The sequence below is a fragment of the Gymnoscopelus braueri genome (genome assembly GCF_963280865.1).
Source record: "Gymnoscopelus braueri genome assembly, chromosome: 22".
NCBI lineage: Eukaryota > Metazoa > Chordata > Actinopteri > Myctophiformes > Myctophidae > Gymnoscopelus > Gymnoscopelus braueri.
In genome coordinates this window covers 38003517-38075605 of record NC_137624.1, presented here as the reverse complement: position 1 = coordinate 38075605, position 72089 = coordinate 38003517, and the positions used below count along the sequence as shown (strand labels likewise).

Below are 72089 nucleotides of genomic sequence, written 5' to 3'. Positions count from 1 at the left end.
CAAAACAAAATAAAAGCTTGAACTACCCGCTAACGAGAAAAGAAAAAAAAACATTAGATATATAACTTAAAACCAACCCATCAGAAACTGGACTAATTAATGTAAAATACTCAAATGGAATTAATATGCTGGTGTGCCCTGGGTGTCGTGGAGAATAGCCAAGTCCTAATCACACATTAGGCACAGCAGAGAAGGAGAGGGCAGCGTCATAGGGGTCATAGGTGGGTGTCTAGCCAATATGAGGGCCCCAGCAGGGAGGATAGACACTAAACACAAACAAAGCAACATTAGTGTACAATCAAGGACTAATTCTGTATATATTTGAGTACATTTTCTGTTAACAATTGAAAGTGGGACCCATATAAATGGGAACAAGACAACAATGTGAGAGATTAATACTAAATGGGTTAACAATCTGAATTGTCTTTGGTAAATATAAATGTAACAGGTATCAGATTATTTGAAGATGGGTATTCATAAATACTATATTGACACATATCATATTAGAACCTCTAATTAAAATTTCATGAAGTGAGTGGGCTAGGGTAGATGATTTTATATATATATGAAATATATATATATATTAAACTCATATATAGATATAAATTTTTTTTCTCATAGTAATGGGAGATAGGAAATAATCACCTTTTGTTTTTAAATGGTGAAACTTTTCGAAAATATCAGATCTACAAGGACTGATTCCTTTTGTTTTTTAAAAGTGTTTTAAAAGTTAGGACACATCAAATTCATCTATCTCTGTATCAATTTCATCTATTTGCGGCCAGAGTGTCTTTGTCCGTTTAAAGGGAAGTTCATCTATGTCTAATTATCTACAACAACCCGGTTGTCAAAACCCCAGTTTGGCCGTCGGTGCCAAAGTGGAGGTTTGAAAGGGAGCGCTGTGTTCGGCTGGGGACATAGGGTCAAAGTATGGTCCGCCGTGGTCCCACATGACCAACACATATAAGTTCGCGGGGGCCGGCCTGCAGTGTGTGAGCCCTGTGTAGAGAGACCAGGGGTGTTCTGGGTGTGGTGTGTATTACCTTGATTCCATGGTCCTGGTTGGTTCTGCTGTCGGTTTGCCCCGGATCCCCCGTTGTGGTTTTGGTTATTCTGTGGTGCCTGTAGGCTGATGTGTCCCTCCCCAGTAATCACGGCCTGTAGTTTAGCCCTAGGCTTTGGTTCGGCTATGCAATTGTTGTAATACTGAGCTAGAGTAGTGAGTTCCTCTGTGGTTTTCATTTTCCATAAGGGATCATTCATAGTGATGGCCTGTTTTAAGTGAGGGCGTAGAGCCTCCATTAAGAGGAGGTTAAACAATTTCTGGTAGCCCACCTGGCCACTGGTTAGGCCTGAGTGGCGGTTAAACTGGGTTTTAAATTTCTGAATGAATTCCGAGACATCCTCTCCGTCTTTCTGCTTGATGTCGGTGAGGACAGATAAATTAGTGTCAGCACGCAGGAGACCTAGTGCGTTCCCTATCATTTTGTTTACAGCTTCCTCGTGGTCTACCTGTCTTATCATATAGGGTCTCTGTTCGTCCAGAGCTGGTGGCTCGGTACGGAAACATTGGATCGCACGGCCATGTAGGTCGAGGAGGTGGGCCCCCTCTGAAATCTGATGTGACATGGCTTTGGGGCTACTTTTTGCAATAAGGTCCCTGACTTCCGTAGTGTTAAGCTGGTGTTCTATTATCTCTGCTTTGAGCGCGGTCTCCCACCCCTCTGGATTGTCCTGAATATTAGGTAAAGTTTCTGCAATGTTCTTAATATCTTCAGGAGACCATTTCCTGTACCTATAAGCCAAATTGCCATCCCCCTGTGTATAGGCCATTAAGGGAGCAATCAGTGTTTCTATCTGATCTACTGTATGCTGTGCAGTAAGTGATTGTGTAGGGTGTGTTTTAGTGTTAACCCGACGTTCATGTGAAGATTTTGATCTCTTACTAGTGCTTGTGTCAGATGGAGGAACGTGGGGTAGGGGTGAAAGTCCTGAAGGCTCACCGACAGCAGGTCCAAGCACAGGTCCAAGCAGGTCCACATCCTGAGAACGTGGAGAAAGAGTAATTTTTGTTAAAACCTCGTCATCATCCTCACTTTCAAACATTGACTTATCAAATGAAGGTAGAATGTCAGTGTGAGTGGTGCACTGTGCTTTGTTACCACTGGTGGGTCCCTGTGACGGGGAAAGGATATTTCCCATAATGTAAAAATGTAATTATTCAGACGTGACTAAAACGTAAAAGACGGTGTTCAAAATCTATTTAGTATCTAGTACCAAGAAGTGGGTGGGCAGGTAGACAATTTACTGATATAAAATTTTAATGAAACAATTCTGAGCAGATGCACGGCTTGTGGGAGAGAGAGAGAGAAACAGTGACAGTGACTACAGATTGTTGACACGTTCAAGGGACCGAGAGAGTGAGTGAGTGAGATAAAGAGGCCGTCAGCCCTACCCAAGGTTAAATACTTCTGTCTGTGGCCAAGTGGAAGGTTTAAATGACTAGTTTCTTTAAAATACTCAAATCAGCAGGCTGTGTCTTATCCTAGAAAATAAGTAAATATCATACAAACGGTTCAGTGCTGATGTAATGCTGTTTAGGGTCTGATTGGATGAGATGCCTGTAGCTGGTTTTAGTGATACAGAGGTTGCCTGGAGCAAAGGTGGCTGGTTTCTAGATAAATGGGAATGAAATCAAAATATTAAAGTCATATATATTTTTTTAATTGACCAAAGGTAGGAATAGAACAAAATCTAAATAATAGGACAGTATGGTCTTATTAGTTTAATATCTAACCTCTGTCCTTTTTGATTCATGATCTGCAGCTCATGAGTCAGAAACGGAGTTTGGCTAGTATTAGTGACTTTGGATGGGCTAGCTGGGTTCAGTATTGGTGTATCTGGACTATGTTATACTATAATAATTCCCCTCTGATTGGCACCCACAGAAGGTATCTGTGTGTGTCAAGGTTTAAATGATTTACAAAATCAAAGTAAAAATATAATCATTCAACAGGTTGGCTAAAAAGCGGCACACCTGTGGATTATTATAATCGAACAACAGGTTTGCTAGAAAATCAGCACCTGTGGATTATTTAAACAGAATATAATCTAACAACAGGTTGGCTATAAGGCAGCGCCTGTGGATTATTAAACAGTTCACACAATATAATCTAACAACAGGTTGGCTAGAAGGCAGCGCCTGTGGATTATTAAGTGGTACAGTTCACACAATATAATCTAACAACAGGTTTGCACCTGTGGATTATTAAGTGGTACAGTTCACACAATATAATCTAACAACAGGTTTGCACCTGTGGATTATTAAGTGGTACAGTTCACACAATATAATCTAACAACAGGTTTGCACCTGTGGATTATTAAGTGGTAAAAAAACAGATATGAATATATGTAGGCCTATCTATGTACAACTGTAGTTAAAAACCAAGGAACAAATGTACGAGGCAATAAATATCTATGCACACACTGGTAGACGTCTGATATGCGCATATATATGTATTGACAGTATCTGTCCAAAAATAATAATAATAATAATAGTAATAAATAATAATATATATATATACAAGTACGGCCAATGAGCCTCGTGATAAAGTTAATACAATGTCAAAATTACAAGTCAAGGAACCGAACCAAAAGGTAACCTGTGTCTTGTAGTCAGCTGGACGGAAAATCCCCACACGTTTGAGGAATGTCTGTGAGCCGCTTGTCTCCAAAAACAATATTTGAAAAAGAGGCTGATTCTAAGATAGCTGAGCGGAAAGAGCCCTCGCGCGAAGAGGAGTCGTCCGGAGCCCCTCAGAGTCGACCGAGAAAAAAATCTAAATTTTTAAGGCTGATTCTAAACGCACCGTCCGAGAAAAATATTAATAATAATTATGATAATAATGTCGGACAGGCCTTTAACCATTCGAAGGACCAATTATTAGAGTTTATAAAGGGTCGTAAATCCTGCTCTATGTTAATTAAAACTATTTGTAGTTAAACAGCTGAAAACCCAGTGTAAAAAGGATGAGACGAAATCAAAGGCAGACACAGGCTGGTTCTCAAATTAAAAGGTTGACATTGTATTAAGAGAAAGAATCCATCCACGAGGCACCGTACAGCAAAAGTATCTCTCTGCCATTACAAAGACAGGCAATAGTATTTATACACAAGTTGGAGTCCGGACATCAGTTATGAGGTGGATCCTAACGATTGGTTAAGACCCTCAGACGTCAGATCATATCTGATGAGCTGTCAGGCATCAGGGTGTCATCATAATAAGTTGTTGTTCATCTTATAGTATCCTTGTGTACATCTTATGGTTTCATAAACAAGTTATCCCTTCGATATCATAGGACATGTGGCAGGTTTATCTGTGACAGGGTGACAGCTGACAGAGTACATTAGTGACGATGTCAGGTCATACAGAGATATAGGTCATGTACAGAGATACATACAGGTCATTAGGACATTAGATCACAAAGCGTTGACCAAGACATATGGAGCCGGCACCAGATAGCAAATATGGAGGTGTTGTTGCTTTGTCATAGATGGTCAAGTTAACTCCAATGAGCTGTTATTGTATTCCTCCAGAGATAATCAGTGACCTTGGAGGGCCTGCGCTCTGTACAGCTCAAAACACATGCAGTCTCTAGAGGAAAGGAGAGACCTGATACTAGGATTAGTTTTGTCCAACCTCGAAATCATAAGATTGGTAGGCAAACTTGAGTTATGCCAAGATGGCACACTAAAATAGGATATGAGGGCATATATATCAATATTGTCGACAAAAGACATAGTTTTAACTCTAACAACTTAAGTAAAGAAATCTGTGTAAAAAAACCAGCACTTTTCTGTTGACAAATGTGGGAAATCTCCCCACATTTCCCGTTTCCTACATTTACTTTAAGTCCCATTGTGTTGTGTTGGTTTGGTTTGCGGGAACACTGGGGCTCTTCTTCAAAGACAGACAAAGAGATGAGATGAGATGAGATATAAATGATTAATCCCCGAAGGGAAATTGAGGCGTGGCGTGTTACAGCAGCATATTGTGATAAAATGAATATCTATACAATACAAACAAAAATCACACGTGAACACGGCCGACACAGAACCACGTGCATTTAGTAGGCCTATAGGGAGAGAGTTCTCATGCACTATGCAGTCGGATGGCAGTTGGCACAAAGGAATGTCTGTATACCACTCCGTTTTCACACAAAGACAATTCAGACAAAGTAAAAGACAAAATAAGCTATACAAACGTTGTGAGCTTGTGTCTGCTTTTTACAACAGCAACAAAATAAAATGTTATTTTATATACAATATATAAATATATATATATATGTTTTTGTTTTTTTTACATTTTAACCGAGGCCAAATACATATTAATTTGGGGGTCCTTTACATGAAAAGTCTGTTGGAAAGGTTGTTGTGCCCCCACCACTTCTATGCACAGTGCTTTTCATTAGCTTTTTTGTGTTTGATTTTTAGACCAATAGCTAGAAAATGAAACTGCTGTTCACCGAAAGCTGCGGCTGAACAACTCACACGAACAGTATGATCAAGCCTTGACAGATGCACTCTGGAGTGTCTGGATGTAACAGCAAAACTAGACAGGAACTCCTTAACCACTTAAACCTCAGCATCCCTCTGTAGGCTTTAAGATCAGCTATTTTCGGGGAAGAGATTTGTGTAGATCAGAAAACAAAAGAGAAACTCAGGTCTGTTTTAGTAATTATAGAGGGTTTAAGGGGTTTGTGTCAGTGTTGTCACATCTGCTTAATAAAAAAGTTTTTCTGTAAAGTTGCTTGTAAAATATTGGTAGTTGCGTGTTGCTTATTTGGGCTTGTTTCCAAATGTTGTTTAAACCAGTGGTTCTCAAACATTTTCATGTCAAGGACCCCCTCAAATCAATAATTGTGTGTGTGTGTGTGTGTGTGTGTGTGTGTGTGTGTGTGTGTGTGTGTGTGTGTGTGTGTGTGTGTGTGTGTGTGTGTGTGTGTGTGTGTGTGTGTGTGTGTGTGTGTGTGTGTCATATTTTGTGACCCCTGTACCAGGATTTGTGTTTCAAAAAAATATTCAAAATATTTCAATAAAGATTTATTTTGAAAATAGCCGATCTACAAGCTAACAACGCATGGCATTGCTTGTAGATCGGCTATTTTCGTCAAAAAGGTTTGGTGTAGAGGGAAAAAAGAGCAGACTAAGTTCAAGTTTATTTAGTAGTGACGGTTTAAGTGGTTAAATGTCTGAAAATACACATTTGAAACTGTATGGAATCAATTAAAAAAAGTTGTGGGGGTCCCTGCTTCATCCCTCTCTCAACTAAGGGTTCCTCCTTGGTCTGAAAAACGTTGAAGACCCCTGGTGTACGCTGCTCATCTTTTAAGACCGACAGTTACTGACCTTAAGTGGTCAAAGATCTAATCATCACATGGCGGACAAGTGTCCAGTCTGGACTGGTGGCCAATCGGATCTCCCAGTTTGATTTATGGACCGATGAGGTGTAACCCGAAAGCATTTTAGATTTTAGCTAACATAAGTTTTCTCAGTGGTTTAGAACAGTGCTTCTCAAAAATAGCAGATATACAAGCTCACGGCGTGTCACTTCGTGCCGCGCTGCGAGCTTGCACAACTGCTACTTTTGAAAAATTCTGAAAAACTTCGAAAATGTTTGGAGATTGTTTCACACAAATCTTCTCTTCTGGGGGTCCCTGGCACAAAACATTTTCAGATTGGGGTCCACGGCCAAATACATATACATTTAATAGCTTTATCAATGACTTTTCCTTTGTGATTGTTCTCATACTTTCTCAATCAGGTGCCGCCCGAGTACGTGCAATGACCAATATCACCCTCCCCCCTTTCCTCTCCCGAACACGGGCCAATTGCGTTCGCATAGACGCCCGACAAAGCCGGATGCACCACGATGGATTCGATCCCACAACCTCCGTGGTGGTGGGCAGGGGATTATCGATACTTTTTTTTCTTTCTAAATAGTCGATTAGTTTGATTAAGTGTTGCACCCCTAGACTGAAATTAAGTTTCTACCAACAGCAGTTTGTCCAACAGTGCTCTGTGTTCTGCCTTGAAATAAGCCATTTGGTGACCGCGGACTGAGAATAAACACAGAGAGAGAGACCCCACCAGCCTGTCCTCACACTATTGTGGGTGCAGTTATTTGGAGTTCAGGAATGTTCGGCATGCATGCATGTGTGTGTATGTAAAAAGTATGGCTTAACATGTGAGAGGAGGGGGTGCAGAGATCAGGGGGTCTTAGACATGTAGCCTACCAAGGGAATTACTGGAACTTTCTATAGAGGAAGACTCATGGCCTTCTTGTTTCTAAGGAAGACTCAATTGTGGTTCTGCACAGACTAGCCTACAAATAAAGAGACTAGCCTACATCTGCTGAGTTTAGGTCCACCTGTACTACATAACATAATATACCTTAACCCATTAAGACCTGAGGCTGTAGATTGCAGGATGAACCCTGCTGATTTTGGAGACCAATGGCCTTTTCTTCTTGTGCCACAATTTCTCTTTGAGTAAAAGGAGCAGCCCTGCTAGGGGTTGCTAGCAGGGCTTTTAAACCAAGTCTTGTTTTATCCAGGGCCTGGCCTACTTAGATTTTGGATGTATACACGACCATTTATAACACATAACCTAGCGTAACATTATATAACATAATATAACAACATAACACTTGACCTAATAGTCAAATTTGAAACTCATTTTGTCCTATCTGTATTGATAACACTGGGACAGTATTGATAGCTATTTATTTACATGGTCATGTACGCGTGATTATGAATCCCACCAACGTTATAGGATAGACTCGCCTTACCTGTGTCTGATTGGCTCCCTGGCAGGCATAGTTTTATTGAGGTGAGGGACCGGGTTAGGGTTAGGTTTAGGCATAGTTGCAAAAAACGAGAACTGTCAATCACAGCGACTACTGGCCAATCACAGCGGGTTTTGCCTAGAACTGAGGCGGGATCCATAGTAATGCGTCATGTACAGTAGTGGTTCTCAACCTTTTCAGGCCGTGACCCCCCAAAACAATCATATTTGAACTGGGGACCCCCCACCCTGACAAGCACTTGGAATTGTAGGAGTTGAAGCATTACATTTAGTTTGACTCGGTTCCACAGATAAATATTGTGAAAATAGTATTGTTTGACAATTTGGCCAATGTTTGACCAGTTTTTATACTTTTGTTTGTTGATTTCTTTTGATAAAGTAATGGCATTTTCTTTCTTTTTTTTTTAGGTATTAAAAAGGCCTTAAATTGTCACTTCACTGTCATCAGGGGACCCCCCCCCCCACACTTTACTGTCATCAGTACCCCCCCCGGGGGACGCCCCCCCAAATCATGTGGGGCCAACCCACAAGTTGAGAACCACTAATGTACAGGAGCTCTAGGCCAGAATGTACAGAATGCATGTGAGGCCACTCGAGATGGTGAAGGGCTATTTTTTACCATATAGTTTCACCATAAGCTAGTACTGCCTCATCATATGCAGGTCAGCGTGTCCAGTGTACCAGTACATGTGTGTACGTACTGTATGTTGCCTCTCTGCCACAGACTCTCCTCTCTTTTTATCTCCGTCAGCCCCTCTCTGTCTGTGTCTACGTGGCTAATCCTAGAAACCACTGGACCAATCCGCGTCAAGCTGGCTAGTAGGCCAGTAGGCCAAGGAAGACACTCCACCCCATAAATCAGTAACAGCCTTATGATTTTCAGTGTTATTTCATTACATTTGGGGGGACTGAGTTCACGCTAATGTTGCGTTCACACAAGTGGGACAAAGCGACAGGCTACGAGTCATTTTCAGTGGAAGCAACATCAAGCTATACAAGCAGATGCCTGACAATTATAGCTACAAAGTTGAGTTGGCCTCAACTTATTTTCAGCGCTTCAATGTGTCTATTTCCACTCCCTTTTTTCTTTCCCCACAATTCCTGCTCAATTGCATAAATGGAATAAAAACTAATTATTGCCGCAAGTCAGTCAGTTCCCTGTGACCTTGCCCTTTTCATTTACGCGTTGCGGGTTGAGCAGCACTTCCAACAGTAACTCGGCAGCAATGTAGCTAACCACGCTTGGAGTGGGTTCGGGGGGGGGGGGGGGGGGGGTTGATTCTTTACACTTCCTCACGTGTTGTTCCTCAAGAGCACTTAAAGCTTGATTTTTAGCCTACATGTTTGTTCATCGTGTCACGCTCCGAGAGTAAGCTGATCTACAAGCTCACAACATCGTCGCATCGTGCCACATTGGTGATTTCTAAACTGTTCATGTGGACACAGATAATTAGTATAACTTTGTGTGTGCATTGTTTATGGAGTAAAAGTAGTGTTTCCTCCTCAAAAACCCAAGTAAAAAGTATGCTAAATTAAAACTTCTTAGAAATATTTATATTAATTATTTTTTTTGCCTGGAACCAAGCCATCCAGGCTCCTGGTGAATCATGACCATAAAACATTTCATTATATGTCAAACAATATTTGAAAAATTGTATTTATTTATTAAACAAATCATTTATTTATTTTTAAAACATATAATCAATTGTTTTATGGTCATGATTCACCAGGAGCATGGATGGCTTTGTTCCAGGCTTAAAATAATGAATATACTGTAAATATTTTCAGAATTTCTCTATGGGAAAAATTTATGGGATTTTTATCCGTGGCACCACAAAATGGCCGCCACTGCTATGCCCTATACAGTACATAGATGCACAGATGTAAATAGAGCCACCAGAATAGGAGATAGGATTATTTGGGCCATTTTGAGGACAGGCATTACATCATACCTATATCATACACATCCAGTGCAAGCAGGTTTTATGGGTACTGTTTAAGGCACATGGCTTACTGTGACAGAGGGAGAGGGGAGGGGGGCTGTATGTACAGTATGTAGGCTATATGTGTTCAGGAGCTGCATCTTTCTATGTATGCATGTTATTTTTAGCTGTACCCTCACTATCTTCGCTTTACTTAAAGGTCACATACATCCAGCAGTAGGTCAATTTGCATGTCCCTGCTGCAGTATATAGGAGCGGTAACCACTGCGACCAAGTTGCTCCTCACACATCGTGCTTAAACACACAGCCAGGATCACTGGTAAGGAGAACTTTCACTCGCATGTCTGTGATTCTTCTGCAGAATGTATGGTATAGGAAGGACTTTAATCAGCCCTGAAAGGGAAATTGCGTAAATATCACACAAGACATTTTTTTGGTTCTTGCTGTCTGCTATGTAGGTATTATAGCATGTTCAGTTCATGTAGGTTTAAAAATAATTATTGAAATATACCGTGACTTTTTCTCATGGTTTTGACAAATATATTGCTATGGTATATATTATAAACAACATACAAAATTCTGGGTAAGTGCACTGCATTTAACTTTTTATTGGATGAATAAGTATTGTACTATAGGGGAGTGAAGGGTAGTTAGTTACAGTAGTAAATGTGACTGTTCATGCACTGTCAAAACAGACAAAGTTTGTAATTTGAAGTTCCAAAAGCAGTCAACTTACAGCATGTAATCATCATCATAGTTAAAGTCATTCATACATTAACATTAGACATTTCATTAACCTGAATTGCTCAAATCATGTAGGCTACAGTAATAAAAAGATCTGTATCGAACTGAAAACCAAATAATCATTGCAATAAATATTCAAAAATGGTACTTGGTTTTGTTTGGTAGTGATTAGTACTGTGCATGTCTTTCTCTGTGTCAGAAGCAGAGGAAGTTATTCAGGGTTCTACTGTACAATGTCTGGCAGCGTCAAGGGCTTTTAACATGACTGGTATGATGCTATTAATTAACACGTATCAGCACCATTCTTCATTTATAAATAAAGCTACTGATACTGTTGATGCCCATAACCCATTAAGACCTGAGGCCGATTCTACACGATGCATTTAATGCCTTCTAAATCAGTAGATATCAAACTTTTTCGTGCCAAGAACCCCCAAATGTATATATATATTTGGTCACGGACCCCCATTTGAAAAAGTTTTGTGCCAGGGTCCCCAGATTATAGCATCAAAAGTAATCAACAAACTATACTATAAAAACTAGTCAAACCTTGACCAAATTGTCAAATAATATAAGAAAAAGGCAAAAAACATGTTGAGGCATCTAAATGTAATACCTCAACTCCTACATTCTAGGTGCTTATCAGGGTTTGGGGGGGGGGGGGGGGTCCCCAGTTCAAATATTTCGGGCTGAAAAGGTTGAGAACCACTGCATTAGAACCACTGTTTTAGATGACATTGCGGCCAAATAAAAATATGTTTTATTATTTGTGTAGGTTATTATACCGTCCTGAGAGAGTGAAGGCCTGTTGCAGTGGTCTTGAGGATCTGTCAGGAGGATGGCAGAGGGCAGAGACAAGGTGGAGGTGTTGGGCTGCGATGCCTCCATCGTGAAGAACGTGTGGGAGAGCCGCCTCAAGGAGACCGAGAACAAGATGAAGCAGGAGGAGATGCGGATGCAAAAGAGTGCCCTGTCGAGGTGGGTGATTATAGCCAAACAATTTACTCAAGTATTTAAGAGTATCAGTTACTTTAGAACAGGGGTGATGCAACTTTGATGATGGAGAGGGCCACTATATTTCCACACTCACTCCAGAGGGCCACATTGCATATACTGTCGGGCAGACACGTCTTATCTCCGTATTTTAACTTTACTTCGCCATTCTATGTCACACAAAAGTAGCAAAAATAGCCGATCTACAAGCTCAAAACGCGTCGCTTGTAGATCGGCTATTTTTTTATTGGAATCCTGAAAAGTAAAATGTTAATTTTATTTCAAATGCATTTAGTTATACTTATGTTAACTTTATGAATGTAAAAAATACATTGGACATAAAAAAGACACTAGTCGTTAAGCTACTAATATAGACGAATATAGAAGTAATTGAAGCGGGTCATGTTTGCATGTTTGGAATTGTAACAGCTGAAATCAATAATATATCAGTATTCTGATATTAACCTGCGGGCCGCATTAAGTGAAGGTGGGGGCCGCATGTGGCCCCCGGGCCGCCAGTTGTATAGGAGTAAAAGGTAGTCATTGCATTAGTCACTAAGAGCAAGAAAGTAGGCTATAGTGGAAAGAATGTGCAACTTATGTGTGACTTCTCATGTATTGTTTCAATAATCAAAATAGGAGCAACAGTAATGGTTGCAAATATGCCCCATTTTTATGATAACTTATTGTTAACAGAGTAGGTTAAAAGTAGTGTTTCTTCTTCAAGTAAAAGTAAAAAGTAAAGAGTGAAACTACTCTTACAAGTGCAATTTATCCAAAAAGTTGAACGTGCATCTGTCCTCGTAATCTCCCTTTCTCTTTCTTTCTCTCTCTTTCTCTCTCTCTCTGTCTCTTTCTCTCTTTCTTTCTCTCTGTCCTCGTAATCTCCCTTTCTCTTTCTTTCTCTCTCTTTCTCTCTCTCTCTCTCTCTGTCTCTTTCACCCTTTCTTTATCCTTATCTTTCTCTCTCCCTTTCTCCCTTTTCTATCTATCTATTTTTTCTCTTTCTCTGTCTGTCTGTCTGTCTTTCTTTCTTTCGTTCTCTCTCTCTCTCTCTCTCTCTCTCTCTCTCTCTCTCTCTCTCTCTCTCTCTCTCTCTCTCTCTCTCTCTCTCTCTCTCTCTCTCTCTCTCTCTCTCTCTGTGTCAAAGCTATTTTATTGTAATGCTAGCTGATAAGTATAAGGCATTCTGCAGGGGATTAGCATCCCTCCCTGGAATTACTGAAAGCTTATAGGTGTGAGGGCTGAGATCGGAAAATAGACAGCATTCTGCACAATAGCTCAGATGTCATGTGCAAGGATACTGTTGTGTGTGTCTTGTACCCCACACACACACACACACACACACACACACACACACACACACACACACACACACACACACACACACACACACACACACACACACACACACACACACACACACACACTCCTGGCTCCTGTTATTTCACCATGAGTTATATATTTGAGTGGTGCAGTAAAAATGGTATCGATTCTAACGTTCTATTTTAGGATAGTGTTGCATCACAAACTATTCTTCCTGGTACAGTGCCATACCAGCCCTGCTATATTTGAAACAGCACAGTGGTATATCTCTAGATTAATGTCCAGCCAATGGCAATATTCTGTGATGGGGACAAGCCACATGGCATGTTTATTCAGCAGAAATAGAGTACCAAAGTTATTTTTTGTATTGGAAATCCCATTGCCAAATCTTTTTTTGCGTCATTGCGTCATTACATAAAATAAACAAATCACCCTGGCGATTTTGTCAGGTAGGCCTATGTGACTCTGTGTGGTTTATGATATGGCCAAATATATATCAATTTGGGGGTCCTTGGCACGGAAAAAAAAGAGAACGACTGCTCTATGTAGAGTATAGCATTCCAGTACTATTCCAGTACTATTTCTGTTCTACCACACTGCCCCTGCTGGCTACTCAGAGCAGGACAGTTAGTCAGTCTCAACTCAAGTCATCCTATATTTGTAAAGCTGCTACTTGTCATTACTGTCTTCTCCCACTAGATGGAGTAAGATTGTTATTGCAAGGTTGAATGAATGAATGAATGAATGAATGAATGAATGAATGAATGAATGAATGAATGAATGAATGAATGAATGAATGAATGAATGAATGGTTGTATTACGGTCTTAAGCCATGTACAGAGTTAATCACAACAAACAGCACAGAAACAATACTTCGACCGAAAAGGTGTAAGATGAAGCCGTAGCTTATAATGACCGTTTTTTCCTTACAATATTCATAAAACAGAAACAATAACAAAACATCGATACAAAAGACAAAAACAAAGCCAAAGATTTGGACCTTTCACATACTAGAAATTATATTTTATGGATTATAATGAAGTTTTATATTTATCTACTATATTGTCTTCAAACATTTTGTTGAAGATTAGGGCCTACTGAATGTATTAGGTCTCACTAACACTTTGGTTTTATTTTTACTTCCCCAGCATTAATGAGGAATGGTCCCAACGCTTGGCAATTAGAATGGGCGTCAAATATGCATCACCAAAGAAGCTGGAGAGAAGTGCCACTCTAGACGTCCAAATAGACAGCAGCAATGCCTTCTCCAACAAGCAACCGCTACAGCCTCCTGCAGGATTCAGTAGTTCCCGAGGCGGTGGAAGAGGTGGCGTGGGTGAAGCTCCCAAGAGTAAAGCTCCCATGGGTAAAGCTCCCATGGGTAAAGCTCCCATGGTCAGAAGCAATACACTTCCAAGCCCTAGCATGAGCAAAGACAAGAAGAAGATCCCAAACAAGAATCTATTCAAGCTACAGTTGCTCACGTCCATTGACCAGACCCAGCCTTCCACCATGGTTTGGTCCAAATCCTGGAAGTACAACAAGCCACTGCCAAAGCCAGCAGAGGGGGAGGAGGTCGCGTCCACCTGGGGCCAGTGCTGGAGGCTTGCTGTTCAGCAGCCCTACAGTGAAGCGGTCAAACCTTGGCCAAACGGGCCTAATCTGGTTGATCACCGCAACCTCAGTCTCTGGGAAAACTACGTTCACAGGATGACAGAGTCTCGTGAGCTGGATCTCGACCTGTCCACAGATGAGTGGCAGATGTCATGGAAGAATTCCGAGAGGCAGAAAGGGCAAGCAGGAAAGTCTTCATCTGACGATCCAAAATATTGGATGTTCAACTCACTGGAGGAGACTCAGCACCAAAATGAGGAGTTGTGCTCATCAGAATGGAGTGATTCATGGATATCAACAAAGCCTCAAGATGAAGGTGAGCATGTTGAATCTACTGAGCCAACGAATGGTCCCATCGAAAGTCTGAAGCCGAAGAATGGTTTGCCAACCAGTTGTTGGAAATTCATGAACCACCAACTCCACTACAAATCCAAGCAGTCGTCTTCCGTTCAAACTTGTAACCATGCCGATTGGGATAAGTCATGGAGAGCCGCTGTTGCGGTAACCAATGGCCTCAAGAAAGCTGCCGATGCTTCCTCTCCCATGCAGCATCAGAAAGATGTTCATGGTGTTCACGACAACGAAGAAGAGCCCCTTCACAAGGTCATCATGTCTGTGTCACGTGAGAGTAAGTACAGAGATTGGTTGAAGTCACTAACTTGTGATGAACACAAGCCTCTTTCCGAGTGGGAACGTTCATGGGAGATGACCAAGAACGAATCAAAACCAAGTGAGGAGTTAGAGAAAGTACTGATGTCTGCGCCGGCAAAAACACAAGTCGAGAAGGTGGAGAAACCAAAGGAGCAGCGTTCCCTGACTGAGAAAACAGACCCACGCTACGAGCAACTGAGAAATGAGGTGATTTACCCACCCAGGATGCAATTTACGCACAGCATGTTGCTTCGCCTCAGCCATCTTGAAAACGCGTGCTCTGTCACTGAATGGAGAGAGTCCTGGCAGACATTGAAACACTACATGAGGCAGGAGAGAAGACGAACGAGGCCTCAGCCCTCCAGACCCTTCAGAGAGGCTAGTAAGGGTGGTGAGAGAAAACCTGACATGTCAGAGTGGAAAGAGTCCTGGAAGTACACCAATAAACCCCTGGATCAGGATGCTGAGCTTTGGCAGCAGGATTGGGCCACCATTCCCAGAGTCCGACCCGACCGTGCCGGGGAGCACAACCATTTCATAGAGCCCATGGTGATGCCCAAAAATGGCCCGACTGCAGCGCATATCTGGGATGACTCTTGGAGGATGCCCACTAGGCCCCGGCACCAGCCAGGGGTCCACCATCACCACCAACCAGGCCAACCTGAGCAGAGAGGAAGGCAGAGGTCTGTAGCTGACTGGCAGGAATCCTGGATGGTCTCCGACTCGCAGTTCCACCATGACAGACCGTCCCTCACCCAGTGGATGCATGCCTGGAGGCAGTCTGGCTTCCATATGGAGCACTCGGATGAGCAGCAGGCCTCGATGGTGATTGAACATTGGAGAGGGAAGCTGCCTTTGCAGAAAGCCAAAGCCAAGATGAGCCAATCGTTTGACAGCCTCATCTTCAGGGAGAGGTATCCTGAAAAGCAGTGGAGCGGGTCATGGAAGGCAACATACTTGCTAAGCAGCTCCTCGGGCATGACTGAGCAAGGCAAGAACAGCGACACGCATGAGCAGTCAGTTGCCCCAGGCATCGAGCAGGCGTCTGAATGGGGAATGTCATTTAGAATCGCCAACCCCATGCCCCATGTCGACAGATCCTGGGTAGAATGCTCTCCCAATCCATCACACCACATGGTGATGTTCACAAGAGGCACTCATAGTAGAAGACAGCACCTCTTTGTCGCCATCACCAAAGACCACTCGGAGCACAAATACTTTGCCCAATACTTCAAGGTTTGGGGGAAGTCATACAGGTTCCTGATGGGTCCCAGCAGCAGTCAAGCCACAGACAAATCCAGTCCGTCCAAGTCCAAGCAACAAGATCATGACCCATGGGTTATCATGATAAAAAATATCAATATGAAGAAGTACTTGTATGTCAATATCAACAAGAACAACCCAGACGGGAAGAAGTGGGCCGGATGTCACCTGCTCTGCAAAACACAACCACGTCCCAAGAGGAGTTCGGGCCCAGTGAAGAAGCCCGCAGCGGAAGAGGCAGATACAACAGCAGATAATAAGTTCTTTGAAGAATGGTCCGAATCCTGGAGGTTCGTTGTTCGTCCGCAGAGCCTGAAGCAGGCACCTGCCAAAAACCTCTCTGGTTGGGGTGATTCTTGGAAGTTCCTCTTCCCCCCGTACCCACCACAGAATGGACTTCCCATGAGGAAGGCCATGTAGATATGTGGTTAACTCACCTCACATGGCTCATGGTTCAATGTAATAATCAATGCAGGGAATTGTCTTCAGAAATGACAAACATGACATCTGTTATATTAAGTAAAACTAAAAAGTTAATGCTTTATCATTACCAATTTTATGATAATTTCTCATACACGTATTCCATTTGTAATAGATTGAATTAAAAGTAAATTGATTCTATGCCATGGTCACTCAGCTTATTTGCTTTAGTAAAAGCAAAGCATTTTGAGCACAGCATGAATTAATAGTTGAACCAGTATGTGATCTGTTTACGTATGCATGCATTTATTAGTTTAGCAGAAAGACAGAGCTTAAAGGAGTAGTTCACCCAAAACAATTACTTATTTTCTATCAATTACACACCCCATGAAGCCTTGAATTCATGGCGATTTTTTTTTTGTCGCATTCCTGAGCCAATAATTTGATGACCGGCGATGACCGGCGGAGTCTATCCGGTATAAGACTGAGCAGCCACCCGTCATCAAATTATTGGCTTAGGAATGCAACAAAAACTAAACAAATCTCCATGAATTCAAGGCTTCATGGCGTGTGTAATTGATAGAAAATAAGTATTTTTTTGGGTGAACTACTCCAACTTTACTTAACAACAGCCAGCAGCTGCACCTGTGGAGAAGTGGAGGTGGATGAGTGTTTAATTACTGCAACAGGATAGAATGGAGGATGGAAACATTGGCTATTTGTCCTGGACAGTAATAAAAAGAGCGATGGTGATAAGTGTATATCAGGTGTAGTTTCAAAGGAAAGGTGCTGCATGGCAAGGTGCATGTCTGTACTTTAGAAAAGGAAGTGTGATCTACAGTATGTATATTGTAGTAACATTCTCTTTTAATTAAAGAAATTCAGCTCACTCATGTAAGTTTTGCCTTCTTTTTTAAATCATGTTATCTTTATTATCCTGTTACCTTATTATTGTCTTATCTTACATGCAAAAATGTATGCATATGCGTTAAGTTTAAAGCAGCACTATATTATTTGATCCTGCTTTTGTTTTAAGTAGCAGTTTTTATAGGGACCTGGGTATATATGTAGGCCTATGTTGTGTTTTAACCACAAACCACAAACGAAGTTCCGAAAGGAAAATACAGTTGTTTGAAGTTTGAAGTTGAAGTTAGAACAAAACAATAAGCTTTTTTTATGCTCCACATATCTGGAACAAACTCCCAGAGAACTTGCAGGTCTGCTACAACCCTCATAGGGCGCGCTCCCACCGCACTTTTATTTTACCCCTGGGGCAGAATCTGTCAATGCTTTGTCAATGCAAATGCGTGGATTCTTGGCAAGACCATGAATCCACGCATTTGCATTGACAAAGCATTGGCAGACAGATTCTGCCCCAGGGGTAAAATAAAAGTGCGGTGGGAGCGCGCCCTAACTGAAGCCTTTTAACTGAGGTTGATTACATTATTATTCACTTGAATTTTTCTGTTTTCTTTTCTTTTCTTATTTCCTTATGTTTTCTATAAAAAACACCTTTTTTGCCTTGCTAAATTTGCAAACTTGCCTTTAATTACCTCATGCAAAAGAAAAGGTGTCCAGAGAGGCTAAATGTAGTCGCCGGCCACTGGTGTAGAATGTAGAGGGCAGAAAGAAGACCCAGTTCAAACTCCATGTGTCAGCGAGAACACACCCGGCTGACATGTGATGTCCTTGAACAAGTCATTGAATTCCTCCCAGCTCTCAGTGGTGGAAAAAGTACTCAAATGTTTTACTTAAGTAAAAGTATCAATACTGCAATGTAGAAATACTAATCCAGAATGAAAAATGTACTTGAGTAAAAGTAACAAAAGTGTTGGCATCAAAATATACTTAAAGTACCGAAAGTAAAAGTACTTGTTATGCAGAATGTCCCGTTTCACAAGTTTTCAAATGTATACAATTTATAAAAATCGTTTGAAAATAGCAGATCTACAAGCTCACAATGCGTCGCTATGCGACGCATTGTGAGCTTGTAGATCGGCTATTTTCAAATGGCCGAAATGTATATAGGGCTGAAGTGGTTAATGTATGTTTTGTAATAATAATCTAAATCTACAAAGTAACTAGTAACTAAAGTTGTCAAATAATTGTAGTGGAGTAAAAGTATAGTATTTGCCTCTGAGATGTAGTCGAGTAGAAGTAAAAGTACTGAAAATTTGAAATACTCCAGTAAGGTAAAAAAAAATACCTCAAAACTGTACTGAAGTACAGTACTTGAGTAAATGTACTTAGTTAGTTACTTTACAGCACTGCCAGCTCTGAATGTGCTGTTTTGAAACTTCACCCAATCACCCTGTCCTCTGACCTCCCAGTGAGCAGAGCCAAGCTAAAAGACCACATCCCTATAAGCAGGGTTCCATTTGCTGGGGTGGGGATTCTTGCCTTTGCTTTTCACAATTATGCCTCTCTCTGGTCATTAATTTTCATGGCCAGTGGTGTTTCTATAGACCATATTCATACGGCGGCCATGTTTCTATGAAGTCAATGAAAGTAGCAACCCCGGGTGGCGGCACTTTCAATGTTAAATTCCAATATTAGGCCGTGGGCCGAGTGCTCCAATTCTGACTTTCATTGATCCCCACTCAGGAACTACATTCTTTTTTCAGGGTAGTCATATAAAATTCTTATAAGTACTGTAACGAATGTTTCCAGCTTCGATTCATGCACCAGAAAGAAATTTAAAAAATGCACTTTTAAACAGGCAAATATGCAGGGCTACTAAGAATCTCCATGGCAACCAGGAAGAAAACATTCAGCAAAACCGAAACTTCTGGTCCAAAAAGACTAAAATGAGCGTAAAATATAAATTTTCATAACAAACTTGCAACAGCTATACCATAGGCTACTAATAGTTCATTAATAACTATTAGTATGGTTTTGCAGAATGTTTTCTTCCTGGTTGCCATGGAGATTCTTAGTAGCCTTGCATATTTGCCTGTTTAAAATTGCATTTTTTGTACATTCTCTTGACCAATAAAGAGCACATTTCAAGAGCATGTAAGACTAGAAAAGGTAGCCAAATAAATGGTTTGTATCAAATGCAGTCTATTACACTGAGGTTCAATAAACCTACTCACTACCAGTAACCTTGAATTCGACATTGCGAATTTCATGGATATATTCTGAACACTTTGCATCTCAACATTTGTACTAAAAAGAAGTACTTGAACTGCATCAAAAAGCATATATTCAATAGGGTATGGTAACCAGTAGAGGTAGTACAAAAAGTTACTTTTTTAGAGTGATTTATTCAAAGTTAAGATATTACATAGTATCACATTGCAGCAGCAAACTGTGGCATTGATGGATGACATGCCATGAGGTCCTTGTCTGTGGCCCAGCTACATTAGCCTGGTAAACCCTCCCTCCGGAAATCTCATTTCTATTTGATTCCTGGAGTGAGTCTGGCCTGATCCGCCTTTCTGCAATATTGGCTGTGTATGCCAAACGGCCGAGCCTATCAGCGTCGTCGCTCATTGTTCTGTGATTGACAGCTTACGTTGGCCAATCAGGTGGCGAGTTCGAGTGAGCCCAAAACACGAACGGCAGCCATCTTTTTCTTGTGCGGCCAATTCTCCGCTATTTTTTTACTTCAAAAAGCTCTCTAACTTCTATTTTGAGGCACGGAATTTACTTATAAGATATCGTTTGGATAGAATTTAGTTGTTTAACTTCATATATGTGGTCAATTAATCATGACAAAGCCTATTTAAAAATAAAAATTTAGAGAACCGGTAGGGGCGGGCAGTGACACCATTGTATCCGAAAAAGGCAACCCATTTTGGGTATGGCTGTCTCAAAAGTCCCGTCGCGTCACATTAAGACTGGTGAACTGCTGATTGGCTGAAGGGGAAAAATTATCATTGGCTGAAGGGGTTGTCAGTCAACGGTATTACTCCCGCCCAACTCCAGCACAGCCAATATTGCAGAAAGGCGGATCAGGCCAGACTCACTCCAGGAATCAAATAGAAATGAGATTTCCGGAGGGAGGGTTTACCAGGCTACAGCTACATTACTTCATATATGTACATTTTCTGCATTTGAGTGGATATCAGATCAGCCTTGAACTTCCCCTATAACCACTAGGACAGATGTTCTATAACATAGCATGTGTCATAGATGCACTGTGAGGAAAACTGGCACCTGAAGTTCATGCGAATGCATTGAAGTCAATGAGAGCAGTTTCTATCAGCTTATTTTTATAATTTCTACACAATCATTAACACATAGATCTTCATAATCATGTCGATCCATCTCTCAGACTGCAAACGTGACACACAATCCACTCTTCTTCAAACATGTCACAATAATTTCCCAGATCCAGTTGTTTGTCACCTCTTGCACCTCTGCAATTGAGCCACTCCATACAGCCTGCAACACAAACATCATTTGTGGTTATTGCACACAAACATAAGATAGATAACAAACACTGTACAAAATAACGAATGCAGCATGAGTGCACACACACTTACTTGACAGACAAAGGTAATTTAACCCAACTAAATACATTAACTGGTAACTTTAGCTTAGAACTTGTCAAGAGAGACAGAACAAATGGATGCACAGTGATGAGATCTTAACAGAAATTATACGAGATGGGAATCAATAAAATAATGAGGCAAAATAGTGTAGCAGAGCCAATTTATGATAGCAAGATTTATAAAGGGGTACATATTGATTGGTCACTGCTTAATAGTATCTTAAGTATTTGCAGCAGTTGTTAAAACGAAATTTGCATCTGCAAACCATCCTGCTGTTGGCAACGCTAACGTTATAATGATATAATATTGATGCTTAATATCATAATGTGCCGTCATCAACACGGCTCATTCTGTTGTCTACATCCATTGTATACATTTTCATAAGAATAAGTCCAACAATCATCCCAAAACAAATATTACCTCTACCTCTGTTGTTTTCTTGATTCCATCTGAGCTGTATTTCCTGGTTCTGCTTTTCAAGTGGCACGAAGAACGTGATTGGCCAACTGAATTGCACAATACAGTAGGCGAGCTTTGATTGGTTTATACTTCACATGGGGTTGCCAGGTTTTTGAAAATAAGTAATGTTTAGTTAGTGATATTATATCTAAGTTTTATTATTCTGGTGCAACTTTTCAGGTTGGAAACATTAGATAATGTGTTCATAAACAATTAATCTACACAATACTAAAAAATTAGCCAGTTCCTTGATGGGGATCAACCAACTCAAAAACTAAAGCAGATAGAGGCACTCGGCTCACGGCCTATGGCCGCCGTGTGAATATGGTCTATTGACAGTTCTTGTCAATAGAAAAATTCCACTGACCGGATCTGTAGAGGGCGCAGCGGAGTAACTAAAAAAGGTGTTCCTTCCGGTGATATATTTAAATATTAAAATATTTAACATTTTGTCCAAAAAGTGTATTTTAGACGTGAGGTGGGGGGCTCAGAGTGTTCCCACTTAGTAGAGTTGGCTATTGCACAGAGCCTCTAGGCGTCGGCCAACTTGGGTGCACCCAATTAGGTGCATTGTGAGCACCTGATCAACGCTCCCTGGAGCCCAGCCATTCCAGGTGTCCCTCTCCAGCAGTGTTGATTTTGTTGACTAAAACTATGACGAAAAATGTTCGTCGACTACCGTTATGGTAAGTAAGTTAAGTTTTGACGACTAAGACTAAAATATATTGACAATTTTGTCAACAAATAAAAACTAGACTAAAATGTTAGGGAGGGATCTAGTGGAGAAGAGATCCAGTAGAATCAAAAGACAAGTCATTTTAGGTTGCGCTCAGGTGTTGCGCTCTGAAAATAGCAGATCTACAAGCTCACACTAGCTTGTAGATTGGCTATTTTCAGCATGCAATCAGCCATTACGGCGCCATCGAGGCACTGCCAAAATACATTTTAGTCATCTAAATCAACTGTAGATTTTGTCGACTATAATCTTATGATATTTAGTCGACTAAAACTAGACTAACAGTAAAACATTTCAGGTGACTAAAATATGACTGAAACTAAATGGAATTTGATTCAAAAGACTAAAACTGAATTAAAAAATCCTGTCAAGAGATCAACACTCCAGATGACAGTGACGGCACCCTTTTGCATGTTTCCCTTACGATTGAGTTTACACACGCTGCAACACCCCCACACTACATTGATCACACATCCATTACATTGCTTACATTACTGATAACTGAATTACACACCTCACACCTTTTTGTAAGCATTATTGAAGTTATTTGTTAATAATTATTGTTACTTTTTGCACTACCACCGTGTCCTCCTCAATTTGTCATGGCCCCACGGGCCGGGTTGTGACACATCTCTGTCTCTCACTCTCCTATCCGTAGAATAAAGCAAGACAGTGACTCATCGTTCTGAAGGAAGTGTTGGACCTGACATTCTCTGCCCTCTCCCTTTCTCCCTCAACCCCCCCCCCCCCCCATCCCATCTCTGATTATCTGGGGCAGACAGCTTTCTGTGTCTGTCGGAAAGGGAGACCCACTGTCTCTCTCTCTCACACACACACACACACACACACACACACACACACACACACACACACACACACACACACACACACACACACACACACACACACACACACACACACACACACACATCCATCTGCTTAAACATGATCATTTTCCAGTGCCAGTATCAAAACACACACACACACACACACACACACACACACACACACACACACACACACACACACACACACACACACACACACACACACACACACACACACACACACACATCCATCTGCTTAAACATGATCATTTTCCAGTGCCAGTATCAAAACACACACACACACACACACACATGTGTACACACACACACACACACACACACACACACACACACACACACACACACACACACACACACACACACACACACACACACACACACACACACACACACACACACACACACACACACACACACACACACACACACAGTAGGATGGAATTGCATATGTTTGACTCTTAAGTGACCTTGACTGTATTGTAACATTGTTTTTGTCTTTAATGTAAATAAATATCTGCAAAACAACTCTGATCTGGATGAGGGATACTGGTTGTCAGTGGTGGAAAGTAACTAAGTACATGTACTCAAGTACTTTTCTTAAGTACTTGAGAAGAGTCAACTTTCACTTTACTGGAGTATTTCCAATTTTCAATGCATGTACTTCTACTCCATTATACATCTCAGAATTAATTGAAAACTTTAGTTACTAGTTGCTTTGTTGATTTTGATTATTATTACAACATATACATTAACCACTTCAGCCCTTCAGCTAGTATTTGAAAATAACAGATCTACAAGCTAGAAGTTTGAAAACTTGTGAAATGGGACATTCTGCATATTGAATACTTTTACTTTTTGTCCTTAAAGTATATTGTGATGTACTTTTACTTAATGTTGACTTCCGGACGTTGCAGTATTTATACTTTTAGTTAAATAAAACATCTGAGTACTTTTTCCACCACTGAGCGCATCTAATAACAGTGAATAATATCTACTACAATAACACAATGCAATCCAGGCCACATAGACAGAAGACTGGAGGAATTTGAGAAGAGTTTCCTTCTCAGAAATGGTGGTGGACAGGACAGTAATGAAGTACACTTACCTGAGTATTGTACTTGAGTACCTTTACTTGAATGTTTGTTTTGTAGGATACTTTTCACTCCATTACATTTCAAAGACAGCAATTTAACTTTTGACTTGAAAAAGTACATGATTAATAAGCTTAAGCCCTGTTTAAAAACACAATGCGATGTGTTGTAAGCTTAAAGATCTGATATTTTCACTATTATTGATATTTCTATTGAAGATTTCTGAATTTATTTGAATTTGTTTGGGAAATATCTACATTTTAATAAAGCAAATCATTTATATTAAAACAGAAAACGACTTCGTAATTTTGTTAGTACTTCCACGACTGGCTGCAGCTGCAACCTTGTTTAAATCTGAGTTGCTGCTTCTTCAGATGTGGAAAGTAACTAAGGAAAGTAACTAAGTACATTTAATCAAGTACTGAACTTAAGTACAATTTTGAGGTACTTTTACTTTACTGGAGTATTTCCAAATGTCAATACTTCTACTCCACTACAGTACATCTCAGAGGCAAATATTGTACTTTTTACTCCACTACAATTATTTGAAAACTTTAGTTACTAGTTACTTTGTAGTTATTACAAAACATACATTACCCACTTCAGCCCCATTAAACTTTGGCTAATTTAAAATAGCTGATCTAGGCCTACAAGTTCACAACGCGTCGCGATGCGATTGTAGATCTGCAATTAAAAAATATATATATACATTTTATACATAATGGCACCTTGTGAAACAGGACAGTCTGCATAATTAGTACTTTAAGTATATTTTGATGCCAATACATTTGTACCTTCACTCAAGTAAAATTTTGATTACCGGACTTTTAATTTGTAACAGTGTGTTTCTACATTGCAGTATTGATAGTAGTTGAAGTAAAGAAATTGAGTACTTTTTTCCACCACTGAATGTGACCTGCTTAATCCATAAAGACCAGGAACGCATCTGTGTCATTTTAGATTTCTTTGGCTATTCAAAAATAGCAGATATACAAGCTCATAGCATGGCACAGAGTTCCACGCTACAAACTGTCTGCTATTTTAGAAAAATCGTGAACATTTTTGCTAATCTTTGAATATATATATTTTTAAAGCGAACATTTGTAACTCAAATCTTTGCTTCTGGGGGGTCCCTGGAACAAAATATTTTGGCGGACAAATACATAACATTTTTAGGGGTCCTTGACATGAAAATGTTTGAGAACCACTGATATTATAGCAACAAAAACTGTTTGTAAAAGAGAAAAACATTTTGTAGAATCGGCCTCGGGTCTTACTGGGTTAACACAGAATCACTCGCATGATAAAACTGGTCATGTTTCATGTTCTTTTGTTTGGTTTACAATGAGGTGTTGGTTTCATTTCCTTGTGACGGTGTATATAAGGGCTAGTTGTCTATGAGGGGAGCAGATGAGACAGAGACAGGTAAACAGACCCCATCCATCCATCATGATGCTGCTGCTGGTACTGCTGGTGTCCACTGCTGTGACTGCTGTGAGCGCACAGACTCGTTCTTTACTGTACGGAGGATCCATGACCTTCTACCCACTAGGACAGTCTCCGGGTGGGACATTTGAGGTAAATATTATTCAGTGGTTGGAAAGTAATCAAATGTTGATAATAATCAACATGTTTTATCAAATGTTTTACTGAAGTAAAAAGTATCAATATTGCAATGTTAGAAGTACTCTGTTACAGGTAAAGAGTACGGAATTCAAAATTCAAAAATAAAAGTAAAAAAATGTTTGAAAATAGCAGATCTACAGCTTGTAGATCGGCTATTTTCAAATAGCCTAGGTATAAAATAAGGCTAAAATGGTTAATGTAATGTATCTAAATCAGTAGCTCTCACACTTTAAAGATTTTTCAAAAACTTTAAAAAATAGCAGATGTAGAAGCTTGCAGTGCGGCACAAAGTGACACGCTGTGAGCTTGTATATCTGCTATTTTTGACTAGCCAACGTAAAAAAAAATCAAAAAAATCATCTGAGGATAAAAAACAGAAAGCTCACTAATGCTCGTAATAACCTGAACAACATTGAATTATTAATTAATTATTATCTTTTTTGCATTTGTTTTTTGTATTGTGACAATGGCATTTAGCTGTTCCACTCATTCAGATTCAAGCCATTTGTTAATGTTTTGTTTGCAGGTGGAACTTCGCATTAAGGCAGCCGCTACCACGTGCATCGGGAATGTCATTGAGAATGCCACCATCTGTATCCGTGGAGACTGTGGAAACCAGATCAGTAGCACCGTCACAGTTATTGATACGAGCAGAGATAGGTGCCTAGAGGGATGGGATGATATCAAGGGGCCAGTTTCTGGCCCCTTGATATCAAATATGATTTGAAATTGCTGAAAAATAGGCTTAATTTAAGGTCTGTAGAGTCTATGGGTGTGACTTTGTCCATACTTTTGACTGTCTATGGATGATATATAAAATGTCATGTCACGATTGTTGTGGCCAAAATGCGATTGATGACATTTTCACGATAATCAAACTGCTTAAAACTCACTTTTGACAAAAATGACGCTTTTATTGACCACATTTGCACCCCAGCATCCATATTCTGGGGAGAACATTTCAACAAAAATAGCAGATCTACAGTAGTGACGCATTGTGAGCTTGTAGATCTGCCTTTTTTGGCGAAGAGATTTGGTGTAGACGGGAAGAAATCTGTCCAAATACAGAGCCATCTCGGGTCGTGTATATGACGGACAATTTTGCCATCAATAAAAATCTCTGTGAAATATATTGTGAGCATTCTTCATCACGATAAACGATAATAAGGATTATCGTCATATCCCTAGGTGCCTACAGGAGGTGGTGACCACAAGAGCGTTGGCTGGTAACAGACCTTTTGTGATTAGGTGAGGACATTTATATTTTTTACAAAGGGGAAATTATCTTCATATAATCACAGTTATACAAATAATGAACTTTATTTGCTTCTTTCAATAAAGAAAATTTCTAGTATAAATAGTTAGTGAGAAATGTAATGTAACAAAGCCAAACTTTCATGTCTTATCCCGCATTCGACCCTGGGTCCCCCAAGTCCTGAATTTATTTTGACTGAAATAATATAAAGCCTGCTGGAGAAGTAGAAATTTGACCCCCTGACCTATATACTGTGAATTTGGAGTTAATTAACATGGAAGACGTTACAGTGCAGATTGTGGTTCCAACGATAAAATATTGTATCAAAATGGGGGTCAGTGGCCTAATCTGCATACCTAACTGGGGAGTTGTAATATTTTTTTCTTTTTTTTAATCTTGAATATAAACAGCTTTGCCCCAAACAATTCTGTCTGGTTCTACTATAACTGGTCCTCACCATTTCCATTCACAATGACGGCACAAGTGGACCTGGGAATCCGCTCGGATACCGGAGAGTCTAACACGTCTCCCATCACCACGATCATACGTGTCCTACGGTAATGACAGCAAAACTGTCTATTATACATGTAATATGGTAATGAATTCATAACTATTATACATGTAATATGGTAATGACTTCATAACTATTATGCATGTAATATGATAATGACTTCATAACTATTATACATGTAATATGGTAATGACTTCATAACTATTATACGTGTAATATGGTAATGACTTCATAACTATTACACATGTAATATGGTAATGACTTCATAACTATTATACATGTCATATGCTAACAACATCAAAACTATCATACATGTCCCTAAAGCTAAGTACATGTACGTACAATTTGAGGTACTTTAACTTTACGATCCACAAGCTCACAATGCGTCGCGATGTGACGCATTGTGAGCTTGTGGATCTGCTATTTTCAAAAGATTTTTTGTACATTTTATAGATTCGAGAACTTGTGAAATGGGACATTCTGCATAATGAGTACTTTCTTCTTTTGGTACTTTAAAGGGATATTTCACTTTAAAAAAAACTTTGGGTCATTTTATCATCTACTCAGGCTTTTGTGAGCCCGCCAGACAGTTTTCAAGTTGCTTGATTCACTATTTAGATATTTGATATTTATTTTATCAGACACGCCCCCTTCCTATACAAACCCATTATAACTTCAAACAAAATTTTTGACATGTTAGATTCATCAAAAACACCCGTCCTTGGTTCTGGTGACTCACCCTGCCCTCCTAATACACGAGGGGGCCGTGTTTTTTTTTTTTTTACTTTTTTCGTTTATTTTATTTAATATTTTTATTGTATTTAATTATTTTAATTTCCCCCAAAAAATATTAAAAATAAATGAAAAAAGTTATCAAAAAAACACGGCCCCCTCACGTATTAGGAGGGCAGGGTGAGTCACCAGAACCAAGGACGGTGTTTTTGATGAATCTAACATGTTAAAAATGGAGTTTGAAGTTATAATGGGTTTGTATAGGAAGGGGGCGTGTCTGATAAAATCTATATCAAATATCTAAATACTGAATCAAGCAACTTAAAAACGGTCTGGGGGGCTCACAAAAGCCTGAGTAGACGATAAAATGACCCAAAGTTTTTTTGAAAGTGAAATATCCCTTTAAGTTTGATGCCAATACTTTTGTACTTTTACTCAAGTACATTTTTAATTCCGGGCTTTTACTTGTAAGGGCACGGTCACACCAAACTATAAGGTTGCGCGGCCGTCAGTTTTTTTGCAGCCAGCGCATTCTAAAAAACTGAATAGTATGCAGCGCATTTTGTCCCAATAACCAGTGACACACCTGTCACTCACTTTCAGGACCCTCCCCGTAGCCACCTTCAAGGCACGTTGAGCAAAAAGATGTGCAAGACCATCAAACCAAGCCGTTCCCATTGAAAAGCATTGGCAGATTCTGCCCCATAGGTAGAACAAAATGTGTGGTGTGACCGTGCCCTAAAAGAGTATTTCTACATTGCAGTATTGATACTTTTTACTTGAGTAAAAAAATGTGAGTACCTTTTCCATCAATGCAAATCACTGCTCCACAAGTAGTTAAAGGAGTAGTTCACCCAAAAAATGACATATTTTCTATCAATTACACACAATTACATGAAGCATTGAATTCATGGATTTTTTTTATTTTTTTGGTCGCATTCCTAAGCTAATAATTTGATGACCAGCGGAAAGATAGCAATGTCTCCGGCAGGAGACTCAAAGTTGACACTTTCAGTCTCCTACTGGAGCCGCAGCCGTTCATCAAATTATTGGCTGAATGCGACAAAAACAAAAAAATCTTTTTTTTGTAATCGATAGTGAAAAAGTAATTTTGGGGGTGAACTATCCCTTTAACACTGCTCCACAGTGGAGTAACTCAACCTCACTGAACTGTTGTTCCTCACGTCACAGGATATTCCCAAACTGTCCCGGTACAGTGAATTTCACAGCATTCGATCCCGATGGCGACCGGGTGAGATGCAGCTTTGCAGAACCTCCTAACTGTGGTCCATGCCTGAACCAACCTCCAGGATTCTTCTTAGATCAAGTAAGACTGTGTGTGTGTGTGTGTGTGTGTGTGTGTGTGTGTGTGTGTGTGTGTGTGTGTGTGTGTGTGTGTGTGTGTGTGTGTGTGTGTGTGTGTGTGTGTGTGTGTGTGTGAGCTGTATTTGGGTAAAGTGATGATAATATAAGGAACACATTTCAAGTATCTGACAATGTATCAAGTCACCATTCCAACTTTGATGAGGCCGTATTGTGTTGCTTCCAAAACGTGGTTTGTTCATTTCCTGAAAAGTTTATATTTTGGACATAGTTGGTTTCTGCCCGACAGCATGAGATACTGTATATAGTGTCACGTCATATAATTTGTCAGCTGTATAATATTAGTCAAATTCCTTTCTTTTCTTCAGACTAACTGCCTCCTGACATACAACCTCACTGGCATTAACAGCCAATCAGACCTTGCATTTGAGCTCATATTGGAAGACTTTCCCAGAGAACAAATCACTCTTACCTTCAGCGATGGATCCTCCAGGATATCACCAACAACAGCCGCGTTAAGCAGGGTTCCTCTGCAATTCACTGTTTTCGGTTAGACAATCTTTCAACAATTTAATGTACATTTGAAGCATTTCTCTATAACATTCTCGTGCTTCATCATCATTCTGACTGTGTTTTTATCAATTTGACTTTCAGTTATGCCAGACGCCCCATCGTGTTGTGCCGGTGAATTTATTCCCTTGATCTTGTCTCCAACTCCACCCAACGGAGCTTACCTTCCCGTCTTAGCCGGCGTGCCACTTGAGATCAGAGTCAAAGCTCTGTCACGACGCAGCAGGTCAGGAAACGTCACTTTAAAACCAAACTCTTTCAGCTCGAGACTCAACGGAGAGATTTGGTGTCTCCCTGGGACCCAAACGTACAAAACGTTGCTGTCGAGCAGAAACCTCTTATCTCCATTATGTTAACGCCCTACTTGATCATACCACAGTGTCACACAAAAGCATCAAAAGTAACAGATCCACAAGCTCAAAACGTGGCGCAGCGCGTTTTGAGCTTGACGATCTGCTACTTGTACTATTTTTTAGTATTCCTGATAGCCATATATACTTGTACTATTTTTTAGTATTCCTGATAGCCATATATACAATGCACCATTATACTATTTCTTAAAAACTATTTTTTTATTCATAGAATTTTACATTCTTTTTTTAATTTCAAGAAATTCTCTTGAAAAAATTATGGATTTTTTAAAAACCTTGTTCATCTTGTATAGGTTCCTTGATCTTCAGATCAGTGGACCATCAGGAATCAGGAAGAGCAGGATCTCCAGTCAAATGCATGTCATTACATGGATACCAACTGCCAATGAAGTGAATCGTCAGTTCCCTATTTGCTTTATTGTTGAAACACAAGTGAACAGGTAAACTTTAACTTTAACATTAAACCATCCACCTGACTACTTACTTAAAGGGGTAGTTCACCCCAAAAAATATATATTTTCTATCAATTAAGCCATGAAGCCTCTAATCCATGTTTTTTTGTTTTTGTCATATTCCTAAACCAATAATTTGAGGATATTGGCTCAGGAATGCGACAAAAATATCTCAATGAATTCATTCATGGGTTTCATGGGTTGTGTAATTGATAGAAAATAAGTACTTTTTTGGGTGAACTACTCCTTTAAACTAGTCATAATTAAAATTTTCAATTTCAATTTAACTTTGTGAACTGCACCCAGCCGTAATGTTGTCTACTTACTTCATTCTATTTCAGGCTAACTGAAATGAGCAAATTTCAGTCAAAGCTGAGATGTGTCATCGCTGATGTTAGACGTAAGCTGACTACATTTTTATCTCCATCAACTCCTTTTAAAGTAGTAGATCACCCAAGGAATTACTTTATTTCTACCGTTTATACGCATGGGGGTGCCCGTATAGGGTTCAGCCGGAATTAACAGGCGCGTTCTTCGCTCGTGCATGAGCCGGTTTAGCCCGGAAGTGTTTAAAAGTTTATTTATCTTCTTCTTTCGTGATATTTCGGTAGACGTTTCTCAGCGGACTTCGTTGAAGAGAATGTAAATGATAATATGAGCGGTGTTTTGGACTTTATGGACAGATTTTTTAATATGGTTCTGCTGCCGTTAGTTCGGGTCTCGGATTAATTCCATTCATCAAGTTTTATCTAAAAGAAATTGGATTCTGGATTCACCATCGTTTACCTAATACCACCGGGTATTAGGTAAACGATAGAAGCAAAATCATTTATTGGGTGAGCTACTCCTTTAACCCATTCAAACAGGGCGGGAACGCATCTCTGCCATTTGAGATTTCTTTGGCTTTTCAAAAATAGCAGATATACAAGCTCATATAGCGCGGCACCGAGTGTAAAATATTTTGTTCCAGGGACCTGCAGAAGCAAAGATTTGAGTTACAAATTATATTCAAAGACTTGCACATATTTTCAAGATTTTTCGAAAATAGCAGATCTACTATACAGAGCTCTACAGAGCTTGTATATCTGCTATTTTTGAATAGCCAAAGTATAAAATAATGGTTTAAAGGGCAAGACCACTTTGGTAGAGGTTTGGGTTGTGTAGTTACCTTGCCATGATGTAACTCCAAAGGTGGGCAAGAAATCAAAAATAATTGCTCCATTGATTAGAAATTGATAATTCAAAATATGCTCCTCATTGACTTACATTGTATGGTAAAACAGCTCTCAAAGTCACTCTTTTAGCACAAAAACGCAAACAAAGTTGATTCAGACAATATAGAACATCACCAAACCCAGTACTATTTTTTTTTTAAATAAAAATGTCAACTTCCTGTTGATTTTGCCATTTTTAATAAGTAGAAAACCCGCACTGGATCCGCGGATCCGGATCCAGATCTTCAAATAGTAAAATCAACAGGAAGGTTCATTTACGTGCTAAAAGAGTGACTTTGAGAGCTGTTTTACCGTACAATGTAAGTCAATGAGGAGCATATTTTGAATTATCAATTTCTAATCAATGGAGCAATTATTTTCTTTTCCACCTTTGGAGTTACATCATGGCAAGGTAACTACACAACCCAAACCTCTACCAAAGTGGTCTTACCCTTTAAGTGGATACACAGATGCGTTCCCGGTCTTGATGGGTATACCTCATGTTTGGATTTTCAGTATCTCACTCTCACTCTCACTCTCACTCTCACTCTCACTCTCACTTCCGTCCCAATCCTGGCCCTATCTGACCCTATAGCTGACCCCACCACCACTGCTGCCACCACTACCGCCGTGCCCAGTAACGCCACCGGCACCACCATCGCCACCACCGCTGCTGCCACCACCACCAGCACCTTCTGCAGAGGGAGGCCCAGCGGCCTCTTTGGGAATCCCGCGGACCCCAGCTCCTTCTTCCAATGCCACTTCGGGATAACCTACCTCCTGAGATGTCCCGCCGGCCTCGTCTTCTCCCAGGTTTGCAAATGCTGCGACTTCCCCGGCACTGCTGGGCACGACGACGTGCCCAGCAGCAGGTTCTGCGAAGGGAGGGCCGACGGCATGTTCGAAAACGAAGAGGACAGCAACTCCTTCCATCACTGCTCCAACGGGATAACCATCACCAAGCAATGTCCCGGTAACCTCGTTTATGGAGACGGCTGCAATGGCTGTGAGCGGCCTTATTAAAAATGACCGCTTTCGCCCATTTTCAACCTATAGACATCTAATTGGTCCCCGCTGATGCTTGTTATGAGATTGGCGCCGTTTCTGTCTACCGTTGGTTCTCAAAGTCCTTGGTCCTAGCCAGATGTGTTAATATAGCGTCACATATACTTTGGCTATTCAAAAATAGCAGTTATACAAGCTCATAGTGAGTCACTTCGTGTCGAGCTTGTAGATCTGCTATTTTTCAAAAAGTCTTCAATCTTCAAAAATGTGTGCAAATCTTTGAAAACTATTTTTTAAAGTGAACATTTTTAACACAAATCTTTGCTTGTGGGGGTCCCTGGCTCAAAACCTTTTCAGATGGGGGTCCACGGCCAACTACATATCAATTTGGGGGTCCTTGAGGATGTTTGAGAACCAGTGATCTACAGCCAGTGGTTCTCAACCTTTTCATGCCGCAACCCCCCACAATAATCATATTTGAACTGGGGACCCCCCAGTCTGACAAGCACTTGGGAATAGTAGGAGTTGAGGCATTAACATATTGTGAAAATAGCTGATCTACAAACTCACAACGCCTCGCAACGCTATTTTCACAATTTCTGCCTCTTTCTTATATTATTTGACAATTTGGCCAATGTTTGACCAGTTCTTGTAGTATAGTTCGTTGATGACTTTGAAAATGAAATTAGGTATTAAAAAGGTCTTAAGTCTTTAAATTGTCCCTTCACTGTCATCTGGGACCCCCCCCCCCCCCCAATCATGACGGAAATCAGTTGACGTAAATTGTGCCGTCTTATAATGAACATTATACCCAAACAAATAAAGTAACTCACAACATGTACACACATGCACTAACATTAACAGCATCCTTACAAAATGTGCATGGAGCTGCACACGTGCACACACACGCACGCAGACACACACACACACAACATGCAACAGGTTGAAATAGATATTTACTGTTTCTGTAGCTTTGTTTTAAAGCGAGCCAATCGCATACGCTTGCCATTGAATGTTTTGAAATGAACCTAGGCATACAGTAGGTTATTTCTCAGTAGAATTTGTAAGGATTTCTAACTGCTTGTTCTTTGTTGTCTCATTCTCAAGATGTGAAAGGCTACTGTATTGATATTGCATTGTAGTTAAATAAAATTGTTTTAATGTGACATTTTTGTATGTGATGTTGTTATGGTCAATGGTCCAAAGGTAGAGTATGATAGGCGATGTAGTTGGCCCACATGTATTTTCATAAAACATTATAGAGGTTCTTCCATGGCCTACTGGGAGTGTGCGTGCATGCAAAATGCCATGCCGATCGGTCCGTGCGTGTGTGTGTGTGTGTTCTGTAGTGTATTGTATTGTACTCTACTGTGCATCCTGCCACTGTACATCAATTAAAATGATTAATTTCAGACACTTCTCTGGACTCATATCTATCCCTGCTGGCCCGTATGGTTCAAATCCTGTCTCTCCTTCTCACTTGTTTGTCACTCTCTAAGCTTTCACCACACAGTAAAACCCGGGGTGGTAATTCAACTCTGAGAGTGTGAACATGTACCCAGCCTGGTGTCATGGGTCCAATCTGAAGTGTTTCTATCTGTACGGGACATGTCAGTGTACAAGCAGTTCCTTACGGCAGTGGTTCTCAACCTGTGGGTCGGGGACCCCCAAGGGTCCAAGAGTATAGGCCAGGGGCTTTCAACGTTTTCGGGCCAAGGACCCCCTAGCTGAGAGAGAGATGAAGCAGGGACCCCCTACTCTATATTGTATAAAATTGTGTTTCAGATTAAAGTTTTGACTTAGTCTGCTCTTTTTTCCCTCTACACCTATAGCCTCTTTGCCAAAAATAGCCGATCTACAAGCTCTCAACGCCTCGCGCTGCGAGGCGTTGAGAGCTTGTAGATCTGCTATTTTCGGATAATGTTCCCCTCAGAAAAGGAATTCTAGGGTTCAAGTGGTTAATGTAAAAAAAACTAAATCCTATCACACAAAGATTTGGCGGACCCCCTATAGTAGCTCTGAGGACCCCCTGTTGAAGACCCCTGGTATAGGCCCAAGAGTGCGGACTGTTCACTGAGAGTCTGCACACGTCTATCCTCCCTCTGAAACTATTGACAGTAGAGCACGCTCAGCTCTGGACTTCTGTCCCCTAGTGTTTGGTAACATTTGTACCCTCTCGGGGTCAATGGAACACTGAGGGTATCCGTGTTCAGCAGGGTTAGTGTAATGGGAGAGGTTAATCTGTGTTTACACAGCTGACCCCTGTGATGACAGTATACACTGTGAAACCCTCAGAGGTTAATCTAACTCTGGGGAGTGTACAAATGGATAAATTAAACACTGAGGATTTAACAGTGTACTTGTCAATGAGAATCTCCGGTTGCGTGCACGTCATCTCGGTAAACTGAATATGATTTAGTTTATGGTCATCTATTAAGAAGGTATCTATAGAGCACCGAAGTCCTGACGTGACTCGTTCATCCCCAGGTTTGCGGAAGTAATTTCTCTATGGAGAATAACATTGGGTCATCTTAGAATCGTCTCATATAAGAATTGTGGTCCAAAAATAAACACCGCGTGTCGGCGTTATTGTCAGGGAGGGGGTTCTGTATCGTTTATGATAGTCAGTCACTTATATTTGATACAGTCTGTTTCTGGCGAAAATGTAACTAATTCGGCGGAAGTAACATTAGCGTTTTCTCACCGTCAGTTGATGCTTCATATCCATAAGAGTCAACCCGCCGGGGTCATTTGTTTATTTTTGGAACACAGTTCTTATTTGACGCGATATTAAATACGTCTATGGGATTCAGAACGGGGGTGGAAAACTGCGAACCAGGTAGACAAACAAAGGATGTGTAAATGACGTCAGACTTCGGCGGTCTATAGACCCTAGAACACTAACGATGAAAATAGTCACACCATCACTAACGTTGGGTATATTTTACCCGATATGATAAATTCCATTAAAAAACATTCTCATCAAAATATTTTAAAGCTATCCCTTTAATATATAAAGTACAACAAAACATGACAAATTGAGGTACTATTCTTTAATATTTCAACATGAAATTTCACCAAAAAAAACAAAAAACAGATGTCATGGGGGGACCCTATAAAAGAGCAGCAAAATCTGTGAACATTTTGGGTATTGTTAAAAGAATATTCCTTAAAAAAGAAATTTGGAGCTAGGAACTTCTCCTTTGGTCCACCCATTCCTGGGACATGTGAGCCTTGTCCAGTGAAGGCACAGTCTAATTGCATCAGCTGACCATTGCGGGTGTTTGGGATTTTTTTAAATCACTAATGTTGGGTGATATTCACCCGAAGACAGTAGAAACAAACAGGGATGGGGGCAGGGTTCCCTTTGCAGTTCAATAGGTTTCATGCCAATAATAATTCCAGCGTTAGAGATTCCACTAAGGACACACCTGTTAAAAAGGCACTCATAGTCCTGTAAGACACGCGCATAGACCACCAAATAACCAATATAAATAGGCTACATCATTCTCATAAGTCCTTCTAATCTCTATGCAATGTGTGCATTACACTATACACTAGTTCAATGTATTCAAATTTCAATAAAACTTCTTTCCCTTTTGCTATTTAATCAGTGGGAACATAAAATATATACTTATTCTATGATAGTAATGTTGGCCTTGGTGTACAGACAGAGGAAATTAAACGTTGTGTGATGAGAGTGTAGGAGAGAAGTCATACTAGCAGACAGTAGCATGTTAACTAAACTAAGCACTTATTATTACTGAGCTCACAATGCGTTGCGAGTTTGCGACGCATTGTGAGCTTGTATATCGGCTATTTTGGGGAAGAGATTTGGTGTAGATGGGGAAAAAAGCGCAAATTTCAAAATGTACCTGAGTAAAAGTACAAAAGTATTGGTATCAAAATGTACTTAAAGTACCAAAAGTAAAAGTACTAAAATGTTTGAAAATAGCAGATCTACAAGCTCACAACGCGTGGCATCGCAACGCGTTGTGAGCTTGTAGATCTGCTATTTTAAAATAGCCTAGGTATAAAATAGGGCTAAAGTGGTTTTGTAAAGTAATAATTTATATCTGCAAAGTAACTGGTAACTAAAGTTTTCAAATAATTGTAGTGTAAAATAGGTGAAGTGCCTTGCTCAAGGCATTCAAACCAGCCACAAGATAACTGCATAACAAAAATCTAAAATGTTGTACTGCGTGGTCTCTTTTTGAGACTTTTTGACATACTGGAATCAATAGAAATATTCCGCTTTTTTGGTATGAAAACAAGACACTGAAGTGCAAAAGAACAACAACAAAAAACTATAGAATTTTAAAGGTATAAAAATATATCTGCCATTTCAGAGACTTTCTGACAGGAATCACAGGAATCAATAGATAGAAATAGATATAGATAGAAATAGAAAAATTTGTCAGGGAGTCATTTTTTTTGGCTATGAAATCAAAACATTGAAGTGCAAAAGAACAACAACAAAAGACTATTTAAAATTTTAAAGGTATAAAAATATATCTGTCGTAAAAACAAAGTTAGACACGGTTTCCTCATTGCTCCTCCCTAGCTCTAAATATAGCGGCAAACGTGCCAGTGAAAATACAGTCCTGGCCGGGCCTGTATCTTGTATCGAGTGGAGTACTGTAAAAATAGACTCAAGGCTTGAGCAAAGCCCTGCAAAGTGAGCTAACCAACTACATGACAAGCAGTAAAACTAAGTTACCGCACGAGACCACACTGAATACATACACAGAGAGAGACACACAGACAGGCAGACAGACAGACAGGCAAACACACCAAAGGAAAGACAATAGGTAAGTTTTGATGTACCTTGCCATGGCATGGTTTTCTCAGGTCAGATTCGTTTTCATTCAGTTCCGTTCAGTGCAGTTTAAAGGATCAAATAATGTAATGCAAATCATTCAATTGAACTGTTGCCGGTAAGCCGGCCGTAAGAGCTATTTCTCCATTTGTTTTCATGTATTGGGTAAAAAGAAAACTATATTTGTTTTGTGGGTTTGGAGGGGAAATCCATGTGCTAAATGTATACACATTTTGTGGAAATGTACATAAAAAATGCTAATGATCTATACAGCTGGCCTCAATAACATAACTGAATAAATCTGCACGTCCAGTTTTATTGTGGTAGTAGGGTTATGCTTATTATCTATAGCAAGCCTGCAGTAGAGGATCTAAGGGCTCCTGCAAGGAACATAATACAACGTGGAATCTGTGACGTAAGCCGGGCCTAACCTGTTGAGAGCTTTCAAAACAAGTATAGAAGGACTTTAAAATAGACTCTGCGAGACACAGGGAGCCAGTGTAGTCTAGCTAAGACTGGATTGATTCGTTTAATCTGTTTTATTAACAGTTTGCAAAATAGTACAGAGGTACAGTTAGTTATACAATGGTGCTAAAAGGATGACACAAAAAGCCCTGAGGGCTTGTTTACATTGTGGTCCTGCGTATTGAATTCATCAAGACATATAAAGAAGAGCAATAAAAGAATATTGTGGAGGGGAATTTCCTTTGGCACGCTAGAAGATTTGTCTAGGTCCAGTAGCAAATTGCAGACAGGTGTTCTTTCATGGCGGTTTTGAAGGAGGGTAAGGAATCACACTTTTTGATGGCTGTTGGTAGGGCATTCCACATGTTGGTGGCATGATAGTAGAATCAATTCATCCTTGGCATTTGTGCCGAATCTGGGGGGAATGAGATCAGTGGAGCTCCCTCTGGTGTTGTGCCCGGGGTGTTACTCACTCTTTTGAAGCAGTGTTGATTTCGTCTACTAAAACTATGACGAAAAATGTTCATCGACTACCTTTTTTCACTTATGAAAACTAAATAAAAACTAAGCTATGATGACTGAAACTAGGACCAAATATATTGACAATTTCGTCAACAAATAAAAACTGGACTAAAATGTTGGGAGGGATGAGTGGAGAAGAGATCCAGTAGAAAAGTAGAAAATAGCAGATCTACAAGCTCACAATGCGTCGCGCTGCGACGCGCTGTGAGCTTGTAGATCGGCTATTTTCAGCATGCGACAAGTGAAAAATCAGCCATTCTGATGCCATCAAGGCACCGCCAAAATACATTTTAGTCGACTAAATCAACTGTAGATTTAGTCGACTCAAATCTTATAACATTTAGTCGACTAAAACTAGACTAAAACTAAAACATTTCAGATGACTAAAATACGACTAAAACTAAATCAGAATTTACTGTCAAAATCAACACTGTTTTGAAGTAGTTAGACAGGTACATGGGCACTGGTCCCTAGAGTATCTTGAAAACAAGGCCCATCGCAAATTGCTGTCCTCTGTCCTCTACCCTGAGCCATCCCACCCTATGGCATAATGAGCAGGGGTTAGGTGAGTTCTGGGTGGGGTGTGAGGCCAAGTAGTAACCTGACCAGTTTGTCTGTTTTAATGCCTTTGTGGTGCTAAAGTACCATGAGGCGCATGCATAATCGAAATGACATTGGATGAGTGCTCCGCATAGTGTTGTCAGTGTGTTCCTTCCTACTGACCACAGAGGAGTTGCTGAATAGAAATCTTGTTCTTTGGTTGATGCTGTAGTACGATCAAGTATGCTACATTAAAAGTTAAAATATGGATAAAAGAGGTTTCTGCATAATGAGCACGTGTTAGTAGAGTCCTAGGTGTGTGAGGTCTAGTAGTAGTCTGACTAGTTTGTTTTGAGAGGTCTGTTGTTTCGTTACTACATAATTAATTTTAGTGCCTTTAAGGATGGAGTGATGTGTTTTTCTGAGTGAAGTTACTCAGCAAGATGTTACTTTACACCATTGGTTCTCAAAGTGGGGTCCGGGGACCCCCAGGGGTCCTTGAGGGAGTTCCAGGGGGTCCCCAGCTCTAAATGATAGATTAGGCACCACATGGACCCTTATGGGTCTGTAACTCTGAGAGTGTACAAATGGAACCAAATGGACCCCAACGGGTCCATTTGGTTCCGTTTGTACACTCTCAGAGTTAAATTGACATAGATTTTAACAATATAAATTGCGGTCCAAGTGATAGAAATGCCATTAAATGGGGGTCTGTAGCCCTAATGCATGTCAAACTGGGGGTCCTTGAAATTAAAATGGTTGAGAATCACTGCAAGAGCTGTAAAAAATCTTCTCTTATGGGGGTCCCTGGCTTATTTTTTCAAATGGGGGTCAAATGGGGCTAATAAGTGTCTATTTGGGGGTCCTTGGCACGAAACAGTTTGAGAACCAATGCTTTACACCACTGCTCAGGGTACCCCTGTTAATAACTTTAGCATCCACGGCACCCCTGAACCTTGTGTCATACGCTACGTCAATATGTGAATATTTCCCCCTAAGATACAGTATGTCATGAGGCAAACTTGAGAGAATATCTGTTTCCATTTAGGACAGATTGAAAATAACTTTATACTACTTTATACTAAAATAACGTTTAACCACTTGAATCATCCCTATTCTGGGGGGAGCATATTCGCCAAACATAGCAGATCTACACGCTCACAACTGCTATTTTTGGCGAGGAGATTTGGTGTAGATTGAAAAAGAACGCACCAAATACAGTGCAATTCAGGTCTGTTTCACTAAGTATAGAGGGTGGTTAAACTGAAGTGATATTGATGAATTCCAAATATTATCAAAGTATTCTGAGGCACCCCTGGACTTGCGTCACGGCACCCACTTTGAGAAACCCTGCACCTGTAAGGCATCATCGTCTGTATTTAATGGCAGTTTAGTATGCCAATGTTATTGCGATGCTACCGTAGCTATCATTCATCTGAGATGCCTGACTTCACAGCTTGAACATCAATAAGTGTGTTTACTTGTAAACAGCTTCTTGGAAGCTGGCTGGTATCCTAAGGTCTTATTTGGGATATGCAGTTCATATGCGCCACCTCTCCCATTTCCCCATTTCTATGTAGGCTGCCTACAAATAAATATATTGTGAGCAAAAGGAACACATGTGAACACAAAGAAGTTGGTCCCTGAAGTATAGCTTCAGTAATTTTTTAATGCACCTGGTCCTGGTGTTTGCTTTTCTTTCTTTTTTTAATATGCTTCTTTATTGAGGTTCAATTTGTATAGAACCACCCATTTTTTGGCAGCTTGGCTACCTTAAACATAAACACAAAGAAAATAGCAGGCACCACAATACACAGACACAATACACACAATACACAGTGCACAGACAACAAGACAAAAAATAGAGAGAAATGGAGACGGAGATTGCTTCACTATCATTTTATTTTAGTTTGTTTATAACGTTTCAAAAATATTACAGCCTGTGCTGACGCAAGAAATTAGGACGCCCTCACTGCTATTACAGATGTCCTGAAAGGCAGCCAACAAGCAGTCAAAAGCTAAGTTTGTCATTCAAATGAGTTTCTAATGTGTAGCTATACATAAACGTTACAAATTCATACTTATGACATACTGTGTAATATGTACGAGATACAGCATGTGATAGAAACAAGATCAAGATCAAGATATTTAAATTTGGCATTTAATCTTTGACTTTGCATTTCAGCACTTTTGTTGGCTATACTTCATAGTTTACATGTCTCATCCATTGCTTCTATTGCTGGTCATTGTAATCTTCAATGCTCACAACACGTTGCAATGCGACGCATTGTGAGCTTGTAGATCTGCTATTTTCAAACATTTGAGTACTTTTACTTTTGGTACTATAAGTATATTTTGATGCCAATACTTTTGTACTTTTACTCAAGTAACATTTTAAACACAGGCCTTTTATTTGTAACAGAGTATTCTTATATTGTGGTATTGCTACTTTTACTTAAGTAAAATATCTAAGTACTTCTTCCACCACTGATGACAGGAGACAGACTGTAACTAATACACCCATATAGTCTGAGAGATGCTATAATCTCTCAAGACTGATTCAGCAGAATCTGTCAGCACCACTGCCTTAAACATGTAGTGTTGTTGTTGTTGTTAGTAGGAATAAACACAGAAGCACCCGGGAGGAAGTGGACTATTTAACACAAAAAAGGAGGTTGTGCCCCCAGAGGCAAAAACAAGATTTTTTCTCTTTTCTTTATACAGAATGGGTTCCCAGATTGGAGAAATGCTGACCCAATGAGGGTGTTATTTGATTCTAGCCACTTGTCATAGGGGACTTCTCCAGTACTTTCCCCAGATGAGGTTGTGGGAGTTGCCTTTATTGAGTTGGCTTGATTCAGGCAGAGGTGGAAAGTAACTAAGTACATTTACTCAATTACTGTAAGTTTAAGTACAATTCTGAGGGATTTTTTACTTTACTGCAGTATTTCCAATTTTCAATCATTTCACTTCTACTCCACTACACCTCAAATATTGTACTTTTACTCCACTATAATTATTTGACAACTTTAGATAGTTACTTAGTAGAGTTTGATTATTATTACAAAACCACTTCAGACCTATATATATGCTTTGGCAATATGAAAATATCCAATCTACATGCTCACAGCAGAGCTTGTAGATTGCTATTTTCAAAGGATTTTTATACATTTTATACATTTGAAAACTTATGAAATGGGACCTTCTACATAATTAGTACTTTTACTTTTGATTCTTTAAGTATATTTTGATGCCAATACCTGTACTTTTACTCAATTAAAAATGTGAATACCGACCTTGTACTTGTAACAGACTATTTCCACAATAGGGTATTGTTAAGGTATTGATAAGTAAAAAATCTGAGTGCTGGATTCAGGCCACTGAATCCAGCACTCCAGCGGTTAGTTCTCTAGTACTTTTTCAGACAAGTGGGTTCAATTTGCTCTGATATATTTGATATTTATTTTTGATAATATCACAATAAAAAAAACACATTAAGCTTGATGTCCCTATATTTTCGGCAAATGTGTCAATATCTGTCAAAATGTAACAAGAAAATAGCAGACCTACAAGCTGACAACACATTACGATTCAACGTGTTGTAAGCTTGTAGATCAGCTGTGTTCACTATTGTGAAAATATCAATTAAAAAAAGAATAGTCACAAAACATGTGACTATTATCACACACACACACACACGCACACACGCACACACACACACACACACACACACACACACACACACACACACACACACACACACACACACACACACACACACACACACGGCGTCTTTTTTATTTAAAGTATTTTGGAAATTGAACCCTTGTGGTGACGGTGAGGCTCATTTCCTTATCTGAAGTCTTTGTTATTTGGATAACGCCACCTCGTTTATCAAGTTAACGGCTGTTAAGTCCACCTAGAACCCTTATCCCAGACACAAATTAAGGCTGTGAATCCCCCTGCCCACAGGGATCTATATTTAAAGAAGCTTTCTAGTCTGGCTTGTCTCTAGCTGTTTGCATAGCCTGGCCAGGGCTAACATAGTTTGTTACAGTATAGTGGGCTATAGTGTTCTTTGTATCACCATTCAAACTGAAGAACAGCAACATATTATGTGTGATATTATGAGTTATCCCCTGAATATTGCACAGTACACGGGATGCAGTTTTGTTGTTGTGGTTTTAAGAGGGCTGGGGTGCCATGAAGCAGGGTTAATTATAGCCAACTTGGCATCTCGTGTCACCAAGGGTAGAGTTTGTCATGACAAGTCATAGTCAGTTGTTGTCAATAGCCTGTTGCGAGCAGTGACGCATGGCAAGAGTGTTGGACTAACAGACCCTATCTATCTATCTATCTATCTGTCTTTCTGTGTGTCTGTCTCTCTGTCCGTCCGTCCATCCGTCTGTCTGTCTGTCTGCCTGTCTGTCTGTCTATCTGTCCGTCCGTCCGTCCGTAGGTAGGTCTATCTAAGATGCTAAGATGTCTACCAGGGAAAGGCCAGTGGTTTGTAGCGAGGGGCTCAAAGACAAATGGGAGAAGAAGATGCAGACTTTCGTCCAAAAGGACGAAATGGAGAAAAAACGGCAACAGAAAAGTGCTCTTCACGGGTAAGATTACAATTAATTCACAATTTTATCAGCTCGCAGGGCTGATCAGTAAAGAGATGCTGAAACTAGTCGTCACTTTCTCCCCACTTTTTCCTCATCGGCTGGCCTTGGTAAATGGCTTCCCAAAGGCTTCCCATGTTCTCTCAGAATATGGCATCTAAACAACTACGCAGCATATGGGATCTAAACATGTCAATGTGATACTGTGTTCGGCAACTGTATATATCTCTATGGTAAATCTGTGACGCTGTTCCTCACTCGGCCAGCCAATCAAAGGGCTATCTCACTTTTGCAGGATCACAGACTGGCAAATATGGTTTTAATTAACGATAGAACGCAAAAGTACATAGCTAAACACATGTATGTGTTTAGCAGCATATCATTCTGGCCGTGTTCGATGAAGAAAATGGTTATGGGACGTTTTTTGGACTTTGTTTGAAACGCTGTCCAATTGCTTCCGAATTTGTATCCGGTCTAGAGCTGACACGGAAACAGCTGTTTGTGTTCATGTATGTGTGAGTGGATATGATCGGATACAGTAGGCGGGATTTAAACCCGGACTGAACGGTAAACAGAACGCCTTGTTTAAACTGCTACTTATCAGTGTGACGTTGTCTATTTGATTGATGAATGGCCCAAACAACACAGTTTACCGGGACCACCCCTCTCCCATCTGACTACGTTGTCAGTGCTCTGTCTGAAAAATAGCCTAGTTCAATTATTAGATCATTAAAAACTCAGGTCAGGATTATATTACATAAAAAGTAATAGCTTAATAAGAATGACATTCGATATGACTCTGAAACAGTGTAGTTGACAGTACTTTTCAAGGGGTTTTCGCTTGCTGCGAGCTGATATGACTGCGTCATTTCTTGTTTAAGGATGGAGGGAAGTCCACTCCCCCACATTTATTCTTTTGTAAAGGTGAACATTTGGCTACAGTGGCACCACTGAGTAAACTGGGTCCAGCTAAGCACCTTACGACTATGACGGATGCATGGAACACAAACACAGGGAGAATACCTGACACCTTTCAATCAAACACGGGCCAGGGCAGCTCTGCACCACGAGGAGCTAAACGGAATATAAAAGTAGCGACGCAAACGGCTTCATTTGCAAATTGATTAGTTTTAATCATTGTTTAGGAAATCCTAAATTGCAACACTTTACAAATGTGTACATAATTAAAGCAGAGTTTTAGCATTCAGTCGTTACATGATAAAACCTGATATACACCTTGTTGTTTGACAGTGTGGTGCGCCAGAAATAGCTGATCTAAAACAGTAAGCAATACAAACAAACAAACATCGAAATGAGTAACATGAGAATCAATCATATGAATCACTGATCATCCCAGATGATGCCTTCAGTTGTTTTACATTGAGGAATTGTGAGTTTTACATAAAACCTATACTTCATTGACCGGGCTCTCACAGGGGTCTATCTATACTCCGTCTGCTAATTTGTATCCCTCTACACCAAATTCCTTTGCTGAAAATAGACGATCTACAAGCTCACAATGCATTGCAACGTGACCAGGGCCGTGTAGTTCGCCTCTTTTTGCCAAATGTTTGCCTATTATGACAGAATAGGGGTACTAGGGTTCATGTGGTTAATTTATGTTCTCTTGTCTGTCCAACACATTAATATAAAACATTTTAAAATGACAAATTTAGGCATTTAGCAGACGCTCTATTCCAGGGTGACGTACAAAGTGCAAACTAAAATATATTCACACAAGTGATAATATTTGGTATTAATGTAATGTTTTAATACATCTCTGTATGTGGTTTTACCAGCCGTCTCCACAGGCAATGGGACGATCAGTTTTCGAAGGGCCAGCCGGCCAAACCAGATCCATACCAAGAGGCATTGAACGCCCTCGGTGCCGAGGACCCAAACAAACCCAGGATCCGCTTCAAAGTCGTTCCGGCTAAGAAGCCCGTCAGGGTGGAGGCTCCTCCTCCGCCTCCGCCCAGGGAGAGGAGGCCGCCGCCCAAAGTGCCCCGGCCGAAGCGCACGGTGGAGGTGGACGTTTTCAGACTGTGCTGGGGCGACTCGTGGAAGGCGGTGAAGCCTCCTTTGTATCTCTACCTGCAAAAGGCGGAAGAGGAAGAGGATTCGGCGGGGTCAAGCTTCTCAGTCATTGAGCCGCTGGCTGATGATATTACCTCATACAAGCCTTTGGGTTACGACCTTGGGGCCCAGTGGGAGGACCATGAAGAGTGGACCCAATCTTGGCAGCAGGTTGGTAGGGGGCGACTAAAGAGTAACATCCTCAGTGTTGATTTAACTCTGAGAGTGTACAAATGGAAATGGACCTGTTGTAAGGGTCAATTTGGATCCATTTGTACACTCTTAGGGCGGATTCACACTATGGTCCCGGGTGCGCACCCTGGACCACTTGGCTGATGTCCCGTACCCGAGGATCCGGATCATGCGCATTCGGGTACGGAACGATGCAATGTGAAGCCATCCGTACCAACAGGAGGAAGTGGACTGCTAATCATATAACATTTATATATTTGTATAATGACACATTATTTTAGCTGGGTTATACCTTCTCATAGTTCTACTTGAATGTTGACTAGAAATAATAATCCCGCTAGTGTTTGAGTAGCGCGAGCCGTGAAAAAGAATAAACAATAAACTGTGTAGCGAACGCGTATATAAGGATAAATATACTAAGGATTAGTCTGTGACGTCACTGCTAAAATACCAAGGATGCGTCTGTGACGCCAATATCATATTAACAGAGATGACGTTACATTTCGAGGTTTCAAAGACCAGTGCACTGAGTGCACACACTGCTTTGGTTGTGTATTGTTGATCTGTTGTTATTATAACTCAAGACAACGTCAGGAACACAGTCAAACTTTATTATTCACTCTAGACTCTGACAAGTGACTTTTCTTCTGTGAATGACATTCTCTCTCCCAAAGCCCCATAGTCCACAGCGCCCCCATGAGGCACATATTTACCATTACTGTTAAATGAAATGGTCTCAAGTGCGGAAGAATCTTGGCCAATGTGAATACTGGCCAGCTGCGAGAGGCCAATCGTACTCGGGAACGGTTTGAATCAATCGGACCCAGTCTGAATCCGCCCTTAGAGAAAGACCCCCGATCTAGATAGAAATGGCCCTGCTGCATGGCCATTTCTATCTAGATCAGGGGTCTTCAACGTTTTCCAGGTCAAGGACCCCTTAGATTAGAGAGAGATGAAGCAGGGACCCCCACTACATATTGTATAACATAGACTTGTTTGACAACACTATCCTTGTGTAGTGTTGGGTTGGATTCATGTTAATGTGTATTTTTTTTTACCACTTAAACCCCCCTCCCCCAAAACATCTTTGCTGAAAATAGTCGATCTACAAGCTCACAACACAACGCAGCGCGAGGCGTTGTGAGCTTGTAGATCGGCTATTTTCGGCTTATGTTCCCCTCAGAATATGGATGCTAGGTTTCAAGTGGTTATAATGTAAAAAAGAATCCTATCACACAAAGATTTGTCGGCCCGCCCTGTAGTAACCCCGAGGACCGATCTAGATGCTAGATCCTAGTTGCATAGCATGACCATGTGCCATGATGTAGCCTACATGACACAATAAACATTTTGTTTTGGGTGATGAATTTCATTATCGTTTTCCATTCTCAGGTGAGAAACCCAAATCAGCTGGAACTCTGCGATGATATAACCCCACCACACTGGGAGGTTTTATCGGAGGCTGTACACTTTGGGCGGTACAAGCCAGAAATAACTGTTTACGAAGTTCCCTCCTGGGCTCGCACTTGGAAGATGATGATCTTGGAGATGAAGAAGATTTGCTGCCTCTTCAGGCAGCAAAAGAAATGCTGGGACATCGACTGGGCCGAGTATCAACCAACACGTCCCAGAGACACCCTGACAGAACTTCAAGATCTGGAGGAACAGGTGAGCGTGGGGACAGGGGGGTTGTTGTGTAACCTAGCTTCTTTCACCACGATGCAGTGGGGATGAACCCAGCCTCTCGCCATGGACCAAAACACCTCCACTGGTCTGGGTTGGGGTTTAATAGTACTGTATGAGAGGTGATTTTTTTCTTTCCATGACCAACAGTTTATTAAAAATGTCAATGCAAATACAGCATACTACAATACAATACAAAAAAAGAAATAAACAAGAAATGAACAAGGTGCAGATTGGACAGTCACAAAGTAACGTTTATTGATTTGGATTGTAGGTGATAAGGATCAAATAAAATAATTTGTATTTTGAACATTCATCATAGACTTCAATTGTTGTGGAATATCTGTCTGTCTGTCTGTCTGTCTGTCTGTCTGTCTGTCTGTCTGTCTGTCTGTCTGTCTGTCTGTCTGTCTGTCTGTCTGTCTTAACATTATCATTGTCCATCATCCACAGTCCATGCCTTCAGGCTGGGAAAACTCATGGAAATCATCCAGAGCCGAGTGCCTCCGGGATAATGTGGATGAACGCAGAAGACAACGCAGAACGCAGAAGACAACGACCACCACCGACACCATATCAATGAAGATGAGCCAGATCACTGACGTGGTGCTCCCAGCCTGGAAGGAGTCCTGGCAGATGTCTTGTGTTCCTCCAGGGAACGCGGAGGAGGAGCTTCACAAGAACTGGTGCTCCTCCTGGGGTTACTGCCAGGGGACGAGGTGAGATTTTAAATGCCATGCCATGCCATCTACTCTTTCCCAGGAAGGGTAGATTCGTTAATTCATTGCACATATGGCATTTAACCCATCTTCAATTGCCAATTTAGGCATTTAGCAGATGCTCGTATATCAGAGTAAGTAATAGGAACTCTCGTCACGGGGTGAATCAAGTAAATAGTGTGAAAATAATTAAATTACAGTAAAGTTTAAGTAACTATGGATCTAGCATCTGGTTAGGGCATTGGTTCTCAAAGTGGGGTCCGTGGACCCCCCAAGGGTCCTTGAGGGAGTTCCAGGGGGTCCCCAGCTAAAAGATAGATAGTTATGAACCAAATGGACCCTTATGGGTCTGTAACTCTGAGAGTGTACAAATGTAACCAAATGGACCTGTGAGGGTCCATTTGGTTCCATTTGTACACTCAAATTAACATTGATTTTACAATATAAATTGCGGTCCCAGAGATAGAAATGCCATTAAATGGGGGTTCGTAGCCTAATGCATGTCAAACTGGGGGTCCTTGAAATTAAAATGGTTGAGAATCACTGCTAGAGCCGTAAAAATCTTCTCTTATGGGGGTCCCTGGCATATCTTTTCAAATGGGGGTCCACGGTCTAATAACTTAAGTATCAATTTGGGGGTCCTTGACATGAAAAGGTTTGTGTTAGGGGTTCATAGTTTTACTCAAAGACATTATGACATGATGCCAAGGGGACCAAACCGGGAACCTTCCGATTCCCAAGTGATGTTACCCTTAACATTTGATCAGTATTGTTTACTAGAAAAGCAGCTGGTGGCCAAATGAAATAAAATCTAACCAAACTGAATTAAATAATTGAGAAAGTGATAAATCAAACAAAAAAAAACTCTAAATTAATGATATTTTTACCCACAGGTGGAGTAAGGCATCAGTGGAGTCCCAGCATCGTCACGTTGACATGCTAATGAGCCGCCGCAGGGCCCTGAATCTCCTTCTCACCTCAAGGCTGGAAAAGAAGGCACCTGATGCCACAAAATGGCAGGAGTCGTGGACTATTCCCAAAATCTGGTCTTGGGAAGGTTATAAAGAGATGGTAGAGGAGGAGGAGGAGGAGGAAGAAGAGGAGGAAGAAGATGGGGAAGAAGAGGAGGAGGAGGAGGAGGAGGAGGAAGAAGTGGAGGAGGAGGAGGAGGACGAGGAGGAGGAGGAGGAGGAGGAGGAGGAGGAGGAGGAGGAGGAGGAGGAGGAGGAGGAGGAGGAGGAGGAAGAAGAAGAAGAAGAAGAGGTTCAAGAGCCAATAGCCAAATATGATCCCTTTGAGAGGATGAGGAGGTACAGACAATTTAGAAATGATAGCCCAGTGGTGGCAGAGGTGAAAAAAGAAACAGAACAGGAGGAGGAAGAGGAGGAGGAAGAGGAGGAGGAAGAGGAAGAAGAAGAGGAGAAAGAGGAGGTCAAAGTGGAGGAAGAAGAGGCTGTCAAAGAGGAGGAGGAGGAGGAGGAGACAGAGGAGGAAGAGCAGGTCAAAGAGGAGGAGGATGAAGAAATAGTGGCCAAAGAGGAGGAGGAGGAGGAGGAGGAAGAAGAAGAAGAAGAAGAAGAGGAAGAGGAAGAGGAAGAGGAAGAAGAGGTTCAAGAGCCAATAGCCAAATATGATCCTTTTGAGAGGATGAGGAAGTATAGACAATGTAGAAACAACTCAGTGGTGGCAGAGGTGAAAAAAGAAACAGTACAGGAGGAGGAGGAGGAGGAGGAAGAGGAGGAGGAGGAAGCAGAGGAGGAAGAGGAGGTCAAAGTGGAGGAAGAAGAAGCTGTCAAAGAGGAGGAAGAGGAGGAGACAGAGGAGGAAGAGCAGGTCAAAGAGGAGGATGATGAAGAAGTAGTGGCCAAAGAGAAGGATGAGAAAGAGGAGGTGGCCAATGGTGAAGAGGAGGAGGAGGAGGAGGAGGAGGAGGAGGAGGAGGAGGAGGAGGAGGAGGAGGAGGAGGAGGAGGAGGAAGAGGTTCAAGAGCCAATAGCCAAATATGATCCCTTTGAGAGGATGAGGAAGTATAGACAATTTAGAAACAACTCAGTGGTGGCAGAGGTGAAAAAAGAAACAGTACAGGAGGAGGAGGAGGAGGAGGAAGAGGAGGAGGAGGTGAAAGACGAAGAGGTGGTGGTAAAAGAGGAGGATGAGGAAGAGGAGGTGTCCAAAGAGGATGCCAAAGAGGAGGAGGAATTGGAGGTCAAAGGGGAGAAGGAGGAGGAGGAGGAGGAGGAGGCAGAACAAGAGGAGGAGAAGGAGGATGACATAGAGGAAGAGAAAGAAGAAAAGGCTGAGGAGGAGGTGGAGGAGGACAGCATCGACGACGACGAACGGGAGAAACAGAAAACTCCCATGATGTGGTGCTGGAAGGAGATGAAGATGGTTTTGGACGAGGAGGTGGGGGGGGACAAAGAGGAAGATGACGAAGAGAAGGAGGAGGAAGAGGAGGAACCAGAAGGGGCAGACGAGGATACAGAAGAGAAGGTGGAACCGGAGAAAAAGGAGGAGGAGGAATCTTGTCATTGGTGGAACTTTCGGAGTTGGCTGGAGAGATGTGGCGCAGCAGTGCAGCAAGTGAAGGAGGAGTTGGAGTTGTTGGAGGAGCCAGAAGAGGACGATGAGGATGAGACAACATACAGAAAAGATGAGGACAAAACAGAGGATGTACTGGAGAAACAGGAACAAGAGGAGGTGGTGAAAGAGGAGGGGGAGGAGGAGGAGGAGGAGGAGGAAGGAGGGCAAGAGGAGGGGGAGGAGGAAGAGGAGGAGGAGGAGGAGGAGGGAGAGGAGGTGATGGAAAAAGAGGAGGGAAGAGAAAGGGTGGAGGTGAAGGTGGGGCAGACGGAGGAGGAAAAAGCAGAAGGGGAGGAAAAGGAGGAATGCGGACAACAAGAACAAGTGAAGGAGCAAGAGGAGGAGGATGAAGACGAGGCAGAGGAAGAGGAGAACGGGGAGGAGGAGGGGGAGAAGGAGGGTGAGGAGAAGGAGGAAGAGGTGGAGGAGGGGGAGGAGGGGGAGAAGGAGGGGGAGGAAGAGGGGGAGGAGAAGGAGAATGAGATAGTGGAGAATAAGGTGGAGGAGGAGGAGGATGAGGAGGAGGATGAGAATGAGGTGGAGGAGAAGGAGGATAATGAGGTGGAAGAGGAGGAAGATGAGAAGGAGGATGAGGAGGAGAATGAGGAGGAGGAGAAGGAGGATAATGAGGTGGAAGAGGAGGATGTGAATGAGGCAGAGGAGGAGGAGGAGGAGGAGGAGGAGGAGGAGAGAGAGGAGGGTTTGACAAAAGTGGTAGAAAAACAGAAGGGAAGAAAAAGGGAGGTGGTGGAGGTGGGGCAGAGGGAGGAAGAAGAGGGAGAAGGGGAGGAAAAGGAAAAGGAAGAATGGGGACAACAACAAGAGGAGCAAGTGGAGGATGAGGATGAGGAAGAGGAGGAGGATGAGGCAGGGGAGAGAGTAGGGGAGGCAGAGGAGGAAGAGGAGGGGGAGGAGGAGGGGGAGGCAGAGGAGGAGGAGGAGAACGAGGCGCAAGAACCGAAAGTTCCTCTCCATCTGCAGTTCCACAAACTCAACGCCACCTTCTCCTCTTGGAAGCATTCCTGGACGGTCTGCAAACTCCACAAAGGAGGAGAAACCGGCGCGGAGGAAGAGGACAGAGAAGGAGAGGGCCTGGACGCCATCTGGAGAGAATCCTGGAGGCTCTGTAGACGGCGCCTGGGCGCCGAAGACGACGTGATGTTCTTCTCCACCGACAACAGGACCCAGAAACATCCCGGACTGAAGACGTCTGCAGAGGACGCTGTGACACTGTCTGAATGGTCAGAGAGTTGGAAATGCACCACGCCCGCATATCCTGACAGAGACAACCACCATTAACATGATAACTAGCAGTGCAATGAGTGTTATTATTACACCCAATGGGAAGGCTCCTCCCTCTCTGCGATTGGGCTCAGTGGGCTGTATCCTGGCAGTTCTTCATCCGCTCCTTTAACCACTTCAGCCCTATTTTATAATTCGTCACATGACGGTTGCGTTTTATCGATTGGCTATTTTTGCAGATTTATTTTTGGCATGCTTTATTTAGAGAGACACTGGAAACAAGGGGAGAGAGAGAGATGAGGAAGGACATGCAGCAACGATACCTCAGGACGGATTCGAACCCTGAGCCGGCTGCACAAGGATTGAGCCTTAATGGTATTTTCTGTCCGGTTGAGCCACCCCCAATTTTTTTTTTTTACTAAATGTTTTGAAATTTAAAATTTTCTTCCAAAAAAACTACCCTATAATGGCATGCCCAAAATAGGGACATCAGGTTGAAAGTGGAAACTCTTGAACTCTTGAACTCAGGAAACTAGTCCACAACGGCTGTCGGCTGTACAGACACCTGACTCCAAAGCCTCACATGCACTTTCATCAAGTCAAGTTTCTCAAGGCTGAGGGGTCTGATTGGTGGAACCAATCTTTGAAGGCTTTGATCCTATAGAGGCTATTCGCGGCCAATCACAGGGTGGCGCCACTAGCTAATGTTGGGGAATGGGGGGGGGGGGGCGGAGTCTGTTGGAGGTTTTTGAACCTCCTGCCTATCTGAAGAACAAAATGTGACCTGAGACTTGACGGACACGTGTCTTTCCTGTCAAGAGAGGCTGTGTGGAGCCTGAACCTGAAGCTGAGCAAGATGATGTTAGAGATATGGAGAAAGGACTTGAGGACTTGATGTATTGTTTTGTTGTTATTTTCAGAATCCATCGGACTTTCATCAGAGTTCAAATAACAACAGAGTTTATTAAAAAATGAAATCAACAGTAGTAAATGCATCCATCCAATCATATTTGAATCATAGGAATTTGTCTTTGTGACAGAGATCATGTATAATGTACACGGTAGACCAGTGGTTCTCAACATGTGGGTCGGGACCCCCAGGGGCTCCCCACATGATTGTGAAGTAACAATTTAAGGACTTTTAAGGCCTTTTTATTAATACCTAAAAAGAAAGAAAGAAAGAAAAGAACTAAGACCATTACTGCAACAAAAGTAATCAACAAACTAGACCATAAAAACAGGTCAAACATTGGCCAAATTGTCAAATAATATACAAGGCATATACGCGAGGCGTTGTGAGCTTGTAGATCGGCTATTTTCACAATATTTATCAATGGAACCGAGTCAAACCTCAACTCCTACAATTCCAAGTGCTTGTCAGGGTGGGGGGTACCTACTACCTAGTTCAAATATGATTATTTTGGGGGGTCACAGCCTGAAAAGGTTGAGAACCACTGCGGTAGACAACTTGATACGTTTCACACATACTGGCAGGGTAAAGGTGAATAGAACCTCACATACTGTACTGTAGGCTGCTGTACTGCACAGTGCAAATATAGCAACGTTATAATGTGATGTTTTGCAAACATACTGTAATTCTTCAGGCACAATGAATGTAGAGAAATTGAAAGCACTTTAAAAATCGATGATGTTTTAAAATAAAGATTAGTTTAGCATGTCGTTGTTGGCTCAGGGTCATGTACAGTTTTCCTGCACATTGATTAAACATATCAGTGCTTTTTTTTATCTTGTTGTATTGATTCATTATGAGGGGTTTCGGGCATCAGGGTCTTTAGTCATATGGGAAAGATGACCAATGTTAATTCTGCCAACAAGAACATTGACTTTCATTGACATTCAGTAAGGACTTGAATATTGTTGCTGTCGGGCAGAAACCTCTTATTTCCGTATTTTTACTTTTTGTGTAGAATACTTGATCATACTACAGCGTCAACCAAAGAACAAGATTTCTATTCAGGATCTCTGTGGTCAGCAGTGGTGGAAAAAGTACTCACATTTTTCACTTAAGTAAAAGTAGCAATTCTGTAATATAGAAATACTCTGTTACAAGTAAAAGTCCGGAATTCAAAATGTACTGAGTAAAAGCTCAAAAGTATTGGTATGAAAATCTACTTAAAGTACCAAAAGTAAAAGTAATCATTATGCAGAATGTCCAATTTCAAATGTATAAAAATCTTTTGAAAATAGCAGATCTACAAGCTCACAATGTGTCGCGTCGCACCGCGACGCATCGTGAGCTTGAAGATCGACTATTTTCAAATGGCCGAAATGTATATAGGGCTGAAGTGGGTATGTATGTAATAATAATCAAAATCTACATAGTAACTAGTAACTAAAGTTTTCAAATAATTGTTGTGGAGTAAAAGTATAATATTATTTGCCTCTGATATGTTGTGGAGTAGAAGTAAAAGTACTGAAAATTGGATTGTACTTAGTTACTTTACACCATAGGTGGTCAGTAGGGACACATTGAGGACACTAGCTGGAGCACTCACCCAATGTCATTTCGACTATGCATGCACCTCACGGTACTTTAAATTAGCACCACAAAGGCATTAAAAACAGACCTCTCAAAACAAACTGGTCAGGTTACTACTTGGCCTCACACCCAGAACACACCTAACCCCTGGCCATTATGCTATAGGGTGGGATGGCTCAGGGTAGAGGACACTCAGGACACCTGAGTGTCCTGAGGACACTCAGGACACCGTACTGCATAGCAGTATGGTGGCATACTGCTATGCCACCAAAATGTGGAATGCCCTTACAACAAACATCAAAAAGTGTGACTCCTTACCCTCCTTCAAAACCGCCATAAAAGAGCATGTCTGCAATTTGTAAAGGGTCCTAGAAAAGCCATCTAAGCTTAGCACCAGAAAGGACCCCCACTCCCCTCCCCAAATGTTTACTGAACTTATACGTTCATTGCTACTAGTGTTGATTATGTCTTGTTTATTATTGTATATTATTGTATGCCTTTAAATGTCTTGATGAATTCTATAGGGTGGGATGGCTCAGGGTAGAGCAGTGTATATCAACCCTGGCAAACGTCCCAATTTTGGGCCGGGGCTACTGCTGAGGTGTGCCGCGCCGTTTGAAGGAGGTTTGAAAAAAAATCTTTTTGAAAAAAAAAAAAAAAAAAAAAACAATTTTTTTTTTTTTTTTTTTTTTTTTTAAAGAATAATAATAATCAGGCATGCAAACAGCCCCGAGGTGAAAAGGGTGACAACATGCTGTTTTTTTTCGGGTCAGGTGTCACACTATTGCCCTATTTGGATTCAAAACGGCTAGTGGAAGCTGAAAAGCTACAAGTTTGCATGTCTGAATAATGCAAAAACAGAAATATTTGTTTGCATTTGCTTTTTTTCTCCCCCATATATTTTCATGATAAAAAAGTGCGTATCGCATCGAAATCGTATCGAAGTTGTGTGCCCAATATCGTATCGTATCGTTTCGTGAAATGTGAAAATCGGCACACCCCTAGTGTGTGTATATAGATATACCGTATATATATATATAATTATATATACCGTATATCTAGGTGTGCCCTGGGATTTTTTGGCTATGCCAGGTGTGCCTTGGCACAAAAAAGGTTGATAGACACTGGGGTAGAGGACACTCAGGACACCTGAGTGTCCTGAGGACACTCAGGACACCGTACTGCATAGCAGTATGGTGGCATACTGCTATGCCACCAAAATGTGGAATGCCCTTACACCAAACATCAAAAAGTGTGACTCCTTACCCTCCTTCAAAACCGCCATAAAAGAGCATGTCTGCAATTTGTAAAGGGTCCTAGAAAAGCCATCTAAGCTTAGCACCAGAAAGGACCCCCACTCCCCTCCCCAAATGTTTACTGAACTTATACGTTCATTGCTACTAGTGTTGATTATGTCTTGTTTATTATTGTATATTATTGTATGCCTTTAAATGTCTTGATGAATTCAAGTGTGCAGTTACATTTCAAATACAGCTCTTTCGGGAAACACTAATAGTTAACAGACTTTGTTTGTTTAACAGTGTTTTTATGAATAGTCATCCGACCAATGATGATGGTCGGATGACTGAAATGCAGTGGTGGAAGAAGTACACAGATAAATACAAAAATGCTCTGTTACAAGTAAAATATACTTAAAGTACCAAAAGTAAAAGTACTGAAATGTTTGAAAATAGCTGATCTACAAGCTCACGACGCATTGTGAGCTTGTAGATCTGCTATTTTCAAATAGCCTATTTATAAAAGGGCTAAAGTGGTGAATGTATGTTTTATAATATAATAATTTGTATCTGCAAAGTAACTAGTAACTAACGTTTTCAAATAATTGCATCGGAATAAAAGTATAATATTTGCCTCTGAGAAGTAGTGGAGTAGAAGTGAAAGTGCAGACAATTGGAAATACTCCAGCAAATTAAAAAATACCTCAACATTGTACTAAAGTACAGTACTTGAGTAAATGTACTTAGTTACTTTACACCACTGCTGAAATGTCATCATCATCATCATCATGGTTTATAGTCATTTCAACAGTATCATTTAATCATGTAAGACCTCCAGTCTTACATGATTAAATGATACTGCCTTTTTATACTTGGTTCCATAAACCAGTGGTTTTCAAAGTTTGGGCCTGGGGGCCCCAGGGGTCCTTGACACTGAGGGGGTTCCAGGTGGTCCCCATGCTAAACGAGGAACAGTTTAATTTCACTATTTGACAATTCAGATCATAGGTTTGACTCTCTCCACTGTTCTCTCCTCACCTACAGTATATTATAGACAGCTGTAGAATGCTATACTAAATCCTAAATCTAATCTAACAATGGGAATCCTCTGCCTAATAATTTTGTCCGGTTGCCAATCTACAAGCTGTGAGCTTGTAGATTTTTTGGTGTTGTGGGAAACAGAGTGCACCAAGTACTGTCCAACACAGTGTTACACAGGCCAAGAAAATAGGAGATCCACAAACTTACAATGTGTTGCATTGCAACGCAATGTGATGCATTGTAGCTATTTTTGCTATTTGACGTAGGGTTTAAGTATTTAACTGTGACATATTTAATAGCAGATTGTTGTGGCGATTCAAGTAAATGCATTCTTTTTTTTTTTACATGTGTTATTTATTTCTATCTATTTATTTATTGACTTGTGTATTTATTTAATACATATAAATACACACATTTAATATTTAATTAATTTGTGCACAATTAAATTAAAAGGGCTCCAGTCCCTGTTTTCAATTATCTCAAATGTATTTTAGGTCCTGACCTGGTGCATGACCAAGATCAAAACACAGGAAAAATAATCATCCGTTTTTTATTGAACTCAGTGAATGTACAAACAAATAGGGTCCATTTGGTTACATTTACACTCTCAGAGGTACATTAAAACTGATGACTTTACTGTTTACGAAGATGTGATTTGTGAAAAAAACATCTTCAAGAACACCAACAGAATCTGTGAGACACCATACCGGTATCTGTGTTTTATACACTGCATTCTTTGGGCATTTCAATTTTGTTTCATGTGTTGATAAAAAACAACAACATCAAGTGGATTGCACTGGATTTGAATATATCATATTGCAATTTGTTTTGGCATTTTTCTCACGCTTGTAGATCCACATACATCCTTCACAAAGAGATGAGATCTATGTACTGGTCCCAACTTCTAGGATAGCTTTGCTGTTGAAAATATTGAAAATGTATATATCCTATTAACCCAGTATTTAAATATAATACAATTTCCCTAGTCCATAGTGATGTCTTAACCAGCTCAGTGGCCTTGTGGCGTTTCAGTCTTCGCCCTGTGATTGGCAGTGGTGCAAAGTAACTAAGTACATGTACTCAAGTAGAATGTTGAGGTATTTTCTACTCCACTACATCTCAGAGGCAAATATTGTACTTTTACTCCACTACAATTATTTGAAAACTTTAGTTTGTAGTTACTTTGTAGATTTCGATTATTAGTACAAAACCATATCAGAATAATATTTGCCTGATGTAATAATAATAATAATAATAAAAATGCCTCAAAAATTTTACTATACAGTACTTGAGTAAATGTACTTAGTTACTTTACACAACTGCAAGGAATGCATGGTCAAGTGAAATAATATGAAACATTAGCCTACTTGATGAGACTGAATACTAAAAATGTAGCCTATTAAAAAGAAATCCCAGTGTTTGTAATAATTGTGTGATTTTAACTGAGGGAACGGTTCTTCCATAAGCCATCATGTGCTTCTAAATTCTCCAGCACAGCCTTTGCTTACATTTCTTGTGCTAATAAACAAACTCAAACACAGGCCAGACAACAGACATACTTCCAGACTTTCCTCAGACTAGTGTGTGTGTATTCACTATTGTGAAACTTGCCGTAGCATGAAGTTACCACCAGGGCGCAGTATTGGTGATACTACCCGCAGTGGGGTCAGACAACATCGAATGGATAAGGCTGCACCCTCTGAATTGAGACTGAGTTTTAGTTTACTTTAACAAGCACAATACTCCTTTTCAGCTGCTATAGCGTATAGTTTCATAGGTTTTGTAGGCCTAGCTATATATTTAGGTTACGATGGATTATTGTGGAGGCAAAGGTGGGCAATTATAAGGACATATGGGCACCGTAATGTAAAATTGGCTATTTTGTCCAAAATGTAAAAATAATAAAATATTAGAAAAATTGTATTAAAGTAAAGTAGGCTATACTGGTACTAGTATACATGATTAGAACGTTCGACAATTAGGTGTAATATTTCTACAACTGCTACAAAACCTATATCCAGTCATTTGGGGGAATAAACAAGAAGTTGAAGGATAAAATTAAATAATGATGCATGTTCACATCATGTATAGTTTACATTACTGAAGACCATTTTTCAAATGATTTTGTATTGTATTTATTTGTTTATATTTTGGACAAAATTGGCAATTTTTGCCTAGCTAGTGCAAACCTATCCTGTATCCATTTTGTTTTGGTTATGATGTATCTGTCTTATGGTGTAACCACATGTAGAAAAACACACTGGCAGCATGTTAGAAAGCAGTCACTTTGCTAAATGGAATGTGCTGCTGTGCCATCCTGCAGGCTGATGGCCCGATTTCACTTTCAATGAAGCTCGTGAATACAAATGAACACATTCTCACAGCCCATGCAGGCATTTGTAAATCACTTGATTTGCAAGTGCCACAATAACAAAGGACCTGCCCATATGAACCATTATCACCCACTGCTCCAATTGTAAAGTTATGTGAATGTGAACTACTGTCTTTCTTTGGCAAAGAAAAGAATGTTGAACGTTCAGATAACCTGCTGCTCAGTGGTGGAAAAAGTTCTCCATTTAAAAATACTCAATACTGCAATGTAGAAATACTCTAAAAGTCAGGAATTCTATATTTACTTGAGTAAAGCACAAAAGTATTGGTATCAAAATATACTTTAAGTACAAAAGTAAAAGTAGCCTACTCATTATGCAGAAGGTCTCATATTTTGCAATTGGGTGCCAAATGTATACAAATATTTTGAAAATAGCAGATCACAATGCCTTGCATTGTGATTTCAAATGGCCGAAATGTATACAGAGCTGAAGTGGTTAATGCATGTTTTGTAATAATAATCTAAAATCAATAAAGAAACTAGTAACTAAACTTGTCAACTAAGTGTAGTGGAGTAAAAGTACAATATTTGCCTCTGAGATGTAGTGGAGTAAAAGTACTGAAAATTGGAAATACTCCAGTAAAGTAAAAATACCTTAAAAAAAGTACAAAAGTACCTACTTGAGTTTGAGTAAATGTTACTTTACACCACTGGGTGTAATCTGCGAGTTTCACTTAAAGTTTATACTGCCAACTGTACCAAGACATCAGAGACACACATAGCCTATACTTGGCCTATTACAAACACTCAAAAAGAGTTTGAAATGACAAAAACTCCCATATCTGTATAGTTAGCCTATGTGCATGTGTGATTGCGATGTGTTGCAATGTTACACATCTGTGTTACATTTATTTATTCTAGATCAGTGGTTCTCAATCTTTTTAATTTCAAGGACTGAGTTGCAGACAGGGTCCATTTGGTCCATTTGAAGGGGGGCTCAACTAAAGACACCACTTTGAGAACCACTCTTATATTAAATTTTATTTCACACTTGTATTGGCAATATAAACATATTCCCATGCAGCTGCATTTCATATAGAAATATGCTTTATGACTCCACTGCATTTCTAGGAAGGGACTCTTGGGACCCAAACTTGGGCTACAAAATCCATGAATGATCACCGCTAGAGTTGCCAGATTTTGCGAGAGAAATAAGCAACCAGGGTCTATGAAAACAAAGTATATAACAAGCGACTAGGCAGCTATACATTGGGTAATTGAAAATAGCCGATCTACAAGCTCACAACGCGTCGCGACACACTGTGAGCTTGTTGATCTGCTAGTATTCAAAATAAATCTGGGGGGGGGGTGCAAAATGTGGAATATTTTTTAACACAAATCTTGTATGGGGGGTCTGGCTGGCACAAATAATAATTTCAAATGGGTTTCCGTGGACAAATACACATAAGTGTGGGGGTCCTTATATATTTGAGAACCACTGGTTTAAACAATAATCAAAACATTTTTGGAAGCAAGCCCAAATAAACAACTACACTTTAGAAACAAGCTGAAAACTGAAACAATGTTTCGTTTCAGTTTTTAATGGTGTGATGATTCTTTTTTTATGCATGTGCCTATTGTAGCACTTTGAGATTTTCACAAATGTAAAGTGCATTATAAATACAATTCATTAGTATTACTTTACAGAAAATCAAGCCCAAAGACGCTTAGAAATAAGCATACATGGCAACACAACACCACCGATGGGTGGCGTCTAGGGGAACGCCCTCCCAAAATGAGGGGCGTTCCTTAACTCTATGGGGGCGTTGTCACCTGAGATACACATCCAGACAGAGAGCAATCAGAGCATCACTTCTCATGCAACTATCTGAGCTGCAGACTCAGAGCCAGAGACCAGACAGACCAGCACTGAGCACTGAGACCAGACCGGACCATTTGTATCTTGACTTGCAGAAGCTTTGAAGAGGAGACACACAGATACAGTCCCCGTGTTTATCGGCAGTTCAGCTTGAGTGGGATCCACAAACTCTCAACTAATTCTGACTGAGACTTGGATAGTGACTACAAGTGTAGGATTATTTAAAGAATCAGAGTAGGCTGTTTCCTGTGTTTTTGTTTTTGTTTTGAGTATCTGCACGTTTACGAGAAGACTGAGTGAAAATGAGCTGGAAAATGCTGCTCAGGTGAGTTTGGGGAGAAGTGGGACATTGATCGCCTGTGTGTTGCTGATGAAAATAATGGACTAACCCAGTGGTTCGCAAACTGTTTTCATGCCAAGGACCCCCACATTGAAATGTATGTGCCCGCGGACCCCCACCTGAAAATATGTTGTGCCAGGGACCCGCATGCAGGAGTAAAGATTTGTGTTAAAAAATGTTTGCCTTTAAAAAAAGATTTAAACATTAACATAAGCACACATTTTCAAGATTTAAAAAAAATTAGCAGATCAATCTACATTAACACATTTTACTGGGGACCCCCTGGAACCCCTCCAAGGACCCCCGGGTCACACTTTTTAGAACCACTGGACTAGCCCACATGTTCAGCTCAACATTAAATGTTGTTAAACAAGATCATTTAACGGTTGTTTCTTGTAGTAACAGAGTTTTGTTTTGATTTTTTAAGGATCCTATTGTCCACGATCGTTGTCCTCCAGACCGTTGCATCGTCGGGTAAGTCAAGAGCTGTTGACATTTACAGAGTTTTAACATCAGAATTGTATTAAGCAAACAAACTGTGCTACTGCTGCATATATTTCACCTTTTCTGCAGACGCAGACAGTATCTATTAAAATGCCTCTGTTTGCATCCTTTTGACTTCATGCAGAATATAATTCACATTTAATGAATCTAATGTGTAAAGATGGTAATAAATAAGCATAGGGCTGATTTTAATTACTTTATGTGCTGCTGGGTAGCTTAACCTATATAATAATACATCATCATACATACAGTATCATATCAGTTAATGGATGTTTTGTTATAATAATCTAAATATGCAAACTAACTACACTGAGATGTAGTGGATTTTTTTTTTACTTGTGTACTTGTAACTACTAAGTACAGTACTTAGTACATACTCAGTAAATGTATCTATTTTCCACCACTGCACACTACAATGGAATGTGCATTTGAACGAGAGGCTGGAGTTTTGTTGAAATGCCTCTGCAAAGTAACCGCTGTGATTGATACTGACAGCATGACTCTGGGTTTCAGGTTGTGATGGTGACGGCTGTGATGGCAAAGACCAAACGGCCTCCTCTTCCACCAAGGAAGAGGGCCAGGACTTCCTTGGTCAGTTGGCCCAGGTGAACCACCCCAAAGGCGGCCAGTTGACCCATGTGAACCACCCCAACGGCGGCCAGTTGACCCAGGTGAACCACCCCAACGGCGGCCAGTTGACCCAGGTGAACCACCCCAACGGCGGCCAGTTAACCCAGGTGAATCTGGGCCAGTTGACCCAGATCAACTACCCCAACCGTCGCAAGCACCAGCACCACGACTCAGCGGCTGCTCTGCCATTCATCGGTAAGTTACTGGTTTGGATGGACGGTCTCCTGTCTTTTCCCCCCTCTGATTTACATTTTCCCCACCCAAAACAATGCCATCTATCTCTGGGTGTCTAATATGTAGGTATGTGAGTTTAGTCTGCTTTAGTGTAAAGAAAGGGGTGTTGTGGGTGTGTATAAATAACCACCAGGCAAACCAGTATATTATAGATCAGTGATTCTCAAAGTGGGGTCCGGAGACTCCAGCGGACCCCCAGCAAAAAAAAGGAACAACTTAATCACTTAAGTCAATTTGGTAGTCCTTGTCATGAAAACATTTTGAGAACCACTGTGGAGGTTGGAGATGGAGGGGCAAAATAGACAATATTTGTCTATGGAGTTAATGTTGACAGTCAGTAGGATGATTACATTTTTGTCACCTATGTATTTTTGGCTATAAACATGCCTTCTTGCAATGTATTCTTAATACAATAAAGTGGAATGCAGTTTGCTGTTGCTAGACATTAGACTATGTAAGAGCAAATAGGACACGAGTGTGCATGACTCAGATATAAAGACAGGTCAAAGACAGGTTACAGTTAGATGCATACTCTACTATCTTCTACTGTCTTATTCTAGGCAGTGTTGTTCATTCATATGGGTTTGGGCATTGTCCTATGGCCATTTCATCATACAACATGTTAACACAAGAACGATTCCCGGCTATTGGGGCCGTAAACGCCATTAAAAGGCTATAAAATAAAACAAAAAGGGTCTGAGAGTTCTGTGAGACAGTCTTTTGTTGTACATTTTTGTAATATTTCTGTTGTTAGTGTCAGTTCTGTATGTTTGCACCTAATTCTCACAGACACACTAGGAATGGCAAGTCTCTGTGTGTGAGTGTGTGTGTGTTTTCTTTTAAACGGCTATCTGATGCTAAGCAGAGGTCAGTAGGAATGCCAGCTGTGCCGTCACTGGGAGCCTCTGGTTAGTGTCGCAGAGTGGCACTCAATAGATGGGCTTTAGTTGAAAAAGAGACAACATTCTTGTTTTTGCCCAGGGAAAACATTACACTGTGCATATAAAGAATAACATATATTTATTGATTGACCCATTTAGATCTATATAATTTTTAGAAGACGTTCTTAGAGTCGGCCTCAGGTGTAAATGGGTTAAATATGAAACGACTGAATTTTTGAATTAATGTTGTTTCTCACCATCTCTCCTCTTCCCCCCTCCCCTCCTCCCCCATTCTCTGTGTTCTGCCTCCATCACTGAAGGTGCCAGACAGAGTCGTAGCTGCTGCAAGAACGGTGGGACCTGTATTCTGGGCAGTTTCTGTGCTTGCCCTCAGCATTTCAGTGGAAGGACCTGTGAAAACGACGAGCGAATCAGGTAAAAAACAATGCTTAAATCCCCAGAGGTCATTTGACACTGAAAGCGTAAAGATGGGACACAGTGAGGGTCCGGTTTTGCAGGGTTACATTACATACTTTCAAATCTTCTGTAGAAAAGTGTCACAATTTCAGTCAGAGAGCGACCTTTCTCAGTTCACTAGATGAATGAGCGGGACCGGTCAAGCACCGAACGATTAGATGAAAATGTTTGAGAACCACTTTGCCTTAACTAACCCCCACTCCTTCTCTCCTTTTCTCATCTGTGTAGAAGTTGCGGTGTTATCCCCCATGGAGAGTGGCTTCGGAAAGGCTGTGCTTACTGCCGCTGTGGCTATGGAGTCCTGCACTGCTTCCCGGGGGTGTTCCATAAGTGTGGTAAGCACGGTTTCCACACATTTAAACGCACACACACACGCACACGGTCCAATATTTGTGTCCCGTGTGCAATTTAGGAGTTGCGCCAGTTTAGAAACCTGGTTTGTATATTGGCAGGAAAGGGGCTGGGGAAGGGTTGTTCCAGAAAAGTCACTATTACCAGCCATGTTAATCTTTTGATGTGCAAATGAGACAGTTGGAACAGAGGAACAGAAAAGGCCTGCACTTGCTTTTTAACCAATTTCAATCTCATTCTGGGCATGTTGTCATTATAGGAAAATAGCAGATCTACAAGCTCACAACGTGTTGGATCGCGACACATTTTTAGCTGGCAGATATTTTTGTTAGTCATCATACAACAAAGAATAGGCTTAAGTGAAAAAAAAAAAGAAGCTTGTAGATCTTGTACATGGGCTATTTTTGCTATTCGTCATACAACCAAGTAAATTTAAACTTTGTGGTAAAAAGCCACCAGCAGGAAGCAGGGGTTTTCATATAAAGTGCCCTATTTAAGAGTCATAGGGGGGTATTCAGCAAACTGGGGGGTTTCAGTTGTTTAGATGTGCTAATGACAACCCATATCCCTTTCATTCACAACATATTCATTCAGCTGGCTGTAGTCTTTAGTAATGGTAACCCCCCCCCCATGTCTTCCTCCCTTCCTTCCTTCCTTCCTCCATGAATTTTTCTCTCTCTGGGGTCCGGGGACCCCCAGGGGTCCTTGGGGGGTACCAGGGGGTCCCCTGCAAAATGTGTTGATATAGCGTCACAATAGCGCAGCCAATTACATTTTGGGGTCCTTGACATGAAGTTTGAGTCTCTCTTTCTCTCTCTCTCAGTGTTATATTACACAATCAAAGCTAGTATTAACCCTGACCCTCCTCTATTTTCCAGATGATTCCCAGGAGATCCGATGGGTTCGTTCATCGGGCATCAGAGTGGCTCAGACGCTCTATTTGCTGTGTCTGGCGCTGCTAGTTCTTGTGTTTCTCCTTTGAGAGGCGGCTCTGCCTAATAACGGTTTCTGGACGGACACGTGCAACAGGATGTTTCGCGCCAATCAAGCTGTGGACTGTCAATGTCAGAGAATGGAGCTTGGTCTAAGTGTTAATGGATATTGTCAAATGTTTACGTACAACTGCAAGATTTCTGAAGAGAGCAGATCTACAAAGTCACGCAACCCGTCGCAGTGCGGTGCGTTGTGAACTTGTAGATTGTGCTATTTTCGGTGCCAGACACCCGTCGGGCAAAAGCAGGTTCTGATGGCAAAGCTTGCCAACTGGCAGCAGGAGTTACCAGTTTGCCTGTTGCTTTAGCAATACCTGTTGAGCAGGATTGTGGCGTCAACATGGCTGACAATGAAAACTGTTGTTGTCAAGCTCTGTATTGTGTTATTCCTCCCAGTGGTGTCGTTTTGGCCGAAACTGTGACCTGTTGTCTAGCTCTGTATATGTTATTCCTTCCAGTGGAAGGTACTTTGCACATCTTGCTGTCTTGAATAAGCAACAGGGTTATGAAGAAAGCTGTACATAAGATTTTTATTGTAAAAAAAAAAAAGAAAGAAAACTGAATGTTTTGCTTTTTAATCTTGATGAATTGATACATGTTTTAGTGGTCAAGTGGAATGTCACCCTTTTCATGTTCTTTTTTTTTTTGTCTGACTGACTGATAAACTGTGTTTTAGCGACAGCACATATAAGCTACCTATTTTGTATGCTGATGTTTTCATATTTGCACTGATTTTGACAACATCTTGCACACATTGTGACTTTTTTTGTAATAACATCTTGTCTCAACTCAACACGAATGACTCCTGTGTTTTATTCCAGTCAGTATCTACCTCAAACCAACAAGCTTTTCTTTCTTTTCTGAATGACAACTATTAGCTATGTTAACAAGGGGCCATTTTGAAAGGAGATTTGTGTCCAATTGTGTTAACTGGTTGTGTTGCCCATCAACACGGTACAATCCTCAGTGTTAATTATCCATTTGTACACTCGCTGAGTTAACCCGTAAGCCCTTATTCAAACATGAATTATGAATATTTTAGAACATTTTATTTTCTAAATTATAGTATAGAACTATGGGGGACTCCAATCAACTGATAGGGTTTAAGTGGTTGCACATCCCCACAAATCATGCCTTTGTGTCATTATGTAGGGGCCTAATCCTCTGATCCTCTTCCCTCACCATTCCTTTCTCTCTCGCCCTGCATTTGCTCTCGTCTCCCCTTTTTGCTCTGGTCTGGCTTTTAGCGTCTGGGATTTGCAGTGTGTTAAACATCATTCTGTTTGCCCATCGACTTATCTCTGGGATGGGAGTCCACTGATGAGGCTGTGATTGTTAAAGCATTATCTTATCTTTTAGATAAACGTCTCCTCCGTGGTCAGTGAGTCGGTCAGTGTGGTGAGTTGCCTGTCTGTCCCCTGCTGTTTACACAGCACAACAACCACCCAAAAAAGGGGAAAATAAACTGAGGCGGAGAAACTTGATTTTGGCATTTGGTCATACATATTACAATATCTAAGACCTGTGACGCTTGTGTGGTTGTAGATTGGCTAATTTTGCTATACATTTGAATTAAAAGTTGCAATTAAAACCAGGAGAAGACAAAACGTAAGGCATATCACAATATGTAAACATCCAAAACACCAAATGATATGTAGTATCTTATCACAATGTCAACATAATATTGATCTATTGCCCAGCCCTAATTCAGGGTCCATTTATTTCAAGAGGTGTTCATGTAGCACTAAAATATACATTGAGAGAGTCACTTCCAGTTCTGAACCACTAGATGATGATGTCAATCTTTTGAAGTCAATAGCTCTACCAACTGAGCTATGAATAGAGCAGCCTCAGTTCAAGCATAAGTCACACTTTCAACTCCCACCCTTGCCAGGGTCAAAAACTTTGACCCTGGCATTTGAAATCCGAACGTTTATGTAGATGAATGAACGGGTCAAAAACACCAGGTTGAAGTTCATCCATGACGGTCATGACAGATCCAGACTGCACTAGCGATTTGTTTACATTCGACCGCATGGCTCATTTGCATAAGATGTTACCATGTTGATTTTATCCCACTGTTGAGGGTTAGGGTTATGTTTTATATATTTTGTTTAAGACTTACAGTAGGCTGCCTTGCCCCACTGGAATACAGTGACTGATATGAATTAATAATATACTGGACCATACGTAAAATGAAGAATACCTTGTGATGTCAGTGACATTTTATTACAAATGAAAATAAAAATAAGAAACAGTGCAGTAACAATACGTTTTCGTAAAGCGGCAATTTTGCATGTACAATATAAATATAAATATATTGTCTGTTGGGCGGAAACTTCATTATGGCCAAAACTGTTACTTTTCAGCATAACAATTCTAAAATAGCAAGACTACCAGATCAGCTAAAAAAAACAAGGCTCTCCCCACTGACATTGGCAAGACACACCATCTCCGGTTTACTTCTCGTATCTGCATAGTCTCGCGTCTCGCGTGGCTATCTGCGTGAAGTGGGCGGACGCCTTTTTAGGAGACCGGAAGCATGTGGCGATAGCCACGTGAGACGCGAGACTATGCAGATACGAGAAGTAAACCGGAGATGGTGTGTCTTGCCTAGTTCAGTCGGGAGAGTTTTTTTTTTTGTTGATCTGCTATCTGAAACCAGGAATTTCAACGCTATGGCCAGGGTGGGGGCGGGGTGGCTGGGACATAAAGGCTATGGGACATTTGTACTGCTCCACTCCTTGTAATAATAATAATAATAATAATAATAATATAGACATGCAGCAAAGGTCATCAGGATTCGTGACTCGAACACGGTGTCACGCTGGCATTGCAGGCTAGGGTGCCTGGACCACCACCCGCAGCCCAGGCCTGAATGACATAAACGAACAGCTTTTCTTTCTCCCATAGTTTCATCTTGATTGACTGATTGATTGATGTACTTTATTTAGTAAAACATGAGAACAACAGTACAAATTCACAATACAAGGTCTACTAAACTGGAAGGCTCATAAAGCACTAAGCTTGTTTAAAACCAGATCCCCATTCCCCACGCACACAAATCATGATAATATATTGAGTGTTCATACTGGGAGTCGAACACCGGCCGCCTGGGTGAAAACCAGGAATCCTAATCGCTAGAGTGTTTATCAACCCTGGCAAACGTCCCAATTTTGGGGCTACTGCTGAGGTGTGCCGCGCCGTTTGAAGAAGGTTTGAAAAATATAATTTTGATATATATATTTTTTTACAATTACAATATTCAGGGAAAGAAACAGCCCCGAGGTGAAAAGGGTGACAATGTGCTGTTTTTTTTCGGGTCAGGTGTCACACTATTACCCTATTTGGATTCAAAACGGCTAGTGGAAGCTGAAAAGCTACAAGTTTGCATGTCTGAATAATGCAAAAACAGAAATATTTGTTTGCATTTGCTTTTTTTCTCCCCCATATATTTTCATAATAAAAAAGTGTGTATCGTATCGAAATCGTATCGAAGTTGTGTGCCCAATATCGTATCGTATCGTTTCATGAAATGAAAAAACACCCCTAGTGTGTGTGTGTATATATATATATACCGTATATATATATATATATATAATTATATATATATATATATATATATATATATATATATATATATATATATATATATATATATACCGTATATCTAGGTGTGCCCTGGGATCTTTTGGCTATGCCAGGTGTGCCTTGGCACAAAAAAGGTTGATAAACACTAGACTATATGGAACTATCTGACGGCAGCTGACTTCCAGAAAGGAGTAGTATTTTGGTCTCATGTTGTTGCTGCTGGCTGAAAAGTAAACTGCTGTTTGAACGCCATCTAGTGTCCATCAGCAGACACTACATCTGTCTGAGGATATGGGTGTAAAATGTATTTCAGATTTTAAATAATTTTTACACTAATTTTTACCTAACCCTAAATTCTGTGCAGGTGATTATTTGTGTCAGAGATTGGAAGCGCTCGTTTTCAATAACTCAAAGTCCTGCTGCCTCCTGCATTATGTGACATTTAGAAACAGGTGCGTTGCGAGGCGTTATGAGCTTTGATCAGTTTTTATAGTATAGTTTGTTGATTACTTTTGATTCAGTAATCACGCCGGTTCTGATCAATAGTTATCAGTAGTCTTTTTTCATTTAATTTCTTTCTTTTTTATTTTGTTAGGTATTACAAATTTCTAATTGTAACTTTACTGTCATCTGGGACCCCCTAAAAATAATGTGGGGACCCCTTGTGGGACCCAAAGGTTGAGAACCACTGTTCTAGTTGACTGGACAATTCAATGGGGTTTCATATTCCCCCCAAAAAATTACATTTTTCTACCCCAGTAATTAGAGGAAATTGACTTTTCATCTTAGTCAAAATGCATCGGTCATTACATAACATTACGGTCATTTGGCAGACGCTTTTATCCAAAGCAACTTACAATAAGTGCATTCAACATATTTCAAGCAACACTAAATGCAACATGGAGAAATAAATCTTTTGGTTTCCAACATGACAGCTTGACCACATAAACCCTATAGTGGCCGTTTTCTGGGCATGTCATATTAGGTGAACATTTGGCAAAAACAGGTGATATATAAGCTCGCAATGTGTCACAACTAATCACGTTGTGAGCTTGTAGATCACCTATGATGTTTCCCCAAATCCACACAGGCAGCTGATCATAATAATAGGCGAAACTAGGATTAAGCCAGGCAGCAGTGTGTGTGTGTGTGTGTGTGTGTGTGTGTGTGTGTGTGTGTGTGTGTGTGTGTGTGTGTGTGTGTGTGTGTGTGTGTGTGTGTGTGTGTGTGTGTGTGTGTGTGTGTGTGTGTCATCACAGCAGTCTTCTCATGCCTTCCATATTACTTGGCTGCCAAGTGGGGTCAATAATCTCTGGTGCACACCCAGAGTCACACACAGACTTAAAGGCTCATTACGTAAACAAGACCACCAGGTCATGCGTTGATGCTTTGCTCTGAATTGACAGCACGGTGTGTGAGTACAGTATGTATGCATGAGGATGTCACTGTGTCGCTGGTACAGTATGTACTACTGTAACTGTGCAAACATCGTTGGCTGTGAGGTGAATGGTGACACAGCAGATACCAGTGGTGGAAGAAGTACTCAGATATTTTACTTGAGTAAAAGTAGCAATAGCACAATATAAAAAATACTCTGTTACAAGTGAAAGGCCTGTGTTCAAAATGTTACTTGAGTATAAGTACAAAAGTATTGGTATCAAAATATACTACCAAAGTACTAAGTACCAAAAGTAAAAGTACAAAAATGTCTACAAGCTCGGTATTGATCTATTTGAAAACAGCCGATCTACAAGCCCACAACGCGTCGCGTTGTGAGCTTTAGAGTAAAAGTACAACATGAGACAGTGCCTCTGAGATGTAGTGGAGTAGAAGTAAAAGTATTGAAAATTGGAAATACTCCAGTAAAGTAAAAAATACCTCAAAATTGTACTTAAGCACAGTAGGTTACTTGAGTAAATGTACTTAGTTACTTTGCACCACTGGCAGATACAGATCAAGGCACAATCGTAGTTCACTTGTTAAGTGACCACAAAATCACAAGAAAGATCCCTGGTTCAGAGTTTTAACTCTTTAACTCTGAGAGTGTAGAAGAAATATCGGTCCATAAAATACCATTGCCTTCACTATGACAAAGGCAGTTCTTCACAAAATGTTGGTGAAATAAAAAGAAACAGAACA

The 72089-nt window shown here is 40.8% G+C and overlaps 2 protein-coding genes across 2 annotated transcripts; both read left to right on the top strand.

Moving 5' to 3' along the window:
* Nucleotides 1–38200: 38200 nt before the first annotated feature.
* Nucleotides 38201–67029, top strand: tdgf1 (teratocarcinoma-derived growth factor 1). The gene is made up of 10 exons (XM_080419071.1): nucleotides 38201–38323; nucleotides 44322–44468; nucleotides 46268–46715; nucleotides 48129–48404; nucleotides 48873–49138; nucleotides 62718–62764; nucleotides 63308–63619; nucleotides 64860–64974; nucleotides 65245–65351; nucleotides 66246–67029. The coding sequence occupies exons 2-10, from the start codon at nucleotides 44341–44343 to the stop codon at nucleotides 66347–66349; spliced, it is 1803 nt and encodes a 600-aa protein (XP_080275197.1). The 5' UTR covers nucleotides 38201–38323; nucleotides 44322–44340; the 3' UTR covers nucleotides 66350–67029.
* Nucleotides 50075–53654, top strand: LOC308078237 (uncharacterized protein; the record flags this gene model as incomplete). Its single annotated transcript, XM_080419357.1, has 3 exons — nucleotides 50075–50569; nucleotides 50738–51835; nucleotides 52649–53654. The coding sequence occupies 3 exons, from the start codon at nucleotides 50075–50077 to the stop codon at nucleotides 53015–53017; spliced, it is 1962 nt and encodes a 653-aa protein (XP_080275483.1). The 3' UTR covers nucleotides 53018–53654.
* Nucleotides 67030–72089: the final 5060 nt, after the last annotated feature.

Bases quoted from the DNA above. Each gene is read 5' to 3' on its own strand.
- tdgf1 (XM_080419071.1), top strand. From the start codon at position 44,341: ATGTCTACCAGGGAAAGGCCAGTGGTTTGTAGCGAGGGGCTCAAAGAC. The intron at 62,765-63,307 runs GTAAGTCAAGAG...TCTGGGTTTCAG, and splicing joins CCAGACCGTTGCATCGTCGG to GTTGTGATGGTGACGGCTGT. The intron at 63,620-64,859 runs GTAAGTTACTGG...CCATCACTGAAG, and splicing joins GGCTGCTCTGCCATTCATCG to GTGCCAGACAGAGTCGTAGC.